This window comes from Saccostrea echinata, unplaced genomic scaffold, assembly GCF_033153115.1.
Source record: "Saccostrea echinata isolate AGI-Se365-2 ecotype Australia unplaced genomic scaffold, CSIRO_AGI_Sech_v1 ptg000054l, whole genome shotgun sequence".
NCBI lineage: Eukaryota > Metazoa > Mollusca > Bivalvia > Ostreida > Ostreidae > Saccostrea > Saccostrea echinata.
Genome location: NW_026889803.1, coordinates 69,390,487 through 69,462,575, shown reverse-complemented (window position 1 = coordinate 69,462,575; position 72,089 = coordinate 69,390,487). Strand labels below are relative to the sequence as shown.

The 72,089-nt window shown below is 33.1% G+C and overlaps 1 protein-coding gene and 2 long non-coding RNA genes across 3 annotated transcripts; 2 read left to right on the top strand and 1 right to left on the bottom strand.

The window, feature by feature from the left end:
* Nucleotides 1–26,461: 26,461 nt before the first annotated feature.
* Nucleotides 26,462–27,052, bottom strand: LOC133205135 (uncharacterized). Its single transcript, XM_061340878.1, has one exon. It carries the CDS (start codon nt 27,050–27,052, stop codon nt 26,462–26,464), a length of 591 nt encoding a protein of 196 aa, XP_061196862.1.
* Nucleotides 27,053–29,599: 2,547 nt separating this feature from the next.
* Nucleotides 29,600–46,764, top strand: LOC133205927 (uncharacterized). Its single transcript, XR_009723680.1, has 5 exons — nt 29,600–29,691; nt 32,470–32,565; nt 36,640–36,744; nt 36,960–37,057; nt 46,057–46,764. It is a non-coding gene; the product is annotated as an uncharacterized LOC133205927 (long non-coding RNA).
* A 12,523-nt stretch (nt 46,765–59,287) lies between these two features.
* LOC133172167 (uncharacterized) lies at nt 59,288–61,528 on the top strand. Its single transcript, XR_009718909.1, has 3 exons — nt 59,288–59,320; nt 60,566–60,636; nt 61,499–61,528. It is a non-coding gene; the product is annotated as an uncharacterized LOC133172167 (long non-coding RNA).
* Nucleotides 61,529–72,089: the final 10,561 nt, after the last annotated feature.

Sequence of the window (72,089 nt, the reverse complement as noted above, 5' to 3'; positions counted from 1 at the left end):
TAGGTCAACACTTTGAGCGCGCGCTGACTTTGAATAGGGTAAGCGAATAGTTTCACAGACAGTGGAGAAAAGAAGACGTGAAAAAGGTAGGCAAAATACTTCATCGCTAGGTTATTAAGATATTATTTAAAAATGAATATTAATTGTTGCGAAATTGAAGTTGTATATAATGTAAAATTAACATACAAGTGGAATCTTTAGCGAGACACCAATTTATCAATTTTTTTTAACCCCAGGGTTACATAGATATTTGCCTTTTTGGGCTATTTTTTTTTTCTCCTTATAAATCATTTTGTATTTGATGAAACAGAAAAACATAAATAATCTTCATGACACAGGAATAATCGAAAAATCAAGCAAATATTGGACCTATGCTCAGAGGTCAATAGCATTTTAGGTGAATTTGTGTATGTCCCATTCAATATATACACTTTTCTTGTATTTCTTAAAAATACAAGAATTAAAAGTGATGTTAGGCTTTCTTTTCCTTCGTCTAAGTTAACTGTGCAAATATAAAGCAACAAATTTCTATTTGATACGTAATCGACAAAGATAAGGACATGTCTGGTGTCGCGACATGTCGAAATCACTAAAGGCCTTCTTAATTTGTTGCGACATGATTTTTCGACTAACCAAGTGTTGTGAACAATTAAAAACATGTTGAATTTTGCTTATTCAATGCATTTCCTATTTTGTTTCTATTATATAAGGACATACAGTTCACAAATTGATTAAAGTTACATTTTACACTTTCTAAACCCCAAAGTGAAATTTATATTTCCCTTTTTGGCTAATTCTTGCTTATTATTCAATTTATATTTGATAGTAGAAGAAAATCAACCTTTATTTAATATGAATAACCTGAAATTAGAGAAAATATTTCACAGCTTCCCTCCAAATGACCTCTGCTCAGAGGTAAGCAGCATTGAAGGTGAAATTTTGTAAGTCCCTACAAAATTCCATTTTTCTTGTATTTCTTAAAAATACAGGGAATTTAACTAAGATTAAGCTTGTTTTTTCTTCGTCTAAGTTAACCGTACAAATATAAAGCAAAAAAACTTAAGCTTGATACGTAATCGACAAAAATAGGGGCCAATCAGGAGTCGCGACATCTCGAAATTACTTAAGTGGCCCTTGTTCAGTTGCGACATGATATTTCGACTAACCGAGTGTTGTGGACAGTTAGAATCAAGCTATATTTAGTTAATTCAACACATATTCTACTTTGTTGCTATTATAACAGTGCATAAAGTTCACAAAATATTTCAGTTACATTTTACACTTTCTAACCTCAGGTTTAAGAAAATTCATTTATACTGTATTTTTTAAAGAATACATGTAAATAAAATAAAATAAAGTTTGTCTCTTCTTTGTCTAAGTTAACCGTATAGGTATAAATAAAAATATTCAAGTTCTGTACATAATCAACAGAAATAAGGACAAATCAGGTGTCGCGATGTCGAAATCACTAAAATCATTCTTCGGAGGTTGCGACATCATTTTTCAACTAACCAAGTATTGCGAACAATTAGAAATATGATATACCTTGTTAAGTTCTCACATACTATACCTTTTTTCAATTTAGATAGCAAATAAAATTCAGAAAATGATTAAGTTACATTTTACACTTTCTGACCCCAGGGTTATAATATACATTCTCTTTTTGGCTATTTATTCTTATTACTCATTTCATATTTTATATTACAGGAAAATCAGCCTTCATTGAATATGAATAACCAGAAAGAAAAAAAAGAAAGAAATATCTGACAGCTTCCCTCCAAATGACCTCTGCTCAGAGGTAAGTAGCATTGAAGTTGAATTTTTCCAAGTCCCCACAATAGACATTTTTCTTGTATTTCTCTTATATATATAGGGAATTACAGTGAAATTAGGCTTCAATTTCCTTCGACTTACTTAACCGTACAAATATAAAGCAAAAGACATTTATTTTATACGTAATCGACAAAAATTAGCACATATCTGCTGTCGCGACATGTCGAAATCACTTCAGTCATTCTTAAATTGTTGTGACTTGATTTTTCGACTAACCCAGTATTGTGAACAGTTAGAAACATGTTATATTTTGTAAATTCAAGACATATTCTACTTTGTTTTAGTTCAATCAGTACTTAAAGTTACTAAAATGATTATGTTACATTTTACACTTTCTAACCCCAGATTTAAGAAAATACATTTCTATAGAATTATTTGGACAAATACAGGAAAATGAAGTAAAATTAAGTTTGTTTCTTCCTTGTCTAAGTTAAACGTACAAGTATGAATAAAAAAATTAAAGTTCTGTACGTAATCAACAAAAATAACTACAAATCAGGAGTCGCGACATGTCGATATCACTTCAGTCAATCTTTTTTAGCCCCGACATGATTTTTGCGACTAACTGAGTATTGCAAACAAACAGATGCATGTTACATTTTACACTTTCGAACCCCAGGGTTAGATATTTATTTCCCTTTTTAGCTGATTTTGGCTTTTTAATCTATTCATATTTCATATTAGAGAAAAATCAACCTTTATTAAACATGAATAACTTGAAATTAAAAGAAATATTTGATAGCTTCCCTCCAGATGACCTCTGCTCATAGGTAAGTAGCATTTTAAGTCCCAACAAATATACATTTTTCTTGTATTTCTTGTAAATACAGGGAATTAAAGTAATATTAGGCTTCATTTTCCTTCGTCTTAGTTAACCATACAAATATAAAGTCAAAAAATTTTATGCGATAAGTAATCAACAAAAATAAGGACATATTTGGTGTCGCAACATGTCAAAATCACTTAAGGTGCTGTTGTCTAATAGCGACTTGCTTTATTGACAAACCAAGTATTGTGAACAATTAGAAACATTTCTTACCTTTCCAACGACACCAAACTCGTCTAAATCCGATAATAAATAAGAGAGTTATGAGCTTCGGAAAATTCCTCTATTTCCTTTACTATGACTTCTATCCATGACTTTCACTTTCATTTGGTTTGACCTAATTCCGTCATGACCTCATTCCGTCATCTTCGCTTTTTGCCTATACCCTAACCCTCCTCAGCAACGTCCAGGTTGTCTGGAGCTGACCACAAAAAACCGTCCAACCCCTGTCTCAGATTTTCTAAGACTTTTGTACATTTTCTGCATGTTCAGTCTATAATATCTTTTGAGGGAGAAAGTATTTCTACTAACTCTTTGCAGCTTCTAGGAGTCCCGATCGGGGTGTATCACTGACACAAGTGCGGTTTGTCGATTGCATGCCATTCTCCAGATATGGGAGGTTGAAAATGGTCCAAAATTCTCAATTTCTCACTTTCTAAGCACAATCTTTGGTGTAAATTAAATGCCACCTTTTCTTCCTTTTCCTTGCACCTGGGTTTTATGCCTCTGACTCAGTCATGTTGTCCGTCTTCTTAACTTTCCAACGACACCAAACTCGTCTTAATCCGATGATAAATAAGAAAGTTATGAGCTTCGAAAAATTCCACTATTTCCTTTACTATTACTTCTATTCCTGACTTTCACTTTCACTTTTACTTTATCCTTTAATCCCCATTGACCTACTTGATCACTTAAATCCGTGATCATTTTCGTTTTTATCCTGTACCCTAACCCTAACCCCTAACCCTAACCCTAACCTACTAACCCCACTAACCCTAACCCTAACCCCACTAACCCTACTAACCCCACTAACCCTACTAACCCCACTAACCCTAATCCCACTAACCCCACTAACCCTAAACCCACTAACCCCACTAACTTTAACCCCACTAACCCTAACCGTAACCCTTACCCTAACACTTACCGTAACCCTAACCCCCCACTAACCCTACCTTTAACCCCCTGCAAACACTTACTTTTCGTTTTTTGCTCATATCTTTTGACAGACTGCTTCGATGTCAACGTTCTTGGTGTCGTTGGAAAGGTCTTGAAGAGCTCTTTGCGCTTATGTCATGCACTTGTCGTTCTAGAGAGCAGAAAGTAGAATTACAGGCGATTTTCTTTTATATGCTTGCAAACGGCAGAAGATCTTTATTTCGTTATGGATTTTCAAGATCTTGGGCTTGTCAGAAAGCTCTTGACAACATCTATCCATAGCCATAACGCTCAGAACAATTGGCCACTTTTCTGGAGGCTTTCTAGAGAAGATATTGCCTAGGTTTACCCACGCTGCATACACAGACATCTTTCAACCCTCGCAACTTTTTTCGTCTTTAACCTCTAATAACCATCTTCGGGTTGTTGACAGAACTTGCCAAGACCTTTTCAATGAGACCAGGAATTTGAAAATCGCCTGAAAACTAAGAGAGATACGGACCTTTCAATTTGGAGTCAACTTGCCACCCCTTCTGAGCCGTTTTTGGTCATTTCAGAGAGAAGGATTGAGGTAAGGATTTCAAGACCTACTTGACCTTTCATGAAAAGAGGAGTTTCCTTTCGTCCCAAATTTTCGACTACCGCCGACGTCGTCTTTTGGTCCAACTGGAATTACAGAACATTTTCTTCAAATACCCATAGGTTGCATGCCCTTGGAGCACTGAGGCTGAGCTTTGGTATATGCATTCCTTGAAGTCTTCTTAATCCTTTATGTACTGCTTTTGGGCCTTTATCTCGCACCCTTTCCGCGCTATCAGCCGGAAAAGAACTTAGCGCGGAACGCAAGTTTACCTCGTCTCCGAGCATAACCGCTTTTCTGGGCACTTGAAAAGTACTCACTGAGACCTCCTCAGCAACGTCCAGGTTGTCTGGAGCTGACCACAAAAAACCGTCCAACCCCTGTCTCAGATTTTTCTAAGACTTTTGTATATTTTCCGCATGTTTAGTCATTAATATCTTTAGAAGGAGAAAGTATTTCTGCTAACTCTTTGCAGCTTCTAGGAGTCCCTATCGAGGTGTATCACTGACATGAGAGCGGTGTGTCGATTGCCTGCCATTCTCCAGATATTGGAGGTTGGAAATGGACAAAAATTCTCAATTTGTCAATTTCTAAGCACAATCTTTGGTGTAAATAAGAAGCTACTTTTTCTCCCTCTTCCTGGCACCTGGGTTTCATGCCTCTGACGTAGTCATGTTGTCCGTTTTCTTAGCTTTCCAACGACACCAAACTCGTCTTAATCCGATGAGAAATAAGAAAGTTATGAGCTTCGGAAAATTCCACTATTTCCTGTACTATTGCTTCTATCCATGACTTTCACTTTCACTTTCATTTGACCTAGATAGTTCATGACCTAGATAGTTCATCTTCGTTTTGTGCCTATACCCCCTACTCCAAACCCTAACCCTAACTTTCACTTTTGCTTTATCCTTTAATCCCCATTGACCTAAATGTTCACTTAAATCCATGTTCATTTTCGTTTTTATCCTGTACCCTAACCCTAACCCTTACCCTAACCCTAACCCTAACCCTTTGACCTTGACCTAGGAGTTTGAACTACTTTGAAAAACTTTAATTATATAACCTTGGCCATAACTTTTGAATGGTTTGTGCTAGGTTTTCATTCTTCACATATGCAATTCTTGTGACAAGACCTAGAAGTTTGATTTACTTTTGAAAAACTTTTATCTTGGCCATAGCTTTCAAACATTTGGTGCTAATGCTTTCATTCTTCACATGTGCATTCCTTGGGACAAGGCTTTCCTTTGGATACCAAAAATTTGGCATTGACCTTGACCTTGGAATTTGACCTACTTAAAAAACTTTAACCTTGGCCATTACATGTGAACATTTGGTTCTAGGGTTTTCACATTTCACGAACATGTGTATCACTTGTGACAAGACCTTCCCTAGGGGTGCCATTTGACCTTGACCTTTATGTTTTACCTAATTTTAAAGAACTTTATCCTTCGCCATAACTTTTGAACAGTTGGAGCTAGGTCTTTCAAAAATCACAGGTATATTCCTCAAGACAAATTCTTTCTTTGGATACCAACATTTTCGATCTCTTAACCTGGCGTTTGACTTGCATTTGAGAAACTTCAGCCTTCGCCATAAGCTGCCATATGGGGGCATCAGTGTTTCACACACACATCTTGTTTTACTATAGAATAAATTTTGCCCAAACATGTTTTATGCAATCAATATCGTTTGTAAATTGGTTTCAGTCTTTTTTAAATTGGAAAAGAAAATCATATGAACTACATTAGTTCAATCAAATATATTTTTCTTTTGTGTCTCTTCAAATTTGAATAATATACATTCGAATCTTCATTTTTGTTTTCATTCAACCTTCTTTTATGTTGCCTTCAATATTTTGTGCTTAACTAACTTTGAATTCTTCTTAACAATTTTCTCAATCGGCTGCGCACCCTGCGCCTATCAAACTTTCCATCTCAATCGACTAACCCTAGTGGATACAATCAAACTTTTCGCCGGTTTCCCCGCGTACCTCGGATCGTCAGTATGCTACATATATCCCAAACAAAATTTGTAAATTTCATCAATCTCATTTGACATACTTACGGTGAATTCAAAATGCATTTTGCTCATATCATGGATCGGACAACTTTAAGAAGCTATAATATCAAGTTAACCGTGTGTACATTTTTCGAAGACAAGATACTATAATCCATACATAAGATTCAGAGTTTTGACTCCCTTTGAAATTGAAAAAATGAAATAACACACTATGAACCGTTAATTATTGAAATTATGCATTGTCCAGGATATACTTAATGGGGCTCTACTAAGTCTTAGAAACAGAACTTTTTCAAGAGTGACCTACTGTATGTGTACAGAAATTGGCGTATTCAAAATTTAGCGCAATCACTGGGTATGGAGTTGTTGGCGTAATCATGAATGAGTGCTACACATATAGATTTATTGGCGGTATTCATAAATTAGTGCATTGTTGTCTGCGCCAAATCCGCTAAAATATGAATCCCGCTTTTTTAAGTACACATACAGTATTTTCACAATGAATCGTACATAATTTCACCATGCATTGGCCTATATAATATATGAACAGGTGTAACAAGATATTTTTTACTGTTTGAATGGGAATATTTATTTTATTTCAGATCGAGATTATCAGTCGTTTATAGTTTGTAATACATTAAGAAATTTCTGTAATTGTTAGATCTGGAAAAAATGCTTAAGAATAAATATTTGACATTTCCTAGCTAAAATAGGGTTTTAATAATGTGTTTAACGTGTACTTTTTCCCATACAAAAATATGAATTCACACCTCTGATTATTTTTTAAGCATTTTATTTGAAAACTGTTTATTTGTGCTTTGTAGTATTAAGTGTATTAGGACTTTTCCAGACTTGATTTCTCATTATGACGCTAAACATTCAATTTTAAGATGAGTATTTGATGTAATTAAGCATGTTAAGAATGCCCGATCTAAGAAGAATTCTGGCCGATCCATAGTAAAATGAATATGTACTTATCCTTTTTTCACATTATTCGAGAAAATTTGCATTTATCCATTAAAAAGATGTTAAATATACTTTTTAAAGAAAAAACTATTAACTTTTCTTCACAAAGATTATCACTGTATAAATTATATACATGTACTCATTCTTTAAATTTAGAGGGTTTCCTATCCCTATTGCTCTGTTTGACATACATGTTCTGATGTACAGTCCTTCTATAATTTGTATTTGTACATGTATATAGCCAGATTTCCTCATTATTATTAAATATTGAACATTGTGGTTGATGTTTGTAAATGTTCTATATTCTATATAAGACCCACCTAGCATCATCGTTTGCATGATTGCATAATTATCTTTCCCGCATTGCGTCACCTGCACATGAGCAGTTGTTGGTAACCAAGGAAGAGAAAATCTCACGATCGTTTTTCATTTACGACAATGTGTCGATCTTACGACCACTTTTGTGAATAGTTAGTAACTTTAATCTTAGGATTATCGTAAGTTCAAGCCGTAGTCGTAAACTTACAATTTTTTGTGAATAGATGTCCTGGTCTCCGAAGACTATGTTGTCAATGAGGAATTCTATCATCATTTTAATGTCGACTTCGGCAAGATACTTCTCTTTTATGAAGAAGTTTTTAAATAAATTCTGCTGTATATGAAAACATAAATATGTGTAGCAGGAATGAATTTTGTTATATGCATTTATGCCTTGTATTTTAAATGTAATGTCGTTATTTATATTTCCTTGCATATATTGGTATACTGCCTTATTCCCCATATCATTTTGGTTATATTTACAAACCTTCTCCGATAATAGCACGTGTTGCTTCCATCAAATCTTACGGGTAAATGTTTATGTTTGATGATCTAAATTCTCATTGGCTATCAATACGGAAGTTAACCTTTTGGGTGTTACTAATTTCAGTCAAAGTTCATACCCTTGGGGTGTATTCACTAGATTTCAAGTTAAAGATTCTTTTGTTTCCAAAGAGTAAATAAATCCGTGTAACTGTTAGACACGTGGGGAATCTTGGAAAGCATTAACTTGCTGTAAGTTCTCTCACTTTAATAAAGGTTTATTACACTACTGGACGAAAAAAGTGCTGAGAATCCCAAATTTTACTGATAATGTTTGATAATTACTGATACGGTGCTGTTCTTGCTGATAAATACTGATATTTACTGTTATTATTACTGTCGTTGCTGATAATTTTAGTTGTTTCTGATAAATACTGATAATTACTGTCGTCTTTACTGTGGAGTCTGATAAATACTGTTGATGTGCTGTCGACGCTGAGATTTACTGATAATTACTGTGGTCTTTGTTCTTAAGCTGGGAAGGGCTAAAGAAGAACTGAGGGCTGTAAAAACCTTCAATTATTTCTTTCTTTTAATTATAAATTATCATTACGACATTTTCATATTTCTTTAAATGTTCTGCTAGTGACAAAAATTACGCTGATCTCATTTACTACAATACGGTTGTGAAAATGTTGACAATAAATAAATGAAACCTTCCGCGTATATTAAGCAAATGTTTTCTACCAATCTATGAAAAAAGTATAATTTATCTGTAAACAAGATAAATGGAATTTTATTAATGTACTGTAAATAAAAAGAAAATAAGGCTATCTTTCAAAAAGATTCATCGGCGCCCTCTCCCGACTCCAAGATATTTGGGTAGGGAGGTCGGTGAATGTTTTTTTTTTTCAATAATAAGAAATAGTTCTTAATGGGTGGAAAAAAATTCTGGATAAAAAATATTTCCTGCAGGTTAGAAAAGTTTGATTCGCACGGTTTCACTCCGTCAACTGGTCAAGAGAGGACGACATTTTCATTTTAAAGATGACCTTTCATATAGCTAGTTTTGTTTTTTCTTTCTCAAAGGCATTTATTTTTTTCATTTTTAAATGTTCGGTTTTCTGGTCTCTGTCAAGATATTTGAAAATTTGCTCGAAAATTAGAAATTTTATGCATTTTTAAATTTAATAAAGAGGTGAAAACAGAGGTGAATATGTTCAATCTGGAGGCACAAATTATTTATTTATTTATTTATTCATTCATTTATTTGAACATAATATAGGCATTTTAGATTCTTCCAGAATATCTCTTCTACATTTACATGTACACGATACATACATGTGAAACCGGCAGATTGCGGGCTGATTAAAAATTAGTGTATGGTCAGAATCCCCAGTGTCAGAGCGAAGGTACACATGTGTTTAATATGTTATTTTGATGTTGGTCTCTTAAAATTTCATGACACGAAACATTTTTATTCAATAATTTTTAAAATCTCATTAATTTAATTTTATGGAATGTGAAATAAGAAATGAGACCTAATATAATATGTTTACTTAGTAAAGTACATGTATATGATCAAATTGATCGATTTAAATATTGTGTAGTCAAAAATTGCATGGAATAAATTGATCTTCATTGATCAAAAATCGAAGATCAGTCTCTGATTTGGCTGTATTGTGTACAAGTCTTCCGCCCCGGGGTAGAACGGGGTACAACTTGTATATTCCATGTAAGTTGTAGTGTTCAGCGTAACAATGGACACTAATTACCTATTGTTCCTCGTCTGCAGCCACCAGTGTACATAATAAACAAACATGTACTTTCTTCTTTGAGCAGGAAAATCTTTACGGTCGCACGGAAAAAAATATCCTGTAATATTCAATTTGTTGACGAATAAAATTGAAAATTGAAAAAAAAAAAAAAAAATATTTAGCAGAATAGGACATTGCAGTACTAAGATAAAAAAAAAAAAAGAAAAAGAAATGAAGTTATATACATATACATTGTACAGACTTAATATTCAATAATTATTTTAATTCACATAAATCTATCTTTACTCAGTATTTAATTTTATTTGTTAGTTTTATGCACATTTCTTGACATGCTTGAGATAAATTTAAAAGAAAATCCCGGGGAGGGGGCTACATGTATTTTCAATTCTGAATCTCGGTTAACGATGGTTTGGGGCCCGGAGACGAGAAATTGATAGCCTATAGCTACGGAACATTTGACTTCATCTTATGATTAAAACATTATGCAAAATGTACATATACATTAAAAAAAAAATAGATATGGTTTAGTGAAAGCAATTATTGAAATTATAATTAACTGTTCACAATTCATAAACAGGGAATTAAACTCCACATCGCTCAGAATCCGTGAAAAAAATCTTTTATGAATTTTGAATGACGGTAACATGACGTTGTTTATCGCACTCATGAATAAATGTTATAGTTCTGAATTTGGTATCGTTCATTGATTCTCTAAAATAATTTTATTCATGTATATAAAAAATATGTAATAAATAATTATAACATGTATGACTTATTAAACATAAAACTAAAGAATCAACCTTGCGCGTATCAGTTTTAAGTTAACAGTATTTCACCCTCCCTCCCCCCCCCCTTTTTGTGCTACAATAAAGCATAATCAAGTCGGTAAGCGCCCAGCCTGTACTGTTCGTTTATACAAAGGTCTCCGACAAGGAGAAAATAGAATAAAAAAAAAACATAATAATCTCTGTACAAAACTATTTCTAATTTTACAAAATTCATGTCGCACGATACACAGAATGTACTAATAATTGACCCGATTCTCAAAACGAAAGTAGAACTTTTACACGTGGTTGACATATGTATTCCAGAACAGCAATTTAGCTAGACGGCGTTAATGGACGAAAGTAACTTCAAGTTTTGTTTTATTTTATTTTGTTTTGTTTTTTTTTAACTGACTGACCGCGTATAACATGTATAAGCAGTTATTTACTGATCTCCCTGATACTGGCGTTTGTCCATAGACCAAACGCAGATTTATGTACTGTTAACAAGGAATTAAAGAAAGACGTGTATTTCATTGATTGAAAATCACACTGCATAAGATTTATAGTGTACGGATGGCTTAACAATTAAAATATTAAAAAAAAAACACACACACACACACACCGAAAGATAGAAAGCGTCGATACCACACAGTGATATCAAATTCGCATCGAGGACATAATCAGAGAACTAGAGCGCACTGGCTATATGTATATAAAAGAGATTATTCTACAAATTAAAGATGTTATATTTTTATTATTTAAACCTGTCACATACTTCAATAAAAGGACATAGTGTATAGAACATAAAATCAGAACAGATTTTTTTATGAGGTATATTTAATATTGGCTAAAGTGTCTTCTTAAAATGAGAGTTGTATGTAAATAGAGGGGGGGGGGGGGTTCTCAACTTATAGAGCTCATACATGTTCAGTTCTCCACACGAAAAAATAAATTGACAATAACAACCACTGACTATATTAAAGATGCCATCTAAAAGCTTTTGATGACAATACAAATACACGTGGAAAAAATATGAGATGGGATTTTTTTTTTTTAACCTTTAAAAATAAAAACTTGTTTTAAAAAGTACTTGGGGAGAAAAACCACTGCAATAACAACACAGTTATTATTTTCCGCAGATATTGAAAACTTTGTGAAAGGAGAAATATAAAGGTAAAGAAAAACACACACATTTATGATCTAATTTTAACATTATGATGTAAAAATGATTATAATAAAATTAATACATGAAATATGAAAACAAATAAAATGTGACTTTTTTTTCTACAATAATTTTTTTTTTTGTTAGAATACTGTAATGAATTTGTTGATAAAATACTTTCTTTAAAACAAATAATCATTTCTAAGGTTATTTTAGTCCCTTCCTAGATTAAAAACAAAGACCACAGTAATTATCAGTAAATCTCAGCATCGACAGCACATCAACAGTATTTATCAGTATTTATCAGACTCCACAGTAAAGACGACAGTAATTATCAGTATTTATCAGAAACAACTAAAATTATCAACAACAACAGTAATAATAACAGTAAATATCAGTATTTATCAGCAAGAACAGCACCGTATCAGTAATTATCAAACATTATCAGTAAAATTTGGGATTCTCAGCACTTTTTTCATCCAGTAGTGTTAGGTATTTAACAGGTTGCACCCTTAGAAATTATGTTAAGATATTAGGCATTTTGACTTAATTGTCGTCGTCTATCGCTCCTGTTAAATTTATTAGGCCATAATTCTAAAAGCTAGGAGATAGGTTTTAAGGTATTCTTAATTAAATAAGGGTTTTTTCTAAATTACCCTAGGCCTTTTCCCCCGGCTAGGTTGGGCTAGCGTTTCCGTACGCTAGGTTGGGGGGTGATTTTTATACGGTTGTTGGGATTTTTTTTTTTTTTTTTTTTTTTGACAAGGCAGGAATTTACAGTTGTTATTTTTTTTTATACTGTATTTTTTTGTTTGTCTATACAAAGGTTAATAAATTTTGTTGTTTGTTGGAGCTGGTGTTTTCATTACGACTAACATGAAGTGTTGAATTAAGGTACAAATAAGCTCGGAAATAAGACCAAGCAGAATCTCAAATCAAAATAAGAACCTGGGAAATAATAAACATGAAATTATAGGAGAGTGTACAAAAATATTCTAGAACCACTAATAAAAATGGTGTTCTAAAGTTTACTCCTATTACAATATGTCTGCTATAAAGGGAAGCAATTACTACCCATGAGAATTCACAGATTGTTGAAAGATTGTTGAAAGACTTGATTTCCAAACACTACATACAGATTGTAAATCAGAAACTCGAGCATCTTTTAAATATCAACTTTGGAGTGCTTATGAATGCAATCAGTTGTTTTTTAATAAAATAATTTTGCAATGACCAATGATAAGGTAAGTAAATTTATGTATTCTCTGAATCATATTTCACCGTAATAGACACGAAGCAACTTTTACGGGAGGGGAGGGCTAAAAATGATGTCAAAAATAAACAAAATAAACAAACAAAAAAACACAATTAACAAGACAAAAGATAAAAATGCATTTCAAGAGGAAGATAATCCTGTCTCCCTTTCGACAAGAAACGATCCAAAATGACTCAGTAATGTCGGCGAAATAAGTGTAGACCAACCACCAGAGATAACGCAGTAGATTGTTATAAAAGAACATATGAATAAGAGAATACCCATATAAATTTTTTAGGCCCTAGGTCAAGGAGGATTTAATAGAACGTGTCCAATATTTTAAAAGCCTAAAACGCCAGGTTGTGAGTTGGTTTCTCGAAGATAATTTGATATTTTTAACACCTGGGATGAATTCTCGTACAAAATTAGAGAAACACAATAAATTGTCAATAGTATATAAGATTTTACAAAGAATATAAGTCTTGAAAAAAAATTCATTAAGCTAAATTTAGGGGCAAGGGAGTTTTGGGTTTCTAGGTTCTTGATGAATCAAAGCGTCATTAGGATGTTTTGAACCCAACATGGTGGTGTAAAGGATATGATGATAATGAAATCAAAATGGGTTAATGCAGGTGAGTTAAGGCTAGGTGTTTTTATGTAAATGAGCTAATAAAAACGTATAAGAGGTATATCTGTTACACAGAGAAAATTTAATATCATACATTTTACATACTAAGTACCCACGACATATTAAGCCATTGCACATTATAACGTCAATGGTCTTCTCGAGGAAATAAAACACATCGTCATTTTAGCATATATAATATATAATGCGTAGAAGAATATTTCAAAGATACTAAAATTGCTGCACAAATCCTCTGCACATTCTCATTTCATAAGTACTGAGTATTTGATGAAACTTACACCGGACTGAAAAGTTTTTATTCCCACACTTTCCATAGAAAGTTCGGGTTTATTGTTCTTACCCTGGTCCGTCCGTCCGTCTGTCACACTTTTTTCTTAATTTAACTACTCATACATTTTCAGCAGAATTTAGTTAATCTTTTGGAATATGAAAGGTGGTATCCTGTAGATGTGCAATAATGTTTTGGAATTTTCAATCTAACCCTGGGGGCCAGGCATGGGGTAATCGTAATCGAGTAATCGTAATCGATTGTAATGATTACTTTTTTTCAAGTAATCGACATTAATCTGTAATCAAAGAGATTTTCTATTACTTGTAATCGTAATTTAATCGATTACAGCTAAACCTTTCAATGTAATTTTAATTATTTTTTGATTACTTTCGATTATTTTATACATAAATGGATGTTATTTTGGAGAATTATTTCCAGTCAGTCACGCATAAATATCAAATATAAGCCACCTACTTTAATGCTTGGATTTCCTAACTTTTATTATCGTAAGTTTGATAATGTTCTCAATAAAATTTGCATTATAGACCTACTGGTCTAATATTAAATATACTTCAGAAATGTATTTCAACCATTTATTAATAAAATAAACAGATTTTTTGTGTGCATTGTACATTTGACCCAATTTCCTCTTGCTGCATGTCCCATTTCATATTTCAGATGTTGAAAAACTTTGTCTTGAAATAGAAACGTATAAATAGCAAAAACAAATTTAAGTGCTATATTAAATATAAATACATGTAATTTGGTAAATAAACTACCTTGTACTGCAAAAAGAAGATGGAAATACTTATTCATATCTGAAAATGTTTAAACAACTTCAAACTTGTGTTTTAGTAACTTTAAAATTTGCAAAATCATTCTCATATTTTCATTCAAAACTGTAAGGTTGCTTCTTTGTAAGTGAGAGGTTATATTAAGAGTCTGTATTTTTAAGAGAGGGAGAAAGTGTCACTGTGTTTGCTTATCTTGGCTAATTAATTGACTGAGAGATCCCTGATTTGCAGATAATGAGGTGTAAACTGTGAACTACCTAGTGTAAACTTTTATAATTCATGGTTCCATTGAAGACAAACAATATTATTAAAACAATTAATAGCTCTCAAAACACTTATTTCAATACAGAATAAAATTGTGCTATTAGTTTAATTATTTAAAGACATATTTAATTTACATGCTTATTACTAAGAGTTCTATTGGAAAGAAGACACATGAATGTTTAATGTGTACTGTCAACATACGGGTAGCCCAAATACTTCTAATGTAAAGTAATTCACAATAAAATATTAAATAATTTTTGCAACAAGTCAATAAATATGGAAGTTCAGATCCAAGTTTGAAAGGAATAATAAATTCCTTGGCATATTTTATTATAGGAATTATGTCTCCACTTTCCATGGTTGAGAATCCCTCATTTGGGCATTTAGTGATTTTTCGTTCACATGGAGACGCCACCACTTGCTGGTGGAGAGCTGCAAATTTTGTCATATATTCGGCACTTACGGCCATTGAGCAGTGAGTGCTTTTTTTCGTGCCAGCATCTACTCCGACATGGGACCTCGGTTAATACGGTCTCATTCGAAGGATCGGTCTCCACACGTCCCACAGTGGGATTCGAACCAGCGACGTAAGGATCAACTCCTTACGCCGCGACTTTAGAGCAAACGTTGTAACCACTGCGCCACGCGGGCGACCATTACCATTTAAATATTGCTTTGATATTTGAACGGATAAAAACTTGGAAGTAATCGATTATTAATCAATTATATCTTCCAAAGTAATCGATTACAATCGATTACAGGACAAAAATGAGTATAATCGATTAATAATCGAAAATTACATAAAATTCTTCTTAATCAATTACATTTTTCAGTAATCGTGCCCATCCCTGCTGGGGGCAAAACAGGAGTCAAAAAATGATGTTTTTTCTACAAAAGTCTGGTTCCTAGAACTCCTCTTACATTTTATGCAGTCTTTTAGAAGATGAAGGGTTGTGTCCTGTGGGTGTGCAATAAGGTTTAGGAATTTTCATTTTCACCCTGGGGGTCATATGGGGGTAAACAATGACTTTTTTAATACAAAAAGACCCTGGTTTCCAGAACTCCTATTCAGTAGCCTAATCATCTTTTGGAAGATGAATGGTGATGTCCTGTAGATGTGCAATAAGGTTTTGCAATTTTCATTTTCATGAGATTAGGATTAGCAACAAGACTTTTTTTCCACTCTTGTAAAATATTGAAATCTGTGAGTAAGAAAAATTAATGTTAATGATTTTGGGAAGACAATAAGAAAATATTTTACAAAGGTTATCCTAAAAAAATTACTAGACCAATAATATTTGAAAGTTTACATAACACACAAACATGATTAAAACCTCAGAGTTAATGGAAACGTGTCGCCTTGTAGTAATATAACATGCCAACACTCCGAAACAATACCCTACATCTATTTTAATTTTTTCATTATTTTTCCCCTCTTCATTCTTTCAAGCCTTTACATACCTCAACTTCATTTTCATAGCATTCTTCCATGCTTTCCCAAAGTATTTCTTTTTGTCTGCCCTTGTTCTTTAACATTTTCATCACTTTCATTCTGAGGAAATTTTACACAAGTTTTAATCACCATCATGATTCTTCTTTTGATCTTCAGTCAAAAATATTTTTATTATAAATCCAAATGGGCAAATAGATAAAAACAAGGTATTTACCTGGATACTTCCTGTTTTTTCAATACTGGATGGAAAGAATGTCCTTTTGGTTGTTGCTGCTTTGGAGCAATGTTTTGTGGAATATTATGCACAAGTAGTCCGCCTATTAATCAAGTATATATACTGAAACGCAAAGGAGACGCAACAAGCAGTAACCTACAAAATATTGAATTTTTTTATCTAATGATTTTCAAAAATGAATATACTAAGGTAAAACTTGATTCGAAAACATCAGAGATTTGATAAAAATGTTAAATGATTATCTTTTAACTTTAGAAAGTGACACATGGCTGTTCAAACACCCCCCAACCCAGTCTTTCAATTACAGCGTGTAAGAATGTAATGCACAACAGTTGCAGCTTGATTTCTACGATGCAATAGGTTCATCAATCTCGAGATCTAAGTGAAAGAAACATTTTTTTCCATTTTTAAATGCCTGTTATTCAGATGATGAGGTCAAATTTTCTCTATCTAAGCGCAGTGTAGTAACCATTGAACTTCCGGTCCAAGGACTGTTGATGCGTGATGTGGGTCATGTTTGCATCTGCAACTCTCCATCCCCATTATTTTGTGATTTTCCAGCTAGAACAATTGAAATGCGTACTTAAGTCATTTTCAGGAAGTCTTGGCATCGCTTACGGAAAAGAAAGGGGAATTAATTTTTCGGAACATTGCTGCATTACTTATGATGAACAGATACAAATCCTTAAAACCCCATATTATTGCCAAGTGTTTTGTTAAACATGCAATTTTTGATTTATTAAGGAGACTCAAACTTAACTTCCGGTAATGGTATGAAAATCATTCAACCGTTAAATTACCAATATTTACAAAGTTGAAAATGTCCTTACTTTTTAGATACAAAATTATATCTTATGTGTAATATTTCCCAATAAAATAGGATATTGCGTTTCTTTTGCGTTTCAGTATAAGTTCATGAACTAAAATGTCAAACTTTTGAACTGTTATGGCTATACACATTATGAAAATTAATCACCTATAATAATATAATATGAACCCTGTTATAAGTATTAATATATGTAATAATATAGTAATCCTATATACAATTATAAATATATTTTAAAACTTAAATTTGTTCAATATCTTTTTGTTTTGTTCATTCTTCTTCTGTATGAAGTAGGTATGTAGTGAATGAAGTCCTATGTATGTATGAAGTCTTGTGTATGTATGAAGTCTTGTGTATGTATGAAGTCTTATGTATGTATAAAGTCTTGTGTATGTATGAAGTCTTATGTATGTATGAAGTCTTATTATTAAATCTGATAAGTTCCATTCTTCATATCATTTGATTAATTTAATATATACTTGGAGATATTAACTAGGATTCATGTATGTAGACTACAATTGATTTTGTGAGTGTATGTTTAGATCAAAAAGTAATATATATACTATAAGGGAAGTATTTAATTTTTCAGCCCAAAGTATAATAAAAGTTCAAACATCCTACTCAACAAATGTTACCTTCCCCTGTGAATACAGTTAGAAATTTAAATGTCCATGATTTGGTCTGCTGACTACAGCTGGACATCAGGAAAAACAAATAGAATCAGCAGCCCTGAATTGGTTTATTCTGATAAAAATCTTTTAACTCTGTCAATATCTCTAAATATTTGTCTACAGTATGTCATATTAAGAATATATTTAGCATTATATGCCTTAATTTTGTTGAAGAATAATCTTTTCTACGAGAAAAATAGATAAATCAAATCAAATCCTTTGAAGAATATCACTATAAAGACTATTAGTATAAATTTTATGTTTTATTCTTGTATTGTGTTTTTTTTTATATAAATAAATAGGTAGGTTTTTGAAAGAAAAAAACCTGGAATGGCCTTACAGTGGCACCTGACACAACTCAAAACAAAAAAAACCCCTCTATACCAGGTCCAGTCCACAGACTCTTTCTACCTACGTAGCTAATAGATACCTAAGTATTGAAACCTATTTCAGGTAGCTATTTTTACCAACTTTTTCCTTAGTTGGTACTTTTTTGTCAAACGCACGGACGGTGCAATATGGTAATGGTAGACACCATATTTCTTAATACAGTTAAACTGATGATGAATACAATAAAAATTTGGGAAAACATTATTGCTTTCTAACTTATCAATTTTGCATAAATACAACATCCAGTTTCATTTTCTGGCGGCTAGAGATCAAAACAAATTCTAAAATTACAAACCTGTATCAATTTTTCAACGAATCTTCAAGCAGTCCTGGAGAAAAAAAATGTTTTTGGATGATTTTTAGTTCCTTTCCTCTCCAATCTCCACCCTCAAGAAAGTTTTCAAATTAACACGCTGAAGTTTTCTGTGCAAGTGCACAAGATGATAAACAATAAGTTTAAGCTGTTATAAAGATGCGCTGTGATTATTATTTAATTTTACCTTCAAAGACAGGTAAAAGTAGGTAGAAGTAGCTACTTTAAGTAGGTTTTAATACCTAGGTAGCTATTATAGCTACGTAGGTAGAAAGAGTCTTTGGACTGGACCTGTATACAGTCAGATCAATATCGTATTCATGACTATGACAATAAAGTGTTTTTGCTTTAATCACATGAATAATTGAATAATAACCTACCTCTCGACATCTTTCTTTAACATTTCTATAGTTCGGCCGATCGAAAACATGATATACATATGCCTCGATCGTGAGCATCCTTCTTAATTTGCTCCTCGATGCATGTCTCGACCAATCGTATACGATCTGCTGTTAACTTCAACTTCTTGTGAGAGAATTTAAGATACATGTATCTTTCAGTTCTGTCACTGTTTTTGACAATTTGTACGAAACGAAACCCACAAACTATACAAAAATTGTCAATTAAGTAAATTTTCTGAGGTGTCAGCCCGCGGACACTGGGTGCCGCCATATTCTGAATCAACTATTTTATCTCCTATTGAAGAGTTCAAAAAGACTTTCCGAAAAAGAGAAAGCTCTCCTCCGATTGGTCACATGTAGAGGTCGTGTGAAGATGACCTCCTTGCGATACCTGTAAGACCCTGACGAGTGAAAGGAGAAGGGGGCTGGTTTTAATCAGACTGTATCATTAACTGATAGTTTTTGTTAACTGTTCGATATATATGTAGCTTCTGTTATTTGTTTGTTTTCATGCAAGGCAGAATTTATTTTAAAACTTCTACATGAAAAGAAGTCTGTGGCCACAAGAACAGACTTCTTTTCATGTAGAAGTTTTAAAATGAATTCTGCCTTGTATGAAAACAAACGATGGTTCTGCTATTAACGGGACGCAATGTGTGCCCATGGGAATTCCGACAGATTGTTGATAGACTTGATCTCCAAAAACTAAGTAGATACTGTCAACCACACACTCAAACATCTTTTAAGAATTACCTTCGGAGTACTTGTGTGAACAATGAGAATGCTTTAACAAAATAGTTTTGTAAATGACGAATGACAAGGTACATGTAAGTAAATTTACTAGTTCCTTTTTTACTGGAAAAGCAAATGTTTATGGTGTCAGAAAGCCTTGGCTGTAATTTATCGAGGAAATGGTTGTATAAAGTGTTGAAAGTCGTACGTTTTGATGTATTGATTTTCGTAAAATTGTTTGATTTCAAATTTTCTAAAAGTTAACTATTTTCATCTTCTTTATACTACCTCTGGAGTATATTGTTGTATAGTACACCTGATGTTTTTTCTTGATTACTGTTGATATGCTAATGAGGTACATATTTGCACAAATTAGCACCGGAGACCGTGTGCGAGCCTTTTTCTTCATCCAAAAGGAACCACAAAATTTTCTAACTTCTCTGGACGAATCGTCGTCAACAAAAAAAATTCAGTTTCTTGAGACTATCTGCACATTTTTTATTCAATTTACATTAACCATGAAATATGAAGATAACGAACAGTATTCAATCTCGAAAGTCCAATGAAACGATACGAATTTGGAGCAGAGCAATAATAGACCTCAACATTCAGAGGTGGGATCAGGTGCCATGGAGGAGTGAGCATCTCCTGCCAACCGGTCAAACCCGTCGTGTGCTCCTTGTCATGATGTGAAATAACGGAAAAATCCATCGACAATTCAGTGTGTAAATAATGGCCTAACAATAAGTATGAAAAACGTCAGTCAGCAATTGACTCAGTGATAAATTGTATTTGCTGACAAGGTCATTGTATCGACCATAGAACTTACGAAATAATGACTTTAAACGAGACCGCTGATATTCTTGTTTGTTAATAATTTACCTCGTTTTAGAAATTTCCTTTTACAATGTAATTTGTAAATGAAAAATAGAATTTTATTCTTTTTGTTCTACTTTTGTCAGAATGGATTAAATGTATCACATGTATGTTAAAATCGCGCATTAAAAGATTGAGGGGCAATATGAGAACAATTTATCCTTCTGTATTCAATAATCCAGAAGTGAACAAAGAATTAGATAGATTACATGATCAGTACGTACTGGTCCCTGCTGACAAACCAAGTAACAACATTGTCTTTGTTTGTAAGGCTAATTATATGAAGTGTATTTTCGAGGAACTACAAGGATTCTAGAAGTGGTAATCCAACTTATGGTTATGTCTAGATTTCATGTTTCTCTTCTGAATCAGAGGAACAGATTGGTTATGTCACTCCTCCATGGCACCTGATCCCACTTCTGATGTTTTGGAGGTCCGTGTTTGCTCTGCTCCTATTTTATATTGTTTAATGGACTTTTGAGCTTGAATACTGTTCGTTATCTCCATGTATTTCATCCAAGGGTAAAAATTTCTTTCATTGTGGTTCAGCGATACCAAAATATACTGTTTCATTTATGTTGTGGATTGTTTTGAATTATTTTCTAAAAAAATTTTTATTGTTTTTGTTTGTTTGTTTCCCAGCTTTTACAGATCTGTACAACTTCAAGGAATAGTTAACTGTTTTTCGAAAGTTTAATATCAAGTTCCTTTATGGATAATCATCTTGGATGTACCAGCTAACTTTTGCATACTAGTATGGTCATCAACTTAAGTTCGTCTATTTTTGTTTAAGGAGGGATTCATGACTGGTTTCTGACTAGGTGAAATGTTCAAAGTATATTTGCTTATATATTTAGATGTAAGAGATTTAAAATATCATATTTTTCTTTCCTCATCACAATTGTACAATTTTAAATGGAATGGTAAACTGAGTTTGAAATCTAGCAGGGACTATATTTTTGGCGGAATGGCGGCGTATGAAAATATCTTCTTTTCTGCCTCTCTAAATAATTATAGAACAATGAATTTAGTTATAATTTTTCCACAATCAAAGACTTGGAGAAAATTTTAAATGTAAGTTAAATTAATAATAAGGGACTAAAGTTTTAAAATATATCTAATAAATATGATTTTCAAACAAACTACAATTATGTTAGCTTTTAAAAGCTTCCAATCTATGTTTAGATTTGTGCCAAAAATCCGTAAAAAGTGTTTTTTCTCTCTTAGACAACTTTCAAAACTTTTTGTTTTTATATCATTGTGTATTTTTATGTGACAACTTTACCATATGTGAAAATAAGAAAAATTGAAATATAGGAAGCATATGAAAATAACTAAAATATCTTAAAATTTTAAGAAAAATAGAGAAAATTCGGATAAGCCAATATCCTTTTTAGTTAAATTATTTATGTCAATTTGGTGATATCATCATATAGACCCTATATGGTAATATCTCTTTATGCAAAAAGAAAAACATTTAATTTCCAGGGAAAAGGTACTGACCTTGCCTCTAATATAAAACTGTCACATTTAATCTAACTGATACCATTACTTAGTGATATTGTCTTCTTGATTCTGTGAAAATTTCATTGATTTTTAAATATAAGAAATAAGTGTTCTTATGAGAAGAATCCCTCCTTAATATTTGGTAAAATCCTCTTGATAATACTATAAAACGATATTGAATAATTTGTGCTGTCAAAAGAAAACTTTAAAAAAAAAAAAACTCTGCATGTTCATATAAATGAAAAATAATAAAATAATATTTGACTTGTCTCTTCTACAGAACATTGACAGACTAGCAAAAATTAGAGTCACAGTATTTTCAGATACCCTTTACAAGAAACTGGCTAACTGACAGGAATATCTTGATAACGAGCTTATACAAATTAAATAAAACAGAACTAGAGTCAAGGGGGGTCATTGAAGTTCCAAATTGTTAGTGACAATTGGGACAAGAATATTCTGCCTAACTACAGAACTTCCCAGCAGAATACTTTGTCTTTGCATCCTTTTTACGCTGATAGGTGTTGTGGACCGCGTCACACCAAATATTGATCCTGCTCATGATGAAAACCTTTTGAATGTCCAGGACTTGGAAGCTTTCATACCTTCCTTACAAGAACAAGATATTCTGAGTAAAGAATTAACTTTCCTTGTGTCTACTGCTCTGGTTCAGAATATTCCTGGAGATCGTGAGTTCGAATCTCGGCCGCGACTGACATAAGTCGATAAAAAATGGGTAGCAACTGTTCCTTCGCCATGCGCTCGGCTCTTTGAAGTGAAAGTTGCGGGGCCTTCGGATGAGACCTTAAAAACCGAGGCCCCGTGTCACGGCAGGCTTTGGCACGATAAAGATCCCTCGCTGCTCAATGGCCCTGAGTGCCGAGTAAAGGTCAAAATTTGAAGCCCTTCACCGGTATATGGTGACGTCTCTATATGAGTGAAAAATTCTCGAATGGGACGTAAAACAACAAACAAACAATCATTCAATCAGAATTTTCCTTAACTGAAGTCTTGTTTGGGAAGCATATACCCTGAACATTTTGATCTTCAGTATAATGACCTAGCTGGGATAAAAACTAGACAGGTATTGAAAGCTCATTTATGTGATGATGAAACCAATCTAATTTAATGTATTTGATATGTATTATATCTCATTACTTAGAATCAAATGAAAAGATAGATACAATGTACATGAAAAGCAAGGTTAAGAAATTAACAGGCTATAATCTATTCAAAGTTAGACATTTAACTCAGTTTATTTTTTAAATTTAGTTTTGCTTGGGTTTACGACTGAACAGAAGATACAGGATGTAATCCTCCTTTTGAAGGACATTTCGAAGAAATACGTCCCTAAAGTGAATGGTAAAATTAAAGAAGAGGTGTTTCTGGGAGGTAAAATATGTGTTTATTTACAAAATATGAAAAAAATTGTTATGTGTTTTGGTTTCGATATTTCCATCTTTCATACACATTTTCAGGAAGATTGTGATTCAAGCATTCTTTTTTAAGCCTCGCAGCAATTTACATCAAATTACATGTACATTGTTTTTTGTCAATACTCAATACATACTTTCAAGACTGCATAGAAAATGAGACCAATCAAACAGAGGTGATTTTAAGAAATCTATCAGTAAGATGCTCTTCATTTAAAAATATTCTATCTTTCATTTTACTTTTTTCAGGAGACAGGCTTACTGATGAAAGAATACGATGTGCTCAGCAGGCAATGGTAAATTCTGCCACATCGATGGAAAGACTTGAAGGATTCTTCTCCAAAATAGAGGACTTCATCGCCTTATGAATTTCTTTGAGGTAGGTTAATTACATGTATTATTGATTTCATAAAAAAAAATAACACTTGTAATACAGGTCACACATTTTTATCTCCCCTGATTTTCGCAAAAGATGGGGGATATTAAGTTGGGTCTGTCCTTAACACTAGTTTTCATTTTTAGACTTTACACAGAAATTTCATACGATGACTTCCTATAATTTAAAGAAGACCTTAATAATTTGGAGGTCAATTCGTCGAAGGTCAAGGTCACAAAGTCCATTGTTGTAGATTTGTAATTGGTTATCTGTAGGGATTTTAGCCTGTGCATAGAAAATTTATTGAATTACTTTGTAATTTGAATAAAGGCCCCTTTTGATCTTTAGGTCAGTAGGTAAAAAGTAAAGGGAAAAATTCCTATCTTATGGAAAGGGGTTTTCAGATGATATCTTTAGTACTCTTTTAGCTTTTGCAATGGAATTTAACATGTTGACCACCTATAATATAAGAATGGCCCTTTTTGATTTTGAGTGTTTATTATGAAACTCTACAAAACTGTATATTCTACTTGGAAATTATTTATTGCTTTAAAAGATGCAATATTTTTAAACTTTCCTTGCTTTTCCTGTATTTCTTGAGGTCTATCTTTTTTATTCTGTCTTTAAGAAGGGATAAATGAATTCTCTGATAATCTTGTTTCCTAATGATATCTTAATAGCATTATTGTTGATTTTTTTCTTTCCTAGGCTATCAGCAAGCTGACATTCGACACTGGTTCTGCGAAGGATAGGTGTACTGCATGCTATTTTAAGAACCTTTTGAATGCAAGGGATGTAAAAGCTGATGTAAAAAACTCTTATCTAGCCTACAAAAAGCTTTTTACACAATATTTGATGGCATATGTTGTGCTTTGTTTCTTAAAGAAGTGAATTTGAATTCATTGGAACAGGAACTTCCTATACCGTGCGATTGGGAAACATTAGAAAATGATGAGAAAATCAAGTGGTTAGATAATTTTAGCTGTAAAATTTTCAGAAAATGGTTCTTTTTGAACAATGATATATGTCATGAAATAAGGGAAGTGGCTGACCCCAATCATGAGGAGAATTATTGGACTGGAAATTACATTAACGGGAAATTCAGGTCCATACACCTACATTGGTAGTCTTCAATCTCAAGAACTAAAATTACATTCTCATTCGCCTTCTAAGAGCTCCCCCAGAAGCAAAGATGCATGTGGTGATGAACTTTACAATTACATTCTGTGTCTATTCAAGTTGACTACATAAAAGATCAGTGGAGGCAAAAACCGTAACATGGCACTCGATGAATCTGTTGAGCTTGTCAGCAGAGATACCAAAGCTACCTGCTCTGGTTTCCAAACGAAGGACAGCATTTTAACTCATTCAAGAGAATTCCCTCATCTAATCAATGCTTCCAAGCACTTTGACACAATTTGCGATGTGAGAAAACGGAAAGGATTCCACAAGGAACCGTCTTACCTAGAGAATGTGAAAAAAGTTACAAAAGAGCTCTTACATGTGAACGCACCACAGCAGATTGAAGGCCGAAACTGGAATGCAAGGACATTTTATCAGAAGGAAATCCTTATGAATCATGTTAGAAGAACCTTGCTATGATGATACACAGACATAAGCCTGTCCTTCCATTTAGACTTTGGGCAATAAAAGAATGTGATTTCTTCACCAAGTGATTATCAACAAAGTTCAGTACCCCCCCCCTTTTTTTACAACAGGTTATGAGAGAGACCTGTACATTGTAAATATTTTTGCTGGGGTTCATCATAATCATATCATGTTGTATGACATTTTATCATAAGTATTTTAAATCAAATCATTAATATCATATGATATGTTCATGTGAAACTTAAGTTGTAATATTGATCGCTGTCTGATGTATAATAAACTTAATTGCAAGTTATTTTTTTGTAAATGATAATCCTCAATATATGGTTGAATTTGCCAAGGGCTAGAGAGGGCCTCTCCCTTTGATCATAAGATGGGAGATGACCCTTCATCATTGATTCCAATCCCACTGTGGGATGTTATAATCAATAACAAACATAAGTGGCCTTAACATGTGTGATAAAAAGATATGTTTAAGACAAAAGAAAGTATATCTATTTAATTATATTTTAAAATACAAGTGTTCAGGTACATTCTAAAAGCTCTGTGTCTGATTCAGCTGATCCGAGGAAATCAAATTCATAATATAAAACTGTGTCATCACTATCAGCATCACTGAGGTCAGAATCAAAATGGATATATTCAATGTCCTCCTCAACACACTTCTCTAACATCAGTTTAAATTTACTACAATTGCCACAGTTGCAGCATTTTTCACAGAAATCACAGCATGAGTGTTTTGCCAATTCACTATTAATATTCCCAATTACAGTAAGTTCAGTAGTTGAAATAAAGTTTGTCATAATAGCCATTCTCCTGCATTTGCTTGATTTTACTACTGTCTTCAGTTCCTCGTCCGTGTTTTGGTATTGATAAGAGTGATGTAGAATAAATGCGACAGAGTCTTTACCATCTCGTCCAACTCGACCACATTCTTGGAGCAAGCCCACCAGGGTTGGTGGGGGTCCATACAAATCAACACTATGGCATTCCACAACATCTACACCGATTTCTAAGGCACTTGTCGCGACAACTCTCAACATGAAATCTTCTTTTTGAGTCAGTTGACGAATTACTCTAAGTTTTGTCTCTTTAGTTGACTCTGAATAAAACATTTCTATGTGTCTTGACAGTCCTGGAACCTCAGAAATTATGTAATTGTAAATGAGAGAAACATCCTTTATGGAGTTTCAATACACAAGTGTCCTTGGAAATTTCTCTTTGTATTTCAAAAGTCGTTCAACCAGCCAAAACATTGATGACTCCACATTGTGTTCAATTTCTTTAAGTATGTACTTAATATTTTCTTTATTTGGAGACACAGAAACAAAGTTAGGACTTTCTGTCATGTTCAACACTTTCAAAATCTTCAACATTTTTTGTGTACAAGTTGCACTTTTTTTTTTTGGTCGACTGCACCCCTGAAACATAAAATATGTAATATAATAATGATGATAATAATAATAATAATAATATATATATATATATATATATATATATATATATATATATATATATATATATATATATATATATATATATATATATATGACATATGGCTTTAGGAGACCAAGGAGGATATATTTTCTGGCTTAGGGAGACCACTGGATTAAGGCGACCTTTTTCGGTCTCCCTATTATTTTGACCTCATCAGTATTGCAAATGTCTTTTTATAGATAAATAAACAGTCTGCCATTAAATATTATTAATCTTTAACTCTGTTATTTAACATTCAAAAGTTGTCTAATTTCTGTCATCTTCCCTAAAAAAGAAAAGAATTTATAACCTACGTATAATTTCAAAGGATAATTTTTCTGCATTTTGGAGACCATGAAAAACATGCAATTAAACAAAAAATCTAGCATATATATTTTTTCCGCTTTTGATTTGTTCAAATGAGTGTTTCTTTAACTTATTTTTCCATGTTTTATGTTAAAAACCTAAAAAGGAAAAATATTGTAAATTTATGAACCATGTTTTGAATTCTTAGCAAGTGCTTTCCGTCATTTGTTCCGAATGCCATCGGAATGCCCCTTCAGTTTTCAGAAAATGACCTCTGAACACCATGGATGTTGAGAAATTTGGGTAAGTAACTAAAATGATACAGTAATAAGTTGTAATTAAGAATACACAAGACAAACATTCGTTTGGTTTTGTTGTTGTTTTTTTTTTTTGCCTAGTAATTTAGCTTTCAAGAGAAAAGGTATGATTTTAAATAATCGTTAGACTATAGTTCGGTATATAAAATCCTGAAGAAAATTCGAAATAAAGTTAAATGATAGGCCCCTATATTTTTTTAATTCTTTTATGCAAGTCCACAAACAAATTAAATATTTAAAGATTAGGCCGAAGGTTGAAAAAATAGTCTCGCAAGTTGACGCAGCTATTTCGAGCTTAAAAATTTAAATTAAACTTTCTGTAAACATCATGCAGGACATGTTCATCATGATATAGTATAAATGAAACAGACCCTGTAAGAAAAAAATAGCTGTAATTTAATAATTGTTTATTAATATAATGTGGTCCTCTGCTAATAGAATATATATGCTGTAAAAAAAATCTGAATCAGGGTGAAGCAGATTTGATACAATACATGGCTGAAGGAACGGGGGGGGGGGGGGGGGGCAGGCCCCCTGTAATTTTGCTGAAATTTAGGTATACTATAGAAAACATTGCTCCTTTATGCTTGGGCCCCCTCAATAATAACCTCTGATGATCTATTTTTCTTTTGCTTTTGGGCCCCCTCAATAATAACCTCTGATAATGTATTTTTCTTTTGCTTATTAAAAATTTTTTTGGTTTGTAGCCTCCCCCAACCTGAAACTGAAAAATGTTGTTTGGTTGTGCTCCCCCCCCCCCCTTCCAACTAAATTACGTACGGGCCTATTCTCCATCCCTGAGGTTTTCTTTCACCAAAGAAAGATGAATTGGTAACAGTTCAGATATATATAGCAATATTTACGGAAGGGAATATTCTCATTTAATTATGAATATGTGACAGTAACTCAGTCAAGGCCACAGTGAGTGTAACATTTATTTAATATTATTGTTAATGTTTACAAATAGTGAAATACTGATACTGTGAAATTTTAATGGATATATAGAAAATATAAAAGTACAACCATTTATTATAAATCACATACATGAAAAGCTTCTTTTTTTTTAAGCAATTGGAAATTCTTCATTTTTTCATGAAATTATTTTATTTCGTATGTATGATCATAATTTATTTCGTATTTTAATTCTGTCAACAAATCATTGTCGCAGCCTAGTTCCCTTCATTATTTTCAGCAGTTCAGTGACAGAGATAAAATAATCATTTGAGGTTTATATCCCCCCTCCCCACCAAATGAAACTGAAAAATGTTTGGTTTTGGTCCCCTTCAACTGAAATTGATTCTTACTTACCATGCTTACAGGCTTAACTATGAAGATGTGACAGGGAGTTTAATAACAATAATTGTTCAGACGGATACATATTAAGCTGATATACGTATCAAATTTTAATGGATAGATAGAAATTAATAAACAATTACAACCATTTATTATAAACTACATAAAGATAATTTTTCAAGCAATTTGAAATTCTTCATTTTTTATGATAATATTTTATTTCGTATATATGTTTATAGGTTTATTCGTATCAACAAATCTGTGTACGAGCTAATAACGCAGCCTGGTTCCCTGCATTTTCAGTTAACCACAGAGAACCAGAATAAGATTGTAGGGAAACAAGCCTTGTTACAAGGTTTGAGGTTTGTTTATTTTATATTTTAATTTACACTTTTAAAAATTATTATTATTATGCAAAAATCTGTGTGCAGATGAATATTTACATTTTAATGTTATAAGTCGTTTTGTGGTTCATATTTGCGGTGACTGTCCCACGTGTGTTTACCTGTTTACATTCACCAACTGACCTGGAGTCTTCAAAATATACCTTCTGTAATCATGGCTGTTGTAATCTTGTTTTTATGTTAGTTTACCATATGTAACTTGACTGTTGTATAGATTTATAGCGATCACTGCAAGCTTTTAATATTTAGGTGAAGAGAAATTTCAGACTATCAATCACAGGCACTTGTTTCATATACGGTGCACCCCTACTTATTTTTACCACAAGGTATCTAACTCAATTTCAGGCACCCCCGCTTCAAGCTCGTATTTTGTTCATGTATCATTATCAATCATTAACCTACTTTAAAATGACATCGTTCGCTTCAAGAGACTTTTTTCTTGTCAAATAAATCGTTTCAGACATCTCTGGTCGAGTCTCTTTATTGTAAAGCACTCATTGATTCCACGAAAATTACCTCGATACATTTTAAGACTTTAGATGGGATACAACTTCCAGTTGGGGGTAGAATAAAACCAGAGACTTCCGAGTATTCCATTCCGAGGTCTCTGGTTTTATCCTTCATTTATAACCCCAACCGCAAATTTGTATCGAAAATTACCTTGACACATTTTAAGACTTTAGATGGGATACAAATTTCATTTTTTTCACAGGTCACGAGGTTTCAACTTAAAAAATAAAAATTCTCACCGTTAAGATATGTTGGAAATTTTAGCTTGATGTGTTCATAATTTGCCAAAATTATTATGTAATAAAGGGGACTTTATATGATCACCTGGTGCTGTCGCTTTAGTTCAGTCTTCACAACAATTCTTTTTCAGCACATGCCCTTCGGGCATGTAGACCTATCATTTTTACCCAGCCCATTCAAATTTGTACATGTCCTACTCAAAATTCTTACATTTACCAGTATTGCGCAACAAAAAAAACCCATTAGGTATAAAGGTTTTGTATTAATTTTTTCAGCGTCGTAAACCAACCATGGCCTGTGATTGCCATTTTCTAAAGCGTTTTTGTTCATAAATAACTTTTGAGTTGCATGCTGGTCATTTGTTGGCCGGTTTAGCTGAACTGAATTTCAGAAATGGGATCATGAGTAGTGCCACAGTATGTGGCATTGATGAACATCTCATAATTTAGCAAGCAACTTCGAGAAAACAAATAGGTTAAACTAAACACTTCAATGATTAGATTGACAATCATTTGACAGGTCGTATCGAGAATGTAGACAGGCAATCCATCGACATTACATATAGCAACGTTTAAGCGAATAATGGGGGTAGGACAGAGTAAATGGCAAGTAAAGATCGTACAATGAAAGAAGATTCACATATGCCCTCTTCGGACATGTAATTTGGCAATTTTTACATGCCCGGCTGCAAATTTAACAGGTCCCTGGCATTGGACTCCCGGGTTATTTGGAAGACTGTTAGTTTAGTTTCATGAGGTCCGACAACATTGATTCTCAATGTCTGCTCCCTCTACCCCATACACTTATCTTGATAAAATTACATAAATTATATTATTAATTATATAAATTGATATAAATTATATAAACCGGTCTTGTTTATATAATTTTACAATGTCATAAACAGCTGCTTAAGTGCATATAATATTGTACTAAATGGATTTATATATAGGATTAGGGAAAGATCCTCACTTGATTATGGCAGCATATTTAGCCCGTAGGAGTTTATTATCTACCACACATGATCAATGTCACTTTTGGACGTGAATGACTTTTGACACCCTAACTTCAGTTCAAATCAACGTTAACTTTATGTGACGTCTCTCTGAATCTTTTTTGGCATGTAACTTGGGTAAAAACAATTAAGTACTCTTGATGCATTTGATTTCTCTTAGCCCGTTTAAACATTTCCAAGGTCTATACCAGTTTTTGCAGGGGCGAAACTATGTAGAAGTTGGAAAAGAAACCCATCCCCTTTTTGACGTATTTGGTTTTCGAGGGGTGAAAATTTTACTACATGCAATATTTATTATATTATACTGAATGTTTTATACAAATACAAATAATAGTGAACCTTGAGCGCATAAATCTGCGCAGTCACTATTTTTTGGAATATCACCCGTCGTCAAGCAATGTTGACTGTTGCGACACTGGGCGTGGCTTCATTATTCAGCGGATAATAGTGCTTTTTAACAAATGTTTCTTAACGAATCAGATTAATTCATCTAATATACCTGAAAGTACAATATTAATTAATTGTCATCATTTTCCTATACATGTATTAGCATTTTTACTGGTAATGGTTTTGAAATGATAGGAACATGCACTGTTCAAAAAGTCTTAAAATGTTGTTTTGGCTCAATTTCTTTGTTAGATTACTGTGTTGAACTAAGGCAGGTGAATTAAAGTAACATGATCCTATAGATTCCATGTACATTTAGTACTGTAAAGTAGACAAATTTATTGTTCTCACAAGTAGTTCTCAAACATTGATTTAAGTTGGTCTCCTGAAGGATGTAATAATGCAATTGGTCTGCTTAAGGTACAGTGTATAATATAGACATGCATATTTTATTTTGAATTTGTATTATGTCAATCATTAGAAATATATGGATCTTAATTAAAAAACATTGTTTTCATTAGAATTTAAGATATGTATAATAGGCATATATTCTTCATGCTTTTCCATAGTTAAGTCCTTTTTTACAGGGTCTCTGCTAGAATCATGTGGACCCCAGTGTAACAAATCTATGGAAAGAGAGAAAATCTCAGCTCAAGGGTCAACATGTCTTTATTCCAAGAAAGGTAAATTGATAATTTTTTCTGCTAAAATACTCTTTTATAAAATTATAATATCAATGCAAAAGAGTGAACAAACAATGTACCTAACAACATTTTGAAAATGAAAGTGCAATAACAGTTAATAATTATGATCAATCGAATGAATGTTAATAATCCAATCAAAGTCCTTGTTGTATATCATTTTTGCTAGGGCTGTGTATTGAGCAAAAAAAAAAGAAAGAAAGACATTTTTTAATGCGATATGCAATATATTGAATTCTTTAACAATTCTATCAAAAAAGTCTTATAAATCATTATGCATGAATTTTATAAAAATAATAATTGTTTTTTTCTCATTTTTAATTTTTGTCTCACCGTCTTTAAAAATTACACTTCAATTTCAAACTTTTCTTGACTGTAAAATCAACATGTTAAGTAAAGTTGTCTATGTATTTTTATGATTTTGTAATAATCATTTAAGATGTGCTACCTCCTTAATGATTATGTCATTTTTGATCATCTTTGGTGATTGAAATTCCCAAGTTTTTCACAGAATTACATAAAAAAAACTGCCTGCCCAAAATGTATTGGAATTAAGTTATTTTTAGCTCACCTGAGCCAAAGGCTCAAGTGAGCTTTTCTGATCAAAATTTGTCCGTTGTCTGTCGTCGTTGTCGTAAACTTTTCACATTTTCATCTTCTTCTCAAGAACCACCGGGCCAATTTCAACCAAACTTGTCACAAAGCATCCTTGGGTAGAGGGGATTCAAGTTTGTTCAAATGAAGGGCCACACCCTCTTTCAAGGGGAGATAATTAAGAATAAGTGAAAATTTAGTGGTATCTTTTAAAAATCTTCTTCTCAAGAACCACTGGGCTGTAAAAGTTGAAACTTAGGTGAGACCTTCATTACATAGTGTAGATTCAAGTTTGTTCAAATCATGACCCCCTGGGGTAGGGTGGAGCCACAATGGGGGATCAAAGTTTTACATAGGAATATATAGGAATAAATCTTTAAAAATCTTCTCCTCAAGAAAAACAAAGCCACGATTAGTCATATTGATATGGAATCATCCTCAGGTAGTGTAGATTCAAGTTTGTTCAAATCATGACTCCCAGGGGTAGGATGGGGCCACAAGGGGGGATCAAAGTTTTACATAGGAATATATAGAAAAAATCTTTAAAAATCTTTTTCTCAAGAACAACAAAGCCACAATTAGGCATATTGATATGGAATTATCCTCAGGTAGTGCAGATTCAAGTTTGTTCAAATCATGACCCCCAGGGGTAGGGTGGGGCCACAATGGGGGATCAAAGTTTTACATAGAAATATGTAGGACAAATCTTGAAATTGTTTTTCTTAAAAACAACAAAGCCACAATTAGTCATAATTTATATGGAAGCATCCTCAGGTAGTGTAGATTCAAGTTTGTACAAAATCATGACCCCCGGGCGGGGGGGGGGGGGGCACAATGGGGGATCAAAATTTTACATAGGAATTTATAGAAAAAAATCTTTAAAAACCTTTCTCTCAAGAACAACAAAGCCACAATTAGTCATTTTTTTATGGAATCATTCTCAGGTAGTGTAGATTAAATTTTATACAAATCATGACCCCCAGGGGTAGGGTGGGGCCACAATGGGGGATCAAAATTTTACATAGGAATATACAGAAAAAAAAAAATGAAAAATCTTCTTCTCAAGAACAGCAAAGCCTCGTTAAGTCATATTGATATGGAAGCATTCTCAGATAGTGTAGATTTAACTTTGTTCAAATCATGACCCCCAGGGTTAGGGTGGTGCCACAATTGAGGATCAAAGTTTTACATAGGAATACATAGGAAAAAACTTCAAAAATCTTCTTCTCAAGAACAGCAAAGTCATGTTTTGTCATACTGATATGGAAGCTTCCTCAGGTAGTGTAGATTCAAGTTTTTTCAAATCATGACCCCTGGGGGTAGGGTGGGGCCACAATGGGGGATCATAGTTTTACATAAAGATATATAGGGAAAAAAAACTTGAAAAATCTTCTTCTCAGGAACAGCAAAGCCATGTTTTGTCATATTGATATGGAAGCTTTCTCAGGTAGTGTAGATTCAAGTTTGTTCAAATCATGACCCCTGGGGGTAGGGTGGGACCACAATGGGGGATCATAGTTTTCCATAGGAATACATAGGAAAAAACTTCAAAAATCTTCTTCTCAAGAACAGCAAAGTCATGTTTTGTCATACTGATATGGAAGCATCTTCAGGTAGTGTAGATTCAAGTTTGTTCAAATCATAAACCCCAGGGGTAGGGTGGGGCCACAATGTGGGATCAAATTTTTACATAGGAATATATAGGAAAAAATCTTTTCATCAACAGAAAAGCCATGTTTAGTCATATTGATATGGAAGCATCCACAGGTAGTGTAGATTCAAGTTTGTTCAAATGATGGAGGGGGGGGGGGGGTAGGGAGGGTCCACAGTGGGGAATCAAATTTTTAACAAGGGAATATATAGGAAAAAAATCTTTAAAAATCTTCTGCTCAAGAACAGTAAAGCCATTTGTTATATTGATATGGAAGCATCCTCAGGTAGTTCAAAATCCAAGCCCCCTCCCCTTTAAACTTTTCAATACTGAAGTGATTTGTGCTTTTTCCTAGCCAATGTGCTCAGGTGAGCGTTGTTGCCCATGGGCCTCTTGTTTTTGATACGATATATTCATTAATCTAGATATGTATCGATATACAGGTAAACTTCGGTATCTCGAACACCGGTATGTCGAATACCACGGATATCTCGAAGTGAATCAACGGTCCCAGCCGTTTTTTTTATATTTATGATTTTAAAACCCCGGTATCTCGAACACGGAAATCTCGAATACCTCGCTTATCTCGAAGTAGATTTACGGTCCCAAGTGCTATAAACACATGCGTTATCTCGAAATTCAACAAATTCTCGCTCCACTGAATTCACACCTTAGTACACAATAATCCCATTATGCTAATTTTACGGTCTGTTGAACGTTTCCGTTAGGTCTAGCACAGGCTTCATGGGACCATTGCTGATAATCACACCTTATTAGTCCCAAGCTGTTGTTTTTGGTAGTTAAATTTAATTACACAGGCCAGGTGATTTGGAGGTGTTAATAAAATGCACTCTCAGAGATACTATGACACGATAATGAAACAGCAGCTTGGGGACGATTACTGTACTAGAAATTTAAATTATCGAAAATACACGCTTATACACATCATTACATATCAAAGTAAACACTGAACACATCAAAGTGATATTGACCTCAAGAAATTAAACAATTAAAGACATTATTTTGAGTATAAAAGTCAGTACCAAAAATCAAATCTTCAGTAAATATCATGTCCGATAAGGCAGTCTAACGAAGGACCCGGTAGCCAACCAGGGGGGATAGTTAGATTATCTGACCGTAGTGGAAAAAGAAAACTTAAAGTTCATACAATCGAAACAAAGTTTGCTTTTGTTTATTCATATTGGCAATTTCAATAAATTATTGTAGAACGATAATTCCTGTTGTTACATTTAGGCATGTGGGTACATGTATATGTACATATCCTGTTAAAGTCTTTGTGTATCACATTATATCATGATATACTTCAGACAAATTAGTACACCCGTAGTTTTGAATACAATTCATACATTGATTTCATTTGCCACAATGGTCTCTTTAATATTGCAATAATGCATTTGGTCTTCCTAATGCATGTATAATGCAGGTACTGTATATATTCTATGTCCAGCTTATAGGTGAGTCATAAAAAGATTAGTATTTTGAAACCAGGTTAAAACATCAGAGCATTGATTTGAAATTGTCAATTGATTCTGGCAAAAAGTTGTACCAATTTATAAGCGGGTCAATAGCAAATCCCTCCAAAATAACCTCAAAAAATACAACTGACTTATAGGTGGACCACCTTATAGGCAAGTATATATACGGTATAGTTTTTGTTGAATTTTGCTAACAGCAAAACACTATGAATAATGAATTTTGGAAAAAAAAGATTATTAAGTTTAATGATGCCTGTATGTAGTATAGAAATATTGTTCATATGCTTGTACATGGTACAAATATGCATTTTACAGAGTGTACATATGCCAGAATCATATGGACCGCAGACTGGCCCTGGTGATTCCGTTAAGAAAAAAGAGGAAAAATCAGTGCTTGTGCTCATTGGTCATTGGACAAAGGTAACTAGATTTATTTCATGAAACTAAACATGTAAATTACTAGGATATTAAAATATCACAATTAAAATACATGTACTGATTTATATATATATATGGATATCAGTTGGTCTCCTTGATGGAGTTAAATGCATTTGTTATCCCTTTTAAGTGGATCATTTAAATATTATGCAGTTTATTTAGAATCTCTTTATTATCTGCACTGTTCACTTTTACAGGGTGAATGCCAGAATTTTTTCAAGAACAGTCTGAATCTGACATGGAAAAAATGAAGAAAAACAGCCTTTCTGTTTATAAATCTACATTCTGACAAAGGGTAATTTTGTTTAGTTCAATTAGAAGTGCACATTTAATTTCAGTTGCTTTCCTTAATGATATATTATAGCATTTTTATTCCCTTATGAACAATATGTATACTTGTAAAGCATGTATCACAAAATCTTCTGCAAACAAAGTTTTGGGTGTAGAGTGTTTGTTGTTTAACGTCCCTCTTGAGAATTTTTCACTCATATGGAGACGCCACCACTTGTCAGTGGAGAGCTGCAAATTTTTGTCCTATACTCAGCACTTACGGCCATTGAGCATTGAGGGATCTTTATCGAGCCAGCACCTACTGTGACATGGGACCTCGGTTAATACCTCTGTCTCATCTGAAGAACGGGTCTCCACGTCCCACAGCGGGATTCAAACTCGCAATGTAAGGATCAGCTTCTTTCTCCGCAACTCTAGAGTAGACGCTCTAACCACTGCATCTGCTCTACTTTGGCAACTTTGGGAGTATATAAGCATAGGAATCATCATGTCCATCTGTCTGTTCATGTGTTTGGCCACTTTTATGATTAGTTTTTTTGTTCCAATTCTGGCTGAGATAAATTGATTTAAGTCATCTAAATACAAACAAATTAAGGGAAATTACTATGGTATTGGAATGAACTTTTTGGAATACTGTCTAATTGTTCCATTGTAGTTGGTTTCTTTAATGTTGAAGTAATGCATCTGGTCTTCCTAATGCATGGCATACACTGTATGCATGTGTAATGTTAAAGTTGGCTGAATGTAAAACAGTTCTTGCGTTATGACAAAGGTAAATAGATTTAGTTCATGTAACTAAACATGTAAATTATTAGGGTATTAAAATCTCAAGTTTTGAATACTGATTTACATGTGGAGAGTAGTTGGTCTCCTTAATGCAGTAATAATACATTTGGTCTCCCTTATGCATACTGTATATTATATAAATTTAATGACTGACATGTACGAGGGTTGATCCAAAAGTTCATGGAATTTCTTCATATTTTATCTATTCATTAGTGAAAGTGGTTGAATACTGATTTACATGTGGATAGTAGTTGGTCTCCTTAATGCAGTAATAATACATTTGGTCTCCCTTATGCATACTGTATATTATATAAATTTAATGACTGACATGTACGAGGGTTGATCCAAAAGTTCGTGGAATTTCTTCTAGTGTTGTACCGATAATCAGAAAACATCGATTGTCGACAAAAAAAATGCTACTGATTCCGATGATCGATTATAGTTTTTCATAATCGATCATCGGAAACATACTTCTAATACAATACATTCCGGAATTATCCATTTCTGGTTTAAAATTTATTTCTTCTTAATGAAAGAAAATGGCATCTGCATCTGATACTAGCCAACTAGCACGAAGCAGAGGTGATTAAGAACCGAAGATGCATATATAGGGCCTAAATAAAATTATTTTTGTTTCCTGTAATAACCCGACCGACCCATTCAATTTACCCCCGGGTGAATTTTTTTTCTGCCAAATCTGTGTTTGCTCTTTGGTTTGATCAATCAGCTGATTCTTTTTATTCAGAAAATATTAATTGTATCTTTTATTTGAGATATAAAATATGCAACTTAGTCAACATTTACCTTAAATATAGAGTGATCAATTCCCCCCACAACTTTTTGAAGTTCGTTTTCTGCCTCTTGGCAGCCATGTTGGGTGTCCACTGTAAATATTTTTAGGTCTAGAAAGTGTAAAAGAAGCAAAACAACAAAGAAAATAATATATTATGTATTTTATATATTCATGTTAATGAAATAAATGAAATTATTGTAATAGTCTGCTTTTTGTATACAAAACTATGAAGAAATCCAATTATAATCATGAAATCGCATCAGAAGCAGTAACTAATTCCAACCGATGATCGATTATGAAAATTAACCGATGTCTCATCACTAATTTCTTCATATTTTTTTTTATTTATTAGTGAAAGCGGTTGAATACTGATTTACATGTGGAGAGTAGTTGGTCACCTTAATGCAGTAATAATACATTTGGTCTCCCTTATGCATACTGTATATTATATAAATTTAATGACTGACATGTACGAGGGTTGATCCAAATGCTTATGGAATTTCTTCATATTTTATTTTTTTATTAGTGAAAGTGGTTGAATACTGATTTACATATGGATAGTGGTTGGTCTCCTTAATGCAGTAATAATACATTTGGTCTCCCTTATGCATACTGTATATAATATAAATTTAATGACTGACATGTACGAGGATTGATCCGAAAGTTCATGGAATTTCTTCTTATTTTATTTATTTATTAGTGAAAGTGGTTGAAAATTACAAATAAAAATATAGACACTTGTACATGTTGTAGAATTTTTTTAATAAAAAAATATTTTAAATATTAATGATAGTAACTCTATGGCAGTTGCCATAGCAAAGGATGTTTTAAAATGCAGGGGAGACATTTACTTGTTCATTATCATTTTAATTCTTAATACGTGATATAAGAAAAAACCTGCACTAAGTGGCAAATAAAATGAGAATTTTGTCATTATTACGATTGCTTGGCCACTAATATACCTGTCTGTGAGAGTTTTACTGATTTAACTTGATATTTAGATTATTAGTTGATGATTTCTTGTTCATCTTTTAATTGTTAGAGAACGTCACATTTCAGTCAAGTTATAAGTTTTGTTAAAATCTTAGGAAGACTCTGACTTAAAGGGGTATACTACTGATACAGGCTGGAGAAAAATGCATTTAGCAACTGATTTTCCAGTGGTGTGAGAAATTTAAGAACAATAGAACTTCCATGGAGGTCGATTAAAGGTGTGGCTGCTTTTGGAGGGTCTGTTTTTCTCGTAGACAAATTAAGCGTTGATGGATGTTGACCACTGACGTACTGTGCTTGACTTTGCTACTGAAATTGGAACATCATATGGAAAGATGGGGAGTATTTTTGAAATATGAGTGTAATATAAAGATAAGTCGATTGGTGGATACCCAGGCTTTTCTTGAGAGAAAAAAAGAGAAAAAGGCAGAATATTCTGTAGAATTACTTAGTTGAATTGAACATGAGGGTGAGATGCTCCTATAACATGACATGACATACTTGACGTTACGTCGAAGTCTTCCCCGGATTTTACAACTATCAGTGTTCAGAAAGCTCATGTGACCTTATTGGTAATTGGAACGTGGTGAAATTTTCCAGTATTGTTGCATAATGACTCTATATTATAAATATGCCTATTGTTTGCTTTCATCAAATCACAATAAAATTTTAGAAATAATTAAATTCCATGAACTTTTGGATCAACCCTCGTATTAGAAAAAAGATGGATCTAAGAACAGGTTATAATTCACCTGAGTCATTTAAATTACTTATTGCTATCTGTTCTTGTTCAGTCATCATGTGTCAAGTATTGTCTGTAAACTATTGAACATTTTCAGCTTCTTTTCTGGAACCAGTTTCAACTAATTTCTCGGTTGAAGTACTGTATAGGGGATTAATTTCAGGGGTTGTAATTTTCATGTTTTTCTCTCCTCTGACACGATCGCGGTTTGTTGAATTCGCAGAATCGGTATATAACTAAGGTTACATGTACCTCCCTTCAATGTCTATATCCGTTTAATCCATAGCATAGCTAGAAGGCATTAATCTGCGTTATGTATTCACTTCACGAACAACAGGGTAGATTTATATATACATCAGCAAGTTCAATAGTTATTTGAATGATTTTTTAAAACCAAAATGTCGATAAAAACATGATAATGCAGGTAACAAATACACGTCGTAACATAGTTACGTACGGGTATTCAAAACCCATGACCCTAGTGTTTTGATTGATGAAACATGTAGCGTTGGCTATTAAAACAGTTTTTTTTTTTTTAAACAAATACAGGTTATTATCTGCTGGGTGATCTAAATTAATTTCAAGCATTTTAATTAAAATAATTGAATGACAAGTACGATTCGTAATTACTGAAATGACCATGCACTGCACGTATATTTACCTATGATATCGTAGTCTATTCTCAAATTTCCAAATATAACATGTAGGTTATTGAAAACTTATTCACTGTTTCTTGAATTCACGGATTTATTCACACCGTGAATATAGCAAATATTAACACCGCAAGTTATTTTCCCCCTATACAGTATACAGCCTTAATATAGAAATGATTTTATCGACTTTCTCAATCTATCATGAATTTAAAAATGTAAATATAAGCATTTAATTGTAAATATTAAACATTTAGCATCTCATAACCAGAGTAGACTGCCCGAGGCAGTCTGTTTTTCAGGTAGGCAGGGACAAACTTTAGATTAACCTCGGTGGTCGGGGTCATTTAAACAGGTAGTTCCTGTTTTCCTCCTTTTTTTCAGGGTATAGTATGTCTATAGAAATTAAGTAAAATATAGTATATCAAAGGAACACTTCTAGTTAAAAATATGAGATGACCTATAGGACCAATATTGGTTTCAGTCTTTAGAAAAAGCTTACCGATATATGTTCCAGTCACTGACTTTAGGTCACATGTGTGTAGTTTCTTGTTTCTCATGTATTGCTTTAGTTCTACATTAATGGTAATCTAACAACCAAGCTTTATGATAAACGTGATGACTTTAACTTTTCAATCGTCAACTTCCCTTACTTATTCAGCAATATACCTTCATCACCTGCATACGGGGTTTATATCTCTCAGTTGATTCGATACACAAGAGCATCCACTTTTGCCGAATGATACTTCTTGTGCTATTTTACCCGAGAAAAAAATCGAATGAAGTTGTATAGATACCTGTATCCATAGTGATCAAACTAAGAAATTTGCATGCTTGCGTTTGAAATCATACAATAACTATTAACATTAGTTCCTTTAAATTTTAAAATGAAAAAAAGTGTATTTAGGTGGCTTTCAATACCAGTACCATTGTCTTGCATGAATGTTAAAAATGTTTGACACTTTTATTTATGATGACATTTTAACGACACTAAACTCTCCTAACCATCCCGTGTTCCTAAAACCAAATACATACAAACTTCTCTATGCGGCTTGACTTCGATATAATGATACAAAACGTGGTTATGTTTTACAGTGAGCATCTTTGAGGAATGTTTACCTGGGTAGAACTCACGTGACTACCAGTATTTTAAATAATTTATTCCACGGATGGGTTCAACATAGGTCATACAGGTAAACAGCTCTTGCTTGTTATAGGAAAAACATTGAACTTTTCATACATTTTTAATATTTTAAGTACAAGCCTAATCATGTACAAATTTCCTACTTTCACACAAGTTTTATAAATGTATAATTCATTTTTTGTCAATCGCACAAGTTTGTACAATGTTAGGCTGACAATAAACAAAAGCTTTGAAATGAATGACCGTCCTCGATTTACCATAAAAAATCACGAATGTCGGCTGACCCCTACCACATTGTATGGCTATGCTCTTTGTATATTCATGAATTTCAGCGATAAAATTTGTAGAATCTTATGGTTTAGATATCAATTAATGATCTGAGATGGAAAATTATGCTTAATTTAATTCTTCATTTTGTCACATTTTACCGGGGCCCATAAGTGCACTCGTTCTTTAGTGTTTATACAGGTAAAAAGTTTGAAAAAATAAAAATGTGCCAACAAATGGTTTCGAACCAGGACACTAAAAATGTTCATGGTGAGAGTCTGCGGTCTATCGTTCTGGGCTATGCTGACTATGAGGACATTTGTAATAAATATAAACCAGTATGATAGAAATAGGTTTTCACGTTTTTTGTAGTTTTTTTTCTATGAATTTCGACCCTAGGCACCTCTAAAAGAACCTTGTTTTAAATAATTGCTTACTAGATCAAAATCTATCAAAATTTCATAATTTAATTTAGGGGCAGGCAAAGGGTGATTATATTGCATCCATCGGGTATAATTTTCTTATCAGAAAATTGTAGAGATATGCAAGGTTAATTAATGACAACATTTATTTTTCCTTTTTGCCTAATACTTTTATGATTTTCACTAATAAATTGATTATTGAAAAAAGCCTTTAATATGACTGCTGATTTTATCTCCATCTGTTAATTTTCAATACCTTTTCTCATGATTATAGTAGATAGAGAACAGATTATGATTTCTAACATTTACCAGCTTTTACAGATCATTTCCTTGAGATAGGTGGAACCAACAGTCAAATACAGACACTTTTTAGAAAAGTAAAAATCTGGCTCAGGTTAAAAAAAAAAAAATCATTTACAGTTTTAACAATTAGTAATTTTACCTTAATTAACTGGAAAAATCTTATTTGACGAAATACAGGTCAAAAATGAAGAGTTTAAAGCCTAGTAGGGATTTTGGTCACGCAGGTAGGTTAGGCTTCCCGTAGAATATCAAGGTGCACTCTGTGCCTTCACATCTCTGAACTACCAAAATATGACGTCATAATGGAAAATGACGTCAAGTCACTGAAATCTTGAGGTGTTATGACGGGGAGAGTGTCATGAACTTTACACTTTATTTGAAACTGCATGTAAAATGCTAGGTAGCTATTGCAAAATTCACGGGTCGTTAAAGGTTTTTTTTAAGTCGTATATGTCAGAATATTTTAAAAATACACTGCTTACCTACCCTTGATTGAAATTCGATCAGCATGTTCAAAATGCTTATGAAAAATATACTTTTGAAATGTACTCTGTTTTATACCCGTGGTTGGAGGTAGAATTTATTTAGTGTGTATAAAAGAGTCTGGCGCAGGTGAAGAATGAGGATTAATCTGAGAATTTTTGTTGAAATCTGTAAGAAGAGGTTGTTCTCTAACTGAATCTTGCTTGGGAAAAATGTGTGTTGGCTTTGTTTTAATACAGATTACGATATTGTGTGGGAAATACCCTCAAATTTGTAGGTAAGTTGAATTTCTCTGGAAATATTTTGTATCTAAGTAATACTATGACTTTTCCCAAGCACATTTCGGATACACAAGGATACGATGAGCTTATTTTTATAACAAAATGTTAATAATTATTGTGTAAATCAACTGCGCCGAAGCGATTTATATGAAACACTTCAAAAAATTATAAATGACCGTCACGTGATCAGCAAAGTCATGTGATATCATAACAAATATGTTAATACTTAAGTTCAATACTTTTAAATTAAAACTAAAACCAACCTCGCAATGACATATTATGTTTTGAGCCCATTTTAAAGCTTCGGGAAGCCTAAACATAGCTGCGCAATCATAACAGGTAATCTGCAGGCCCTCTCGAGAATTTTACACTCGTATGGAGACGCCACCACTTGCCAGTGGAAAGCTGCAAATTCTGTGCTATACTCTGCACTCATGGCCATTGAGCAGTGAGGGATCTTTTTCATGCCAGCACCTACTGTGACACGGGACCTTGGTTTATAAGGTCTCATCAGAAGGACTGGTCTCCACGTCCCACAGTGGGATTCAAACCTGCGACATAAGGATCAACTCCTTACTTCGCGACTCTAGAGCAGACGCTCTAACCATGGCGCCACGCTTGTGACTAGCTCAGTTTTAAAGAAATCATTCAAGATATTTTTTATCAAACTTAATATGCTGATACATATATAATTAGTAAGACCTATTCAACTATTTCAAAAACTTTTGACCTTTCCTGTGACCTTGACCTCACTTTCCTTCAATTTGCATTTTGCATGGTTTTAAAACCATTTAAAATATTGATATCTAAGGCTATGCATCTATACATAATTTGGTGAGAATTTATCATCTATATCCATTTTTTTAAGATTTCAATTTCAATTTTAAAGAAACTTTTCAAGATATTCTCATCAAACTTCATACACTAACACAAAATTTCATGTTGCATTACTATACACTCAGCAGGCATACATGTCCTATGGACATATTTCTAGTGTATTGCTATTTCTGTTGTTTGTTTACTTCCGGTCAGTAAGTGCCCCCTAGGGGCAAGCCCCAGTCCTGTTTTCTTTTCCTGGGTTGCAACAGCGCCCCCTAGAAAAACAAGTTGCACCATCCAATCAAATCGTGTTTTGTGCTGCTTTATGTCAATGAAATTGAGGCTGGACAGGATATGTATTATATTCTGACCAATAGGGTTGCCGTATTTTCAAATAATTAGGATAGACTTACCACTTCAGCATTCCTTTCATCACTGAAGTGATATACATGGTCAAAAATTGACTAACTTTCATTTTTGTGTCAACTGCAGAGCAGAACGACACTTAGAGATCACTTTACCTGGTGTCTGTCTGTCCGTCTGTCACACCTTATATCTCCAAAATTTTGAGAGGCAGGGTTTTGATAATTAGCATTTATATATGTTTTTGAGCTCATGATACTATACTTTGAAACTGTATGAAATTCAGTTACCACACAAACTTATATTTAAATACTATGAAAATACATTGGGATCAGTATTCCACAATGAATCGTGTTGACTGACAAAGTGACAATTAAAGTAAAGACAGTCTGAAATTCCTTTCCTCCGAGGATTGTTGGAAGCACCTACATGTGTATTAATAAAATGATAAATAGTTATTCCTCATAATTTCAATTAAATTATTCATTTGAGGACTGGGGAACCATATTTTCTTTGATTGCCAGATTCTATCCCAGTCTTTTACTTTGGATCCTTTTTTACCTTGCAGGCAAATGCATGAACCTCCATGCTAATATTAAATTAATAGCTGACCACTCTTAGATTTATTTACCTCTTTAATGAGGATACCTAGCAGGTGACATATACATTCCTTGAAACACTCTAGTTCCTATTTGATTTTCACTAATATAAAGATTATTGAAAAAAGACTAAGGTGCTCTATAGTGATCAGTCTATTCATTCATCTGTCTGTCAAATACATATATCCCATGTTCAGAGTACAGGTGACTCTAAATACTTCAAACTTTATATTTTTTAATTAGATACATGTAGCTGCTTTGGAACATCTGAAAGGTCTATTACATTATCACTAGTTTTACTAGTTTTCTTCATGTAAGTTGAATATATTTTAAACTTTTAAATTTTTATTTTTTCCAGGTAAGAAAGAAATTCAGGAGTTCTTAAATTGCCCTTGGAGTTCTTGGATTGCATCAAGCTGCTAAAAGACCTCAACAAAAACAGCGTCTTGAAAATAAAAATGAAAATATTCAGTGAAAAAAAAAATGATGAAAGAGCCACTAAAAATCTTCAAGCCTTTGAGCTGAAATCTGGAAGTCAATCTGTGGACTTTACTAGTATGTCATAATTACTAAGTCATCATTTGTGTATAATAAATACACTAAACTGTAAACACTTGTTAAAATGTGTATAATTTTTAGATATAATTTGTAGCTCACAGACTTCAATAGTTTCATGTAATGTAAGTAATAATGAAAATTTCCTGTTGTCTAGCTAGATTAGAAACTATTATTGTCCAATTTTGGATATTATGAAATAATTCATCTAGTATGCATACATGTGTGTACACTTACGTGTAAATTAATTGTTATAGCAAATTCAATCGATCATTAAGTTGAATGTTGACTAATGTTTTTCATCAAAATTGTTTACACTGAATTGTTTGTGGATTTTTCCATTTGCCCAGTCATGTCAAGGAGCACATGGCAGGAAATGCTTTCTCCTCCATTGCACCTGGTGTTTTTAGAGGTCTGTGTTTGCTCTGCTCTAATTATGTATTATTTCAATGGACTTTAAAGCTTGATCACTGTTGGTAATCTTCATATTTCATATACTATTAGAGTACTTGAAGAAAACTGTAAAGATTTAACATACAGTATAATGCATGTATATTGCACTTTAAGTACAGTGTATGTGGTTAAGAAATGTTAAATCGTTTCATAGTGCATTGAATTTGTTGAAAATTAGAAAATGTGTTGAATTTTTTTTTGAAACATTGTTAGATTGCAGATTTTTTTAAATCATGCAAGTAAGAAATTGCTAAATATTTTTTAGCTTTTCTGTACAGTCTAGATGAGTTCTTATTATATACCTAGCATTGTCATCCCAGTTAAAATTTAAGGAGCAAGGTTCATTCCTAAGCTCTACCTGGACAAATTTGTATGGATTAAAGCACATTAACAGATTTACTTCAGATGCTTGACCTGATCTACATTTTCCTCATGTGTTTTTTTTTTTTGTTTTTGTTTGATTGTTGTTTAACATCCCTCTCAAGAATTTTTCATCCATATGGAGATGCCACTACTTGCTGGTGGAGAGCTGCAAAATTTGACCTATACTTTGCACTCAGGGCCTTGAGCAGTAAGGGATCTTTTTTGTGCCCACATCAACTGCTAGGGGGGACCTCGGTTTATATGGTCTAATCTGAAGGACTGGTCCCCACATCCCCAGTGGATTTGAACCTGAGACTTAAGGATTAAATCCTTACTCGCGACTCTAGATTACAAACTCTATCCTTTGCGCCACATGGGGGACTCCACAAGATTAAGTGTTTTGAGCAGTCCTATTCTCATGTAATTATAAACTCTATGTTGAACAAACCTGCAAAGATGACGTATGTACATGTAAATGTTTCAGGGTACCAATCCTTGATTTGACTTAGATTTTCTGGATTAATGACAAGTTTTTTAGAGAAGGTTCATTCAAAGTAACAATATACTCTTTGGTGATCAGTAAACATAGATGATGTATCCTGCTTCTGATGCTGGATGTAACATACATTTTCAGGGTTATTGAGCAGTTAAATCTAACCCAGACCAACTTGCATAGATTTTGGATCCAGGTGATATACATTACCAGAGTGTTTGTTGAGTGAGACTTTGCCTTACTAGTAGATAACATTTATAGAAGTGAGCTTTGTATTCTTTGATTAGGTATGTTTTTTCTTTGCTCAGGATATATATACCATCAGTGCCAACTACCATACATTTTATATAATAGATGTAGCTGTTGTTCAACTGAATATGATAAAATTGTGGATGAAAATAATTTGATTTTTGTACCTTTGAATGTATTGAATTCATTTGTAAAAGCTGTTATGATACAATGTTTGATATTTTATAAAAGTTTTTAGCATATGCAATCAATAAATGTATCAACATTTTTATTTTATTATACTTTTTACCCTGCAAACTTCTTAAAAACAGAATAGTAATGATCCATTTAACTGATACTAAGTTAGTGTCACATTGTACTGGTATATCATGTATACTGAACTGTAAATAAGAAACATCTAAATAGGTAAAATCGCGGCATGAATCATTGGATTATGTAAGAAGTGCACTATCTTGTGCTTTGGTATGGTATTAATAATAAATGTTAAACTATCATTTTTTTTTCAAATTAACAAAGGATATGCTTGAGTGACTGTATTTTGACTAGCAGTAAAAATAAAATGATTTTTAAGCATTTGAATTATTTTGATTCATGGTCTCTGCAAGTTTAATGATAGCAAATATGTATATTGAACATGGCATCCACATATTGCTATACTGGATGGGGCATAACATTTACTGAATCTTAATCACAACCTTGAAATTTTATGTAGTACATGTACTCTTGGTTTCAACTGGTCAAATGTATTCTTAAATCAGAAAGAATTTAAACAAATATAGGCATAGGTCAGAACTTCATCAATTAGTTGGAAAGTGAATGCACTCAGTGACTATATGGTTTAAAAGAAGCTTGGTATAAATAGCAGGAAAAACTACTTGATGTCCACTGTGAACTTTGTGTCCTCAACAAAACAATATGGAGTATACTATACTATACTTGGTCTTAAGAATAATCTATGTCTGCATTCACTTTTAGGTTAAACTGTTTTGGGCATTGAGAGTTTGTTTGTTGTTTAACGTCCCTCTGGAGAATTTTTCACTCATATGGAGATGCCAACACTTCCCGATGGAGAGCTGCAAATGAGCTATGCTCGGCACTCAGGGCCAATGGGCAGTGAGGGATCTTTTTCATGCCAGCATCTACTGCGACACTGGACCTCTGTTTGTACGAAGGACCGGTCTCTACATCCCACAGTGGGATTCAAACATGTGAGAAAAGGATCAATTAACTTCACGACTCTAGAGCATTGGCTCTTTCCACTGCACCGACAGCATTGAGAGTTAAATGTGGATATCAGAACAAGCTACTCTGGGCTTATACTCTCTATATATTGATTGATTGAATGTTGTTTAACATTCCTCTCAAGATTTTTTCACTCAAATGGAGACACCACCACATGCCGGTGGAGATCTCCAAATTTTGTCCTATATCGGCACTTACGGCCATTGAGCATCGAGGGATTTTTTTCGTGCCAGCACCTACTGTGACACAGGACCTCGATTTATACGGTCTCATCTGAAGGACCGGTCTCCCCATCCCACAGTGGGATTTGAACCTGCGACGTAAGGATCAACTCCTTACTTCGCTACTCTAGAGCAGACGCTCTAACCACTGCGCCACTGGGGCAACTACTCTCTATTTAAGTCACTTGTGCAATGACTTTAGTTTAATTCAAAGTTTTGTACTGATCATGTTGAGTCACATTAGCACAAATATCTTTCTGCTGACCTTGACTAATGACCATCCGCAACTATTCTGGTTGGAAACAATATGTTAATTAATGCATAATAAGTGAAATTACTATGAAAGAAATATGGTCTACTTAAACCACAAGTTATATTTATAAAAAATATACACTGGTCTCCTTAAGTCATATGAGAGAAACATAAAATATTAAGGAGACCATTTTTTTCATATATTTTTAGGAGGCATTTATTATGAAAAAATAAACCAAGAGTCGACTAAATGGTGTTCTATAGATCTTTGATCTGGTATTTCTTTTTAGAAAAAAGCAAATTTAAAAAATTTGTATATTGTCTCCTTAAGCCATATATAATGGTCTGGTCTCCCTAGTCCTTAAATCAGAGTTATATATATATATATATATATATATATATATATATAATTGATAAAGAAGAAGTCTGAAAACTCACTAGTAATACCCCCGCTGTAATGTGGATATACATTCTGATGTGAATGTACACAAGTTCAGTTACGGACAGACACAGGGATGAACAGGAATTTAACATCAGATTCTAGGGGAAAATCTCACCATATTGAATGCCTCAACAACTAGTGTGTTAAATTTTCAAGCATGATGTATATACATTATTTAGGCATTTAATTATGGAATAAACACAAGCTCATGCCAACCCGTACTGGTATGCATCATTATGAAACACCATTTTTAATATTTAACTTGAAAAATAAACTATTTGACATGTCATTGAAAAGTCATTAAAAAATATATGACATTTTTGGAAGGTATTGAAATACATTCAATTACTTATGAAAGCAAGCTCAATTACAAATACTTTCAAATACTTTGAGAAAAATGTATTTAAATACAGTAAATTACAATTACTTGTTTCAATTACCCCATCCCTGCAAGCATCTGCAATGAGTAGTTGCTGAGAAAACTGTAATGTAAATTCGTTAGCTATTGTACAGACAGATACACTGATAAACAGGAAGTTGACATTTGATTCAAACAAAAATAAATCCCGCAATATGGCACGTCTAGACAAAGAGTGTGTTAAAGTTTCATGCACATGCGATGAGTGGTCACTACTAGTCAGTGAGAAAACTGAGACAAAAATTTATTATGTATGGTAGGGACAAATGCACAGATATTAAAAAAGGAAGTTGACATCTGATTCATAGAAAAATGAATCCCTATATATGCCATGCCTTAACAAAAACTGTTTTGAAATTTCAAGCATCGATGAGAAGAACTTGCTGAGAAAACTGTGATAAAAAAAATTGGTTACAGACAGACACACAAGGTAAAACAGTATACCCCCCTCTCCTTCAGAGCAGGGATATAATTATAGAGAATTAAAATGCTTAGTTTGAATTGGGCATGGGCACTATTACTTTAATTTGTAATACCGGTATACTAGTATCGGTACTTGTATAAAATTATCAGTAAGTGACTTGTCACTTATTCATAGAAGCAGCGACAGAAAATTAAATGCTTATTCACCATTTACCTGTAATAAATATGGTTATCATTTCACTCAATCAGTATTTGTATGATTTATTGATTAAGAACACTCAATTAAAAACTTTGTTTTCCTTGTACAGGCAACTCTTGATGGCTCGAACTTCGATCTCTCGAAGTTCTTGATCGCTCAAAGTGAGTCTCCGGTTCCAAATTTTTCCACTATATAACTAAGCAAATTTACTCTTGATTTCTCGAACTCTTGATCTCTCGAAACCCTTGATCCCTCGAAGTCAAAATGCAGTCCCGCTATGCATATTCTATTAGAATTTACCCTCGATACCTCGAAGTGGCTTTGTGTATACAAGATTATATAATTAGCACCTTTACCTGGACATTTAAATGGCCCCAGGTAGAAGACGCGGGTCTCGAGGAACGTTATGTTTGTTCAGGTGACACTTATGCTGCAAGGTGATAATTGATTTATAAATTATCATATTTTGCCTATATGCTATTGAAATAATTACCATCGACTGTCTTGCGATAATTTAGATACGAAGTGTCATTGAAAAGTAGTGATTGATTAAAAGACAAAACACTAATTTAATTTTTATTTCGAGTCAGTGTCAAAGGTAAACGAAATATGAAAAAAAGCAGAAACAGCCTCAGTGTCAATATGACGACTATTATTGGACAAATACTTACAGAGCTGCGTTCAATGATCATTTTTGGAATAGTCAAAGCTATGTACGACGCTGTAAAATGCCGTTTTCATGTAACGAATGCATAGTATGATGTCCGTTTTACGAAGAATAAATAAATATACATGAAATGATTATATACATTTTCTGCTTTACTCAGTTTAATGAAATATTCATCTGAATTACGAAAAATATGGTTGTTTTATAAAAACCACGTGTAAGAGGTTAGCACTGCATGAAAATCATTACATCCGGTAAGACTAATTTTAAAACCTGTCAACAAACCCGGAAAATTCCGGACTCTTGAAAACTCGAACTCTTGATCTCTCGAAGTTTTTCCTCGGTCCCGCGGACTTCGAGGTATCGAGAGTTACCTGTATATCATATTACATACCAAGTAGCAATGTGTAGCAATTGTGTGAAATTCATCTATGACTATGACTATGACTTTCAAAGATTGTATAGCCTCACTGCATGTTTTGCTTCCGACTAAGAGTTCTGGGGATGCAAATACCACATCAATGTTGTGTGCTTTCAGATCAAAGTCAGATTTGCTACCTGCAAAATTAAAAATTCAGCATTTTCATTTTCTAATCTCTGTTACTATATATAAATGAGTAAATGTAGTGTACAAAACATGTTTGACATAAATATTATATGTATATATTTAATCTCTGCTACATGGCAAGGTTTTACCCGTTTGGATTTCGATGTTACGCAAAATACAGGCGTTTCCATGTGTCAAACAGCAAATAGAAAAAACTAGAGTGGCTGGGAAAGGTTATATGTACGTTTTATATATGTATTTTTTAAAATTTACATCAATATCAGCATGTCATTGTTTTTGACAGAATCATAATGGGTTATATGACATTTTCAACTGCAGATAACAGCTGAATAACATTGTGCTAGTTTTCGGTGGAAATGCATTGTTCTGTGGCAGGTCAATCTGGATCCCAAGCAAAGATGTCGGATGGTTTTAAATAACTTGCCTATATATTCAGCGGAAACAAACTGAGTCTTCTGTATCCGCTGCACCTGATCCTCCATAAGAGCAATGAGGGGACAGCACACCAAAACGACCACTTTCTCGTCCCGTAGTTGGAGATATATAGGTGCAAAGATTTGGTATGGTAGTAATTTTCCATATCCATTTGGCAAAACAGCCACGCAATTTTCGCCTCTAAGAAGATAATCTAATAACTGACGCTGTTCTTTTTTCAGTTCCTTAATATTAAACCTGGAGAGAACGCACCCGATAATGTTTTCAATATCTTCGCACGTAGCCATTCTTGTGTTCTTTTTTACCTCCAATTTTGAAGAGTTATACCCGATTGTAAAAGAGATAAAAGCACTTTTATGATTGGTTGATATTTTTTGATCGCATGCAAATGTAGAGGTCGTGTGAAGATGACCTCCTTGCGATGCCTGTCAGACCCTGACGAGTGAAAGGAGAAGAGGGCTGGTTTTAATCAGACTGTCAGTGATATTAATTTTTATTCCTTCGTTGATTCGATATATCCATTTGAATTCGAAATAAAAGATACCACAGAGTCTAACACATTTGTTTCGAATATTTCGCCAGGTAAAGGCTTAATGGTAACAAAACAACCAAACTTGGTCATAGACATGATGATTTTACATTTACTATCGTCAACTTCCCTTATTATGTAGCAATATTCCCTTATCACCGGCATATGGAGTCTATGTCTCTCAGTTGTCTCGATACGCAAATGAACACTCTACGTAAGTAAAATTTTTCATACGAGGCAAGCTATTGAAAAATAAGCTGATGAAACAAGAATATCAACCATATCGTTTAAATTCAACATTCCATGGTCCATACAATGACCTTATCAGCAAATACAATCTATCTTTAATTGGAATGTTGACTGGCGTTTCATACAGATTGTTATACCATTGTTTTTGCTCTCACTTCTCTACTGAATCAGATTTTCCGTTAGCCCGATCATGACAGGATTACTTGGCGAGTGTGACCGGTCGACAGAGGATACTTACTCCTCAGTTGTAACTGATCCAACCTCTGATGTTTTTAAAGGTCCATGTTTGCTCTGCTCCAAATTTGTCTTGTTCCGAAAGATTTTTGAGCTTGTTTACTGTTAATTCTTTTCATAATACATGGATGTAATGACCAGAACGAAAAAAGTAATGTCTCATCTCTCTCTCTCTCTCTCTCTCTCTCTCTCTCTCTCTCTCTCTCTCTCTCAGTGAGATATATTCCTCAAAATAATATTTTGACGACAAAAAGTATACAAAAACAGTCAACTCCGAAAATATTGCAAGGAGTTGATGACATGTGTAATAACTTCAGGGTCCACTCAACAATAACGGACTACTAAGGCGGTTTAAGGACGTACAACACACCCATCACCAAAAATTTCCTGTCGTTTAATTTTCGCTATTTTTGTATATATTATACATAACTATATATACAATGTGTATGCACATTTTGGACAAAATCGTTTGAGTCGTATTTGGACAGGAAGTTCCAAAAAGTACCTCCCTTTGGTTGTTCACGCGGAGAAGAAGTTTTCAATCTGCTAGCTATAAAATCCTTGATTATCAAAAAGGTTCAGCTAGTCTGGCTGTCAAATATCATCGACTCATTCGTATAATCATTAAGCACACAAATAAAATATTTTTGTAGAGGTACACATTGGCAAAATATTTTTTGAAGAACTTTAACTGAAAAACTATGGTTCATTTAAGCCTTGAAAAATGCGTATTTTTTAATATGAATATTTTTTTAATGAAAAAACCTATCGTTTAATTTTGGAAAAAATACTTTTTTCATGTAACGGTTACAAAAGTAATCTTGATAATTTTTTGTAATTTTTTTTAAACGAGCCGTTTTGAATTTATAGCGAAAAATCAACCCCCCCCCCCTTTATCCTTAAGTCACGTTTCTCAAGCGTCTTTCAGACGTAGGACGAAAACATTGTTAGATCTACAAATCTACATGAACAATTCCAAGCTAGAAAAATTTTTTGCTTTAAAAAAATTATTTACATTATATATCAGAGTTCTTAAAACTGTTCAGTCCATTGAAAGTAGATGTATAGGCAATTTTTGACGAAGCTCCCCCCCCCCCCCCCGTTTTTTTTGACGCAGTCATTAGAACTTGATGAAACATAGGTTACCCTCGAGATATATATTTAATCTTTTAAATCCCTGAAGTACCAATTCATTCATTCATTCATGCAGATTAAAATTCTGACAACTAGAATAAGAGTTAAACTATCAACTACTAGAATAAAAGTAAAACTTATTCTCTAAGGATTTCAATTCCATGTGTCCAATACGTAGTCCATACACATGGCTGAAATGCATTTAATTTTATACCTACGTATGAATTCAACTTACATTGAATTTTAATCTCATTTTTCATTAAAAGTGAACGCACAATGTTGAAAATTCAACTCTTCTATGATGTAAACAGACTGGTAAATGAAATATATTGTTCCTTATTTATTTCAAACAAGAGAGGGGTCTAGAAGTACCCCCCACCACCACACACACACACTTGTATGCATCCTTCTTTTGCTTCTATAGACTATAGATAAAATGAAGTATCGTATTCGTCTACATTAACTACAATTTATCAAACTATAAATTCTCCATCTATGTTTAAATTATTCATGTGTCAAAATATTCATGTACAGTGATACATGTATCAAACGTTTTGTTTTGATTTGAGGAAATGCGCACTGAAATTGTTTACAGTGGTAGATCGCAGACCTAGATGGTCGGATATGGCCAGTTTGCCGCATATAAGATATTCATGAATTCGGACCATTTGAATAAACAATTCTATTACATTTTCGGTACTTACTTAGTTTATATTATAGTTTTAAGAGTCTGAATTCATCAGAATTCATTGTAAATGTGTCTTCATAACTGTTCGGCAAACAGGAGGAAATAACGCAAGAAGGGAAGGGGAAAATCTCCCACATTTTTAGAGTTGTTCCTCTTTGACCAGTGAACTTTTGGAAACGGGTTGTAAAACATTTATTTTCCTTAAAAGGAGAACAAAACAGTATTTATATGGCTAATTCTTAATTTTAAGATAGGCCCTTGATCTGGTTATGCGAATGTTACATAGCCAACTGTAACAAAAGAAAGCAATGTATCATAAAAAAGATAAAGAATATTGTTCTGCTAATATTGATCACGGATACGAGTTTCATATAAAATTAAAGAAATTTTAAGACATCTTTCTTTCCTTCCCTTTTTATGGAAGGAGGGGCGGGTTTTAAATCAATAATCAAGGATAATCAAGGATACGATTAGGTATTTCTAAAGAAACCACATCAAGTCCCTAATCCCATTTTCTTTTAATTACGTCAGGATCGATTCGGTCGTCATTTTGACGCTTTATTATAAACGTCAAATTTGACGTCAAGTTAAACATTTAAATGAAATTGCAAGAGTTATCTCCCCCAGTGTGTTGTACGTCTTTAAGGGTTTGCTAAATCGTTAGCTGACAGAGAACGTCCTCTGTAAAAAGTTTCTTTGTTATAAAGTTAAATGTCTTCTACTCTGATTGTGTGGGACAAATTAACGATTGTCAACAGCTTGTAAGTGATCCGTGGGCGACTACACGTACCATATCAAACCGATATCTTAGAACATGCGTTACTTGCAAATCAAAAGATTATTCTCCAAACCTTTATGTGAAAGATTAGACACCAGTATTCGATCCAGTTTTTCAATTTTTAATAGTTCACTGTCCGTGTTCTTGGTTATCTAATTTATATACTCGTATTTCAAAATTGTAATCCATTTAGAGTACTAGTATATGGGCGATTGAACAAAACTTTAAAGAAAATACCTACATTACTAGGTATAAATAAAGTGACAAGAAAACTATTCTTCTCTGATAAAAACAAGTTTGTTTTTTTTTAAATTATATAGGCATTGTGATGATGTCTTTGTCTGCAACTTTGATCAGACTCATAACATTTGAAGGCGAGAAAGAGGGTTGAATTGTGACAATTTGTCGCACAAAGGAAGTACAGTGCATTTATATTTCTAGGTCCATTGTGTTGCAAATCTAAAGCTAAAACTGGTATTGAGATAATTTATAAACTTTTTGTTTTGTTTGTGTGTTTGTTTGTTGTTAAACGTCCCTCTCGAGAATTTTCACTCATATGTAGACGCGAATGTATAAACTCTTTCATGGAACGAATATATAGAATTTCTAAAGGGAGATAAAAGACTTAAGATGATTATAGAGAACAAGACATTTCTTGACTTTTAGCAATATTTGATAAAAGAATGTCTTCTTTCAGATCAAAAGAACGCAAAAAATATTTAAACATCGATTTTTGTATGACATGATTGAGGTCATATATAGGTGAATTTGACAGAAACATATGTGAACAAATATCTGATTAAATATGAAGAAAACAAACAGCAATCAAGCCCAAAAGTCCATTGTAACAACAAAACCCAGGAGCAGAGCAAAGACTGACCCCCAGAACACCCGACGTGAGATTAGGTGCTAAGGAGGAGTACACAGTTTTGCTCCTAAAGATTGTTTAAGTGAGCTTAGTCATTTTAAATACAAAGGATTTCTATCTTGAATCCAAGCAATGGGAAAATACACAAAAACTCTATCCTTTACTATGCTTAGTGTAAGGAACATTTAATTTAAGAATAATTTAAACGGCTTGTTTAAAGTAAAAAAAAGTCACTCGTAGGCTCATAAAAATCATTATGCATTTAATGGAAAGGTTGCTATAGGCGTTTTTCTTCATTATTTTGATAAAAGAACTTGATGCACTTTGTTTGATAGGAAATCTTGCTAGAGAAGCACGCCTTAAAGTTTTATTTTTACTCTCTTTTAAAGATGTAGAAAATTGATAGAACATTTATCAAATTCATCACCAATAGTATATAGATTGAGTTTCTTTGCTATAAAGTTGTTTTAACACCTAAGTGTTAAAATTCAAAACAATGCTGAGAGAAGCCGTGTTCTTCATGTGTATTGTCTTAGTGTGGTGTCAACAATCCCATTCGGTGAGTATAAAATATTCATATCTTGTCATCCTGAAGATTATTTTATTTAAATAAAATGATTCTTTGTCAAGTTATGGATAGGGTTAGAAGTAGATATTTGGAAGATTCTCGAGTTTCTGATTAATAATTTCTATATGTTATTTGGAGAAATGACTTGAAACAATCTGCTGAAATTATTTTTACAAACTTTTGTTTTACATTAAATTCAGATATATATACAGTTTTTTATGAATCATTAACATCCATTTCGTTTATACCTCGCTTCGATATATCTCACTGAACTCGAAATAAAAACACCCCAGAATCTGACACGTATGTTTATGTTTGAATATTTAACCTACTTAATGAGGGCATTGATGGCAAATTAACAATTTTATTTTATTTTTATGCTTAATGTGATGGCTTTATCTCTTCTATCGTTATCTTCTCTTATGTCTGCAAATGTTGTTTAAATCTCTTAGTTAATTCGATACTCGAGACTATCTGTGTACTATCTAAAATATAACAGGCTTTTGCCAAATCTGTTGATGTTACAGGAGTATCACCATTTAAAATTTCAGATATTTTATAATTAGTACGAGGTTATTGCTTAATCATTCTGTTTGGTCAAATATTTGGTCTCATGATGACTGACGTTCTTTGTACAAATTTTCGGGCCCTTATTACATATTTATTCGTTATGGGTCAATCCACTTAAATGATATAGATAAGTTCTCGCCAGGTGACAAGTCTACAGGGAATGCTTTATTCCCCATTGCACGAAATCTTTCCAAGGATTATGTTTTGGATTTGCACGTGATCATTTCATCTTTCTTTTCTTCACAATTATTAGGAATTGGATATTTGAGTTTTATTTATTGTCAAAAATTTTTTTTTCAAATGTATCATATATTTTTTTTCTTTTTTTTCTTTTTTGCGAATTTTTTTTTTAAAATTGGCTAATTTAAATCAAATCATTGAAAATAACATTTGAAATTGATTTGTTATATTCTAAGTATATTTAGCAATATGCTGATCACTACTAGTGGTAGGGAACGGATAACATTATAGCTGAGCCATCACCAACCAAACATTGAAAAAGAAAGGAATGCAAAGATGCACCCGAATTCTTAACATTTGATTTTTAATTGGGATCCTTTACTAACGACATTCAGTCTGGGAGTTTTAATTCTGTATTTAAAAAATGGTAGCAATCTACATGTAATTGTGGGTTTTTTATTTATAAATGTCAATTTTACATTTAAAAGGGAGGGCTAGATACTGGTTCTCACCAGAATAGGATGGTTGTGCGTCCTGACTTTTTAAACATTAACAGAAGGAGTGGATCCAGATTTAAGATAAAGGTAGGCAACACGTGATTTTGATAAAGTTTATAGAAAAATTAACTAGGGGAGGGATAGCTAATATAAATGTCAATATCCAATTTAATAAATAAACACATCCTATCTTCTCCTTAAACATACATCCTTTTTCTTCTTTATATAGGAGGTAGAGGGCGTTGCTACATGTGATCCCAATCCATGTAAAAACAATGGTGAGTGTAGGATACATAATACGTGTATCTGTCCAGTGGAATATACCGGTACTCTATGTGAAGACAACAGTAAGTATAGAATAAGCTTGTGTATATAAGAAATAAATTAAACGCAGGAGCAGTGACTTTAAATTTAAAAATTGTAAATGAAGGATTTTCCAAGTTAAGTTTTATAGCTATAATTTGTCATAAAGCACATACTCACTTTAATATTTTACAATGAGTTCTTACGAAGAATTAATCCCTTTTTTGAAGAATTTCATAAATAAATTAAAATATAACGATTCCAGCCGTTTTTAATTTCAAAAATCCATTGAAACAATACAATTTTGGAGCAGAGCAAAACGAATCCTTTAAAAACATCAGGAGCGAGATCAGGTGTCACATGTTTTCTTTTCGTGTAGAAGTTTTATATTAATTCATATAATTTTCTGCTAGATCTGCTAATTAAGGGTGTAAATAGTACCCATGATTATTCCAACAGAAAATTGAAAGACTTGATCTAAAAAATAAAACAACAAAAGATGCATAAAAATTATCATTCAGATACTCAAACTCTACTGCAAAGGCAAAGGCCCGCGTGGCGCAGTGGTTAGAGCGTCTGCTCTAGAGTCGCGGAGTAAGGAGTTGTTCCTTACGTCGCAGGTTCGAATCCCACTGTGGGACGTGGAGACCGGTCCTTCGGATGAGACCGTATAAACCGAGGCCCCGTGTCGCAGTAGGTGCTGGCACGAAAAAGATCCCTCACTGCTCAATGGCCGTAAGTGCCGAGTATAGGACAAAATTTGTAGCTCTCCACCGGCAAGTGGTGGCGTCTCCATATGAGTGAAAAATTCTCGAGAGGGACGTTAAACAACATACATACAAACAAACGAAACACAGGCAAAGCACGTGATTGTTAACGGATTTTTTCGTTCACCCGATCATGACAAAAACCACATGCCGGGTTTCAACAGGGGATGCTCATTTCTCAATGACACCTGATCCCACCTTTGTTAGCAGATATATTTGTTTGTTCTGCTCACAATGTGTATTGTTAAGTTGAAGTTCGAGCATGATTATTATTAGTATCTTCACATTTCATACAAGTTAAAACTATTTAAGTTTGTTTTACAAAACTTAAATATTCAGAGTTTGTTTAAATTGTTTATAAGTTTTATAATTTCATAAGTTCATATCATAATCTCAGCCGTTTCATGAGTCTTGCCTTGCACAATTTGATTTTATAGCAAGCATTTTTAAACCAGCCTTTATCACAAATTATATTAGCAAAGCTAATATTGATAAACAATGAATGTTTAAATTTCATTTTAGATTTATTAGTCAGATGTGGATTTGAGAAAAACATGTGTAACATTTCCGTTCGCAACTTTACAAGAACCAGTGTAAGTATATATTTATTCAAGAAGCCATATTTTTCATTTGGGAAATATCTTTTTGAATGTTTTTTGCAAAATGTTTCACTCACATTTGTGGACTTTAAATTTTCAGTATGCATGTCTTGAACTCGTTCTATATAATTATATAACCGCGTTTTTTTATATCAAAATATTAATCTCACTACATAATGTGCAACTGGACAGTGGTGATAGTATTGATGATTTTAAATTAGTGATATAAATGATGATACTAATTAGTGATACTAGTATTGATATTAACTAGTGATATAAATGATGATATTAATTAGTGATACTAGTATTGATATTAATTAGTGATACTAGTATTGATATCAGTTAGTGATATAAATGATGATATCAATTAGTGATACTAGTATTGATATTAATTAGTGATACTAGTATTGATATTAACTAGTGATACTAGTATTGATATTAATTAGTGATATAAATGATGATATTAATTAGTGATACTAGTATTGATATTAATTTATTTAGTGATATAAATGATGATACTAATTAGTGATTCTAGTATTGATATTAATTAGTGATATAAATGATGATACTAATTAGTGATACTAGTATTGATATTAATTAGTGATATAAATGATGATATTAATGAGTGATACTAGTATTGATATTAATTAGTGATAAAAATGAAGATATTAATTAGTGATACTAGTATTGATATCAATTAGTGATATTAATGATGATATCAATTAGTGATACTAGTATTGATATTAATTAGTGATACTAGTATTGATATTTATTAGTGATATTAATGAGGATATTAATTAGTGATACTAATATCTATATTAATTTGACTTTTCTCATTACTTGCGGCTAAATACAGTCCTTCTTAGGCATTCCTGTTCCGCCAGAGGGAAAGTATTACGCCTTGGCCTCTATCTCAGCTCCAGAAAGGAAAAATGCAGTAATGGCAGCAAAGTTACCACTTAATAAATTAGGTGAATTTGGTATGAAAGACTTAAAGGACTTATTGCATGTTTCTAAATTATTTGAAATTAAAAGCGTTAAACGTTCCTTATGACCACAGTTTATAAATTTTGTGTTTTTACTGCGGATAAACTGCGGTAATTAATCAATTATTGACTCAAATGAAAACCCCTGATTCAAAAATCTAAGTTAATTAGATAGCGATCACGTGACCCTGTGACGTCAAAGGCGACAATGGCTGATCAGCTCCACGTTAATCTTACGAAAATATACGCGATACAACCTGAATTTTCTGCGTTGTGGACGACCAAATCGCGTATTTTATCCATATGAATTTGAATATCCAACCTATATGTTAGAATTTTCAGCAAGAAAAAATCTGAAAAATCTGTTAACATTGTAAAAATAGCAGCGACGACAGCGAAGGAGACGCGGCGAAGACGAAGAAACTCGCCATCAGAATACGATTTGATTTGTCATCTTATCACATGTATTTACTTATTTGATTCACAAATTTAACATTATATAACTTTGTTGTTCTTCGTTTTTAACATAATAAGTATTTATTTAATTTATGCAAGTCTTCATATGTTTTTTAAAGGATGGCGATCTTGAAAAATAATTTCTCGATCACGAAACATTGCCGTAATCAGAGCTAAATGTTTGGAATAAAAAACGAAAATATCTCACAAGCCTTATACCTTAGAACTAGTTAATGTTTCTATAGTAAATTAAAAGCACGTTAGGAATTAATTTTTTCAGCATTTTTCGTAATTAAGCTGCATTTGTCGTTGATAACTCCGTAAATTGTGTGCATATTCTCATCTCTCTATCACTGAATTGTCGCCTATGACGTCAGAGCAGTATTTCGCCGAAATCGGTCTGAAATATGCATATTGCTGTATTTGAATTTCAACTCCCAATATCTATTAAAATATGCTTTCAACAACGTTTATTGTATTCAGTATTTTAATAAACAAGGTTGTAGATAATATTTTTCATAAAATTACGATTTTTGAAAGATCATGCGATAAGTCCTTTAACAAGATTTTGAAAGATAAATAAAATCAAGGATATTTTGGTGACACAATTCATGTGAACACATTCTTATTCAAATTATGGGCATTTGGGTTATTCTGAAGGTTACATCGGGTATCAATCTATATATTGAATGCATGTATCTTAGGAAAAATCAATTATCTTCTTCATCGAAACAGCAAGTTAACTTCTGTCATATTGATATTCATGTAGTGTGGATAAATTTTGGTTAGCTCATGATACCTTGGGGCTAGCATTTGGCTCCAATTTGAGGTCAATATTTTTCGTTGAATATGGTGGAAAGAAATCCTTCAGTACAAACTTCTGGGGAACATGGAGATCAAGGCGGCTCGGGTGTAGGTTGTGGTCCCTAGGCCTCTAGTTTCTCGGGTGTAGGTTGTGGTCCCTAAGCCTCTAGTTAATTTGCCGAATCATGACTTTTCTCATAGGGAACCTGGGGAATGTTTTCTCACAATTTAAATTAATTTAATTGGATTTACTCTTCTCAATTACAGCCCAGTCTGTTACATATTACAAAGGATAATATATCGATGAATATACAAATTGTTTGTATTTTTGTTCATTAAAAAATCAATTGAAAACGCGAAGCTTATCAAAAACGTTTTGGATCATTATTTATTATATTGATATGATTCACACAGTGCCCCTAAAAGTCCATTTTAAATTTTGAATTTAATTAAGGAATGTTTTTAAGTTTTGTGTGAGTTATTGGTGTGTAAATCACACAGACTTGTCACGTAGCGCGCTAGCGCTTCATGAAAAATATGCCTACGTGCAAGTCTGTGTGATTTACACACCAATAATTCACACTTAACTTAAAAACATTCCTTATATTTACATTTTACAAGTTTAAAAGCGCCAATAATATACTCAATATTTGAATTTCTTGCTGCCCTATATCGTTACATTTTTATTAACGTCTCTATAGCCTCATTGTGACGTCACTTTAGCGCAGGTTTCACCGTGTATATTACTACGCGTGAGTATACACAAAAATGACTTCCAAATCAATTTCACAGTTGGCTTAGTAGAAAAACACAGCAAATGTAAATATATAAATATCATTCATATCAATATTATCGAATTATATGAAGACGGATTTGGTCCATCGGCGCACGAACAAAATTCGGAATAATTAACGTTAGTAACTATTCCAATTGCTTTTGTTTCTCTGATAATATGTAGAGCATGAAACTCAAATTTATAGCAGTTAAACCAGAAACAATACCCTAGTATTATGTCTTATTTTCACACATAAAGGCATCACAGACAAAGGATTGGTGTCCTATTTTTTTAAAGTATTGTTGGAATTGAGTTTGCTGCAAATGATGTCAAACACGTTCGCGGCGCATGGTGTGTAATGATATTGTTTTCAAAATGGTTTGTCCGCTTCGGAGGCAGAAAACGATAGAGAAGCGACTTTACACACTATCGAAGAGAAGTTGTTTATAAATGGCAGGAGATTCAATGACTGTTTTCACAATAGTTAGCTTGTTTGATTGTGTGTAGTTTTACGTCCCATTCGAGAATTTTTCACTCATATGGAGACGTCACCATATACCGATGAAGGGCTTCAAATTTAGACCTTTACTCGGCACTTAGGGCCATTGAGCAGTGAGGGATCTTTTTCGTGCCAACGCCTGCCATGACAGGGGGCCTCGGTTTTTTAAGGTCTCATCCGAAGGACCCGCAACTCTCACTTCAAAGTGCCTAGCGCTTGGCAAATGAACAGTTGCTACCTATTTTTATCGACTTAGGTCAGTCGCGGCCGTAATTCGAACACACGACCATCCGATCACGGAGCGAGCGCTCTACCGACTGAGCTATCGTGACGGTCCACAATAGTTAGACGTTTAAAAAGAAGGATACTGTTTGTTAAATTCAGATGGTGAGGAACGTTCTGCGACATGATCGACGTCATACTTTGTGTAATCTGTGCTTCCTACAGTACATTGAAAGGCAACCTTTCGAGGACTGAATTTTACTCTTATATAAACTTTTAGTCAATGGTGAATTTTAATGAGCCGCTCAGACCAGCGTAATTTGTCATTTTAAAAAAAAAATGACAAGACATGCTTAAGATGGACAGCATTACATGATCATGACGTTATTTTAAACGTAAATCACGATCACTTTATGCGCCGGCGTACGCTTAAATGTTTTTTTTCTTTATTTTTACACAATTTTCTTTTAAATACGTGCATGATTATCATGAAACTTGAAATTCGTGAGTATTAAATGTTGCTTTTTACAGTGATAAGAAAAGAAATTTTATTTAGCAAAGAAAAACTAAATTGATTTCCCTGTCTACGACGTTTTGGTACAACCCTGGTATTATCTATAGACATGTTAAATAAACATGAAGAAAGTGTAATTGATTTATATGCAAAAATAACTTTAGTTTCAGTTTATTAGAGTAAAGAAACATACATCTCATAGACAATATTTTTAATATTTATTAGTGTGTACATTTTAGTACATATAATAGTGAAATTGACATCCGACATGTAATATCATAATGATATTTTCAGTGTATGCAGTGTATATGGCCTCACCCGAAATGTAAGACTAACTAGAAAGAAGTGTCGTTAATTAAGATATAGCATTATCTCACATAAAATCAATTGATTTCAATGTCAGACTGAGTCTATTTTTATGTAGCTACAGAATGGATGCCTTTGCTCGAAATGAAATATTCATAAAATGAAACTTTGAATAAAATGTAACATTGATGGACATATCCTAAAACTGGCACTTTTTTCTTTTTCAAGTTATGGGGAAATCTGTTCGCGTCGATTTTAGTTGTGCTACAATGGGGAGTGCCCTTCTCGACCTTTTGTACCATGACGGCAAAAAGAATGGAACATCTGAATATGCTATGCAGAATGTAACCTCCATTGGACAATGGGAGAACTTTGGCGTCAACCTACTAACTGGAGAAGACATGGTGGTAAGTATCACGGATCTAATGATTTCAATTTCCAAGTAGACAAATCATGATGATAAATATAATTTCAACGGTCTGATAGTTAGAGAATTGATTTTTTTTACACACGAGTACTTCATAAAGTTTCTAAAGATATAATTTTGTAACATTATATTTCCGTAAATGTATAGCCTGGTACTAAAGAAAACATTGCAATCAATGCTATTTGTGAATGTCAAAAAAATTGCCGTGCGCCGACCACCGACATTTAACACCCTTAAAATGTTGTTAATAAATGCAAATGGCATTGGAATCTTGTTTCGTTTAGCCAAAATGACAAAAATATCATTTCCAAACATTATGCCAAAAAGGAATAATTTTGGTCAGGTGGTTTATGAAATATTTAAAAAGTTTGCGTTTTTCTGGGACAACCCTCGTATAAACAGATATGCTATAATCATTTTGGGCATAAAATAAACATTTCAAAAATAGTACAAGAAAGCTTGCTTTCATATTATTTTACTAAAATATAGATTTGCTTAACTTAACATAAAGAAAAAAAAGGAGAAAAAATCAGAATATACTTTGAATTTTGTCATTTGCTTACTCCATTGTTAATTTTTTTTTCCCTACAGTATGTTTTCCTTGCTAAAGTTGGAGGAAAGACGGGTCAAGGTGCTGTAGCTGTTGACAATATAAGATTTACCAAGCCAAAAGAAAAGTAAAGTTCACAGAATTCATTCCTTTCGGATGTTCCTAAGGTTAGAACTGTAATCTACGACAGTCGTCGATTTGACTATGCCGCCGCTTTACTTCGGAACTCTTTACCCTTATGTCTTAAAAAAATCCAAATCCGTCTCCGCTTTTAAAAAAGGTCTTAAAACTCACCTCTTTGAACTTGCCTATGACAGAATGTAAATATTGTATTTTTAGTGATTTATTTACAATTGAACATTGAACTGGTTATAAGGTCTTTTAGGAATTTTGCGTTTAACTCATTAGTACAGGCTCTTTTAAATTTTAAACGTTTCAATAGTTGTAATTTTATAATAGGGTTTTCCGCGCCGTGTTTCTGTACACTAGTAACATTTTATATTCTTATAGTTTATAAGGTCTTTTAGTTAGCCTAAATTATTATATTGTATTGTATTGTATTGTAAAGTAGTAGTACCTGCTTATTCTCTTATATATTTATCGTTGAATTTGCTAATAATATATGACGTGGTAAGTTAGGTTTCAACTGCACAAGTAATATTGCTATATACTTTATGTTCATATTTTTCCATCTTTAACCTGTGCATACACGTTTTCATTTTGATTGTCATATATCATAAGTATATCAAAAAATCTCTAATTGCATTTGTATTGTTGTGTTATTTTATTTGGAAGAGGGAGTTGTATGAAAAATTTATGCACGTGATGTCATCTGATAACCGAATATGTAATTCGAATAGCATTCAGATCAATATCGCATGTGCGTATATGTTTGTTTGTACATTGTACACATATAAAAGGATTTGATTTTTCTTTACTTTATACATGTATCATCGGAAACAGATCTAAACAGCCACCGTTTTCGGAGGATAGCCAAAATTCAATTGCCATTTTTTTTACCATATATATGTACATGTGCATATGGAAATTTGCCGTCCATTGTGGAAGATAACACAGGTCATTTTAAAACACCTCGTGTCTACCTTTAGTGGAAAAGTGCATACACCAGAAAAAAGTAAATTAAGAATTCGTTCAAAAATTACTCTATCAATGGTTTTTGGCTTGAGATTCTATGTCTAATTAAGATATGTTATATTTTATTTTCAAGGTGGCATTTTTATGCCCGGATCAAGGATTTTTTTTTAATTTCATAGGAGGGAATCCACACCAACTCTCAAAAAATATATTTCTATAGACTCGGAAATTGGTTGACAAGTAAAAATCAAAAGGAAGAAATATGAAATGGCTAGTCCAAAATGAAAATCCCATTGTATGCGTGTGCGTGTGTGGTTTTCGGGGGAGGGGGAGGTGTAGTCATATGTCATGTTTTCTGTATTCAATTTCTTCACTCTCCTTACCAGTACTCAAGAGATCCATGTTTTCTACGAGGGTTTAAAGTATTTTTTTCGCTTCTCAATGTAGAAATTTGATAACTCTGAAAATCCCAGGGGAGGGGGTTGGGCCCGACCCCGACCCTCCCTCCATCCCTGCTTCTAAATCCGCGCAAGGTTTTTGTACTCGTTTGTAACTGTATTTATTAATTTAAATTAAAAAATATAAAGAAATATACAGTTTCTGATGTTACATGATTCTTTTTGTCAAGTCCTGTCATTTTCAAATTTATTTTGATCCAAATTTTAACTATTTCCATTTTAATATTAATATCTGTACAACTAAAAGGGAGGGTATTTGAATCCACTGCCCTAAAAATAATTGATTGCATAGCAAAAATAAATAAAAGAAATAAAAATCTAGGATTTAAAAAAAATTAAATGCAAGTAGGTAAATAAAGAAATAATACTTTGATTTTTTTAATTACATCCCATTAATGCATGTTTTCTTTTATTCCTTCATAATCCTGTTAAACCAGCTTTCATAATATTCGAGTCGCCCGCGTGGTGCAGTGGTTAGAGCGTCTGCTCTAGAGTCGCGAAGTAAGGAGTTGATCCTTACGTCGCGGGTCGAATTCCACTGTGGGACGTGGAGACCGGTCCTTCGGATGAGACCTTATAAACCGAGGTCCCGTGTCGGAGTAGGTGCTGGCACGAAAGAGACCCCTCACTGCTCAATGGCCGTAAGTGCCGACTATAGGACAAAATTTGCAGCTCTCCACCGACAAGTGATGACGTCTCCATATGAGTGAAAAAATCCTCGAGAGGGACGTTAAACAACAAACAAACAAAAACAAACATAATATTCGAAGATCACTTAAAGCTTAGTTGACTAAGGTAGAGATTCCAAGGGTCTGTGGAAAAAAATCCGCTTTTTCTCATTTTTACATATAATTTGCCTAACGTTAATGGTATCATAATATGAAAATATCAACCATGATCATCTGGGTTATAAGGATGATATGGTTGTCATGGTAACCACAGTTTTTCAATATTTCGACATTTATAAAGTGAGATTTTAAGTATGCCATACAGATATCAAAATTGAAACAAATTAAATAATTTTCAACAGATATTAAATGATATGCTTTATATTCATTGAAAATAAAAATTGTATCGGAAACTATTGATAGAGAAGTAATGCCACAGTTGCTTTGGGGAGTAGTCATTGTAAATTTGCAGTAATATTTTCACCCCAAGAGCAGTTTTCAACGTCTTGACAAAAAATTGCCCAATGAATTTTCCTAAAATTAATATATTTTTTGATAATTATTATAAGTGACTTATGGTTAAAATATGAAGTGCGGTCATCACATTCTCTTTTATGCTACATGCATTTCAATTGACCCCCCCCCCCCTTCCTAAAATATTAAAGATTTCATAAATTTTAATCTGATGGTTTGTTGCGGAACCTTTAATATGCATAATCTGTTAAAAGACTATAAATAAAAACAATATGTATAGATTGATAAATTTTTTTTCTTCTGAAAATCTTGTAGTCCGGTGGTTGCTCATTTTATACGTAGAGCAGAATGATAAAAGTATCATGTACACGAAAAACAATATGCACTTTTTTTTTTTAATTTTCCCATCTCCAAAATATTCATTCCGTTATTATATCAATATAAATATGTACATTCTAAACCAGTGCACAGTGGTCCAAGGGCCAAATTGTTCATGCTCTGAACACTCATCGAGATCTCTGCACTGTGACTTGGAATCGTAAAGGGGGGGGGGATTAGTCACTTGAACACATTGAATGAAAGGTTATTTTTTCAGAGAACTTGTATCTGCAATATATCCCGTATATAAAGACACTAGCTTTTGTCTTATTTGACAAATTTTAGTGATTTGCTATTTAATATTTACATTTGCAAATATTTTTTCCTTCAGATTCATTGCAAGTTAGAAAACAGTTCATTTTCTCATGAGCTAGGTAAGCCTACCGGGTACATATCTCCATTGTGACGTCACTCATAACGCCACACTTGACGTCAAAACTATAGTGCAAACTGTTTTGTTTCAAAAATAATCGTTTAATGACATAAAATTATTAATTTGCGCTTCATGCTCATGCGGTTCATTAAATATGCTGAGGTGAAGCGTCTTTGTTCATGTCCTCGTGAATTTTCAAAAATTAAATTGGTTTTTCAAATATATTCCCGTGAGCATGATGAGCTGAAATGTTTTTTTAATGTAGGCCTATATGCTCAAAATAATTTTCTCTCTCTGGTATACCTAGTACCTCCGTTGTACCTCGATTGTCAGAGTTAACCTCTCTTAATTTCGTCTGTCATACTTCATTCTGTCAGCCAGTGGATAAGCGTTTTATTATACTGATGTATATCATAATTTCTGAGGGTTTAATTAACCTGATACTACAGTGTCGTAGGCAAAGCATGAAAACTTCAAAAGAATAGTTGTAAAGTTTTGAGCAAGTATTTGGAGTAAGATTATAACATTATAAGATTGATTACAGGAAATCAAAATTGGCGGCAAAAATTGCATGAACATTTTCCGAGGGGTGGGTAGCACAAACTACCGGGGTATAGCATATGTGGAAATTTTCAGACTATAAAATATAGTTATTTTACCTTCTTAACTTTATATAGGAAACATTTTAACAGAAGTATAATAAAGGCTTATATTCATTATAATCACTGAGAAAATTACATTAAAACAGATAACAGTCAGTGCATCGTGATAAATTTTTTGAAGCAAGCATTACAATAATAATTTTTATCCCATGTTTACCCCTTTATCCGGTGGATATGACTCATTGGATATTTTTTTCATATCCCACAGTTAAGTGCAGTTGTGACGTCACAATGGTTTTTGCGTTAGCATGATGAAGTAAAATAAAGTGGAGTCCTAGTCCTATATAAAACAGTGTAAAACATTGGTTGTGAAGTATTAAACATGGGATAAAAAGAATCTCCCATGATTTGTAGTTGGATATGACTTTTATCCATTTCGTTGTGTGTTTTTATCCCCTCGCCAAGGCTCGGGGACTAAAAACACACAACTCGTTGGATAAAAATCATATCCAACTACATGGGAGATCCTATATTTACGTGTTTGGTAGCAGAGATTATCTGAATTAATATTCCATTTTTCGTGTGACGTCACAGTTGTTTCCCCTTACTCGGAAAATGTAAACATGAAGCGTTTTTACCATGTTTATGTCTTGTTCAACTATGTCCTGTGTGATAATAAGGTAAGCTTCACCTTACGGTATTGCTACAATTAATTACTTCGAAGAAGGACTTCAGTTCAATCGTAAATTTTAAAATATTTATTGACAGATTTTTTTTTCCAAGTGCGTTTTTTGTCGTTGAAGCCGTCTTGAAAAGTGCGTAATTTATCCAGTCCATATACAATTGTGACATATGAAAAAATGCCGCAAGAATTCTAAACACTATTTATATTCTGAATATTTGAAGAGCTGCATGTCCTTATACATATTTTTGGTTTATGCTTAAAAGTTCCCATTATAGACTAAATAATGGACTCGTAAACACGAAGAACCGAAACTGAATACAGACATTGTACGGAGCGATATTTGTATGGCGATATCTCTTAAACAAGTCAAGAAATCTGAAGACAGAATTGCTTTAAGATATGTAGGACATACTAAATTAAAAATATACAAAATATGAAAGGTTTTTTTAAAAAAAATTCACATAAAGAAATCACATATAAACCTAATAAGAAAGAATACATAACAAAAACACCAAGGACAGAGGACAAACCATGGTTTGATGATCAGTGTCGAGCTTTATATAAAGATTCAGGAAAAAATTTGGCGTCTTTCAACGTGTCACAATTGATGCCCATTATTGTTTCCATATATTTTCATCAGATTACTGTATAATTAATATTTAATGCCCAATATGTTCTCCATACTTTTAAGCTTGTTCAGCAGGTTTTACTCGGCCATTTAAATCCCGTGCTATTCAGAAATCAGATTGGGCGTAGCAATTGACCAGAGCAGTCGTGTGTAAGACAGCTCGAGGTTATTCCATATATGTTCGTATGTTTGCTTAATATTTAATGACCAGAGATCCACCTATTCTGAGTAAGTCTATTTTATTTATTATTATGTATTAGTTATATGGTTTATTGACGGTTTTATTCCTAAAATCACCACAGAACTTTGTTCTATATTTTCATTTGCAAGTAAGATTCAAAGTAGTGTTTGCTCATGTAATGTATATATATTATAAGTAAAAGTATAAGTGTATGAGTATATGTATAATGTAGACATAGTGTTGTATGTACAAATTATGGCGTATAGTATTCGTCTTAAAGTAAAGTTATTGTCTACAAGTAGTACACTTAGTCTATGTCTGAACGTAAAAGTTCTGTAAAGTAAATTGAAGTAATGAAGTATACGT

What these genes read in the sequence shown, in the direction of transcription:
- LOC133205135 (XM_061340878.1), bottom strand. Translation starts at nt 27,052, where the DNA reads ATGTTTTATTCAGAGTCAACTAAAGAGACAAAACTTAGAGTAATTCGT.